Here is a 58358-nt window from a genome sequence, read left to right as displayed (position 1 = left end):
TTCACAACTAATATCCAGACAGAGATTGTTCAAAACTTGTGGCAAACCTAGAAACTAAGACTTACTGTATTATGTTATACAGCAAAACTATATGGACTAATATTTTGTGCCCACACTACTGAAAGAGTAGTGGAGTAAAAAGAATGTAAACGGTTTTGGTGTATTAGAAAATATCTTGCTCATCACACATAACTTTAAATTCCTGTGTCACGTGAACATAGCAATCAGAGAATAAGTTTTCAGAGAGTAGAAGGGCCAGAATGTTTTTTTTTTATCTTGATGTGGGGAAAAAAATCTGAAAAACACAAGGTCAGAGGTCAACAACTGATTAGATTCAAAGTTGCTAAAGCTTGTAGATCGTTCCCTACGAGAAGTTAAAATCTTTACATATAATTTACAACTTATCTTTCCATTAAATATCCACTACTTTATCCTTGACCTCCCAAGTGTATTCATTGATATTTGTTCACTAAAGTTAACTAAAAAACCTATGAGGCCTTCAAAGAAAAGCTGCATTTACACAGAGATTAAATCCCACCCAAACTGACTCTGTTTAACGTGACTTCTACAGGCTATTGGTTGCATTTTATTTGGTGCTATCAGAGAAACAAGAACCCTTTCTATTTGTAAGCAAAAATTTCAAAAACCATTATGATTTTTTTTTCCCACTTTACAGTTATGCTCAAGAAGTGTGATATGAAAGTATAAAATTCTGTGTATTTCATGTCATTTCATATAAAAAATTTGATGTTACAACATGTCATCACTTTAGGCTGGGATATGTACAAATCATGGTATTGAATAAACTTCCTTTGCACTGATTAATGTATACTTTATTAGACTACATCCTGAATTGTTACAGTGTTAGAAATACTTCTGCAGTTTCAAATTGGTCAGGGTATAAGTATTTACAACCATTCTGTTATATGCAGCAGCCTGTAATGCCTCTGGGTGACTTCAGACAGACCGGGGTGGGTCCATCTTGGACTGAGGATTCACTCCACCCTCTGTTATGTTTACATGGGCACATGTGCTGCTTCATTGACATCTCTCTCATAGTGATAAAAGCCCTCCCACCACAGGACAATGTTCCACTCCCAGTGCGGCTTCAGCCAGTGTGTGTGAGCACGATATGGGGGTTCATCTCCTCCTCAATGGGTGACTCCTCCCGCCACTTCACTGTTTAGCGACCCATCGGCCTCCGCTAGGGAGTGGCCAGCAGCCACGGAGGCAAGACTCAAACAGCCAGTCCGCCCTCCTTTTTCCCCACCTCCGTGTTCAAGGCTCCAGATGTGTCTCAGTAAAAAATATATTCTTTTGTATGACAAGATTGGCTTTCATCGAGAAAGGAACTTATCAATATTTACTTAGATTATTTGCTGGTGACGCTGTTTATGGGAAAAACAGATAACCAAACGTCAATCACGTTCAGGAGCGCAACCTACCGTGCTTGATCCCGCCCAGTTAACTTCACGTTCCTTCATCTCATTGGTTGATTCGCTGGCATAGGCGGTTCCACGCTCTTCAATTCGGTATGAAATGTGTCATTTAAAAGGAAGTTAGAACGAGGTGCGCTTCTTTTATAATTAGTGATAGCTCAAGTAACGTTCAATTAAAGGTAAAAAAAGAAAAAGATTTACGGGGTGTTTAGCACATATTTAATCGCTCTGATATGCAGTTCCATGAAGAAAAGACTGCCCACTGCAAAAATTTCTTATTTTTTTCTTTCATTTCAATGTTTCAGATCATAAAATACGTTTTAATATTAGACAAAAATATGGTTATTGTTAATGATTTCATTGATTAATTGAAAAATACAACAAAACTAACTTTGTTTAATGTGTAAAACAACAATTAATAATGGTTTTTTGTTGTTGTTTTGTTTTTTTACATTGTTGTGGGGAAAATATGTTCCACTCTTTTGGCACAATGATTTACATAAAGCTACAATGGAGGTGTTTTTCAGCATGAATGTCCAAAGTCAGAGTTGGAGTTGGTGGTGCTTTGGGTCATTGACCTCCTGAGAAATAATGGACTTTTGGGGTTAAGTTCAGAAAGTTATGACTGGATTCCTTCAGGATACAGTCACTAAACATTGACACATAATTTTTCTAACTTCAAATTCAACTGTAGGTATAATGTTGTTTTTCTGAAATATAGTGGTAGTTTTTTTTATGCCAGATATATCAAGATACAAACCTTCTAAAAACATGATGCTTCTGTCACCTTAGTCCTCAGAACGTTTTCCCATGAATATTGAAGATCATCAAGATCTTTTCATGACAAATGAGTTTAAGCCTTTGTGTTCTTTTTGGTCAGTAGTCTCTTTGGCTTTTGGTGCCATTTTTTGTCCAGTCTTTCTTGTTAATGAATTGTGAATATTAACTGAGTAGGTCCTTCAGTGCTTTAAATTTTAATGTAAATTTAATAGTGCTAAAAATTATACACAGATTTAAATTTATGTCACACTGAATAATCAAATAAGTTGGGAAAGCTTTTATTTTTGGATGGGATCTTTTGCACATTAGTGAGTTTATCAATCCATTTATTTATTTCTCTATTTATTGCCAATTTTGACACTATCAGTCCTCCATATATTGATACATAATAAATTATATTGTGAGGTCTTTTATACTACTTCATCTAATTACACAGATGTTATTTAAGTTATTACTTCATTTTGCAGCAGTGTCACGAAAATTTATTTGTTAAAATTCAACTCAGTTTCTCAAAAATATGTTATTTACAAACTTTACATATGTGTAATTCTTTGAAACAACTAGCGGTTTCATTCACCATTTCATCTCTTTAAGGTTAAATAACCAAAATGGAAACCAGACTAAACTTACATCTACAAATACCGGAAAAGGGTCAGTGAGTTTGTTCCAGTAACCTCGTGGTGAATAAATTGAACGCACCACAGTTCCTTCTTCAAAGAGAGGGGGGAGGCGTTAAGTTAGTGTGAAGTTGTGAAAAGTTGTCAAGCCGAAAAAGAGCAAAGAAACTCCTCCCGTCTTCAAATTATGAGCAGTAAGTGAACTTTTAAAAACTCGGTGACCTAATTAGGAGAGTACATTTATATCAACACTATGAAGTAACGGCAGAGCGCAGTGTTTTACTCAGATTTAATACGACATCGTTTTGTTATCGATCGGACGTTGGAAGCATTTTAAAAGTGAGAAACTGACGCTTATTTATAGCTACTTGTTGGATACACCACTAACATTTATTTAAAGAAACATATTCGTTTTCATACTGTATAATTATGGGTTCGTTTTACACTTTTATTTTAAGATAGACAACTTGTTGTGTTTTACCGAGCAGTTGGAGCTGTGTCGGTCACTTTAGCTAATGCCTAGCGAGTTTTCTACACATTACTTAGCTAATCGGCTAGCTGGCAGTGTAAGCAACCCGACGTAGGTTTCCTTGCTACAACCCCCACAAAACAATTCCAAACCTCACAAAAGTCGCTTTATTTGAGTGTATTTGATTGAGTTTATACTTTGTTGCCAAATGTTACTCGGTTTGTGCCTTTGCCGCTTAAGAAGTCGGTGATCTTCCAACTCTTCTTCCGCAGATCAGCAGCAGCAGGGTGAAATGGCCGCTGTGGAGAGCGGTGGAGGATTCAGTCAGAAGCGAAACACAAACTCACAAGTAGGTTAACCTGTCACACAAAGCTGCACTGTTGCAAAATTGCATTACTTTCTCTTTGATGGTGTTGTGTGTTGTTGGAGTGATTCTGTGACCCGTCTGTGTTTGAAACTGTGCGGGATGTTGATTTTTCTCCCCGGAGCACATGTCACTGGGGTGGGGAATGGGCAGGTAAATTTCGCCCACACGGGGTGTTCCCGTCTTAGCCGGGCACTTCGTGTGCGTTTCGCTCGGCCCATTTGGCTGGCCTCGGAGGGGGTGGCTAGAGGAGTGTGCTAGTTTATAGGGCAGAATAAAGTGTGGGAGGGCGATGGGTGGGTTTGGGGGGAGGGGAAGCCGAGCCCGCCGCCGCTCCTGAAAAATGTGGTCCCTCCCAAACTCAGCCCCCCATGTTTTCTCTCTAAAGACCAACTAAACCAGAAGTGCTACATTGTAATATAGGCAGCATGAAAGTGATTTTAATGCAGTTTCTGTGTGTGGTTTCGCACACACAAAGCAAGCCACACAGATCATCATTGTGGTAAATTTAAAAGTCAAATCCCTTCCTCCTAAAATGTTTAGGTTTGGGGTCTTAACTTTAAAAGCTGATCATCCTCCTTATGCTATCGAATCTACTTTAAACATTCAGTCTCGCATAAATACCTGATGTATTTATTTAAGTAATTCTGCTTAAGATATTAGTTTTGTTTGATACTTTAGTCTCTCGGAGAGGGGGGGGGGGGATTTTTTTCTTGTCTTATTTTGTCCACGATCTCCTGTGAATTTGTCTATTTAAATAAACATTTTAAACAGTTAAAGATCTACATTTTTGCAAAGATGGTAAGGTATCTTTTGGTTTAGTTTAATATGTGAACTATGTGAATTTTTGTGTGTGTACATGCTCAAAATGTCCAGAAACTGTCTCACCAGTCTTTATTTAGTGCTCAGAAAGGAAAGACTATTGATCAGAGAAATTACCTGAAAACATAATCTCTTGGCATGCTGTTTACTACGCCCTTTTAAAGTACGAACTCAGTTTTTTTCTTGCACACAAATACTAATGCAAAGACAAATACGAACTGAAGATGGTGTAGTTTAGGACAAAATGTCTCAGGTTCTCAACTGGCTGCTGGATTATATGGGACTTGTCAAACGCCAGGTTCAGCATCAACAGACTGACTCTGGATGCCGGGACTTCATGGCAGAATTAGCTAGAAAAAGCAGTTTCTCACAGTGGCCAATGTAAAAAGGACAAAAAGGCCTGAAATGGACATTGAAGAGTAGAAAACTGAAAAAGTGTTATTTACAGGTGACTCAAGGTACGAGGGCTTCAAATCAAGCTGCAGAACAAATTAAAAGATCTAGCCAAGTGTGGTGCAGGAAGCTTGAGGATGGTCTGGCGGTGGTAAAATAGGAGATTTCAATGAGCAGTCAGATTTTATGGAAGATGCGTCAGGATGTGTAGGATGAAATCTCATCTGATTAGCGTGAAAATTAACTATAAAAATGTCTTAGCTCTAATTGCTGTAAAATGTGCCGTTTTATTTTTCCTTAAAACCAAAATTCAAAGTTAACATCTGCAATTTCAGTTCATATCTTAATGTCCAACTCTGATAGTGACTTCATGTCTTATTCCGTTGCTATTTTTTTTTTCTTTCTTCTTATTGGGCGTTTTTTTTTTGTAAAGAAGAAAATCTTGAAGTAATTTTGGTAATTTCAGTCATAGTGTATGTTACAGAGCAACACAATGCGCTACAGATTCCCAAGCCTTTAAATGTTTGTGCTTTTTCTATTGGCAGGACTCACAGCAGCCGTCTCCTCTGGCCCTGTTGGCCGCTACGTGCAGTCGAATCGACACCCCTGGAGAGAACGACTCTTCAGCCGAGCAGCAACAAAATAATCAGCAGCACCTGGAAATAAATCAGGGCATCTTTACCTCCACTGCCAACGGTTGGCAGGTTGTCCCCCTCAATGTTCAGGCATCCTCAGGCTCCAACACCATCACCACTGACTCGTCAGGGGTGATGGCCGGAGGAGACAACTGCAAGAGCAGACAGGTGCTGTCAACATCAGCAGCAGCTGTGAGCACTCAGGGTCAGCAGCAACAGCAGTACGTAGTAGCCCAGGCTCCATCAATGCCAGGTCAGCAGTTGCTTACCACTATATCAGGTGTGATGCCCAACATCCAGTACCAAGTTATACCGCAGTTCCAGACAGTAGACGGTCAGCCACTACATTTTGCACATGCTCAGCAGGACACGGCCGTATCCGCTGCTGCAGCACAAGGGCAGCAGTTTCAGATCGTGTCCTCTCCCAGCGGCCAGCAGATCATAGCTGCGACCAACAGAGCCGGCGCCGCTGGGAACATTATAACCATGCCCAGCGTCCTTCAGGGGGCAATCCCCATACAAAATATAAGCTTAGGCAACGGTGTGTTGCAAAACCAGGCCCAGTTCCTGGCAAACATGCCACTGTCTCTGAATGGAAACATCACGTTGTTGCCTGTTGCCACGGGTGCAGCGGGGGGAGATGTTAACGGTAGCGGGGAGGCTGGAGGCAATCAGCTGGTTCAGCAGCAGCCAGCCACCTCTGTCGGTGCGACGGGGTACATGACCACCGCGTCCACTGCCACAACACAGACCTCATCCTCTTACGGCGCCACCCAAACACAGAAGAGTAACGGCTCGGCGACGGGCACATTCCAGCAGAACATCCCCATTCAGCCGGACAACAGAGATGGCCAGCAGCCGCAACAAATCCTCATCCAGCCTCAGCAGGTCATCCAGGGTGGAGCGCCACTTCAGGCCATCCAGGCCACGGCAGGCGGTCCGGTGTTTGCAACTCCAACACTCAGTCAAGAGGGGCTTCAAAATCTTCAAATTATGCCAAACACGGGGCCCATCCTCTTGCGCACGGTGGGCCCCAACGGCCAGGTTAGCTGGCAGACCATTCAGATCCAGAGTCCAACAGGAACGCAGTTAACTCTGGCCCCGGTGCAGTCCCTGCCCCAGCTGGGGCAGAATCAGGGGGCGGCTGGGGCTGCAGGGATCCCGGTCAACGCGGTGCAGATCCCAAGCCTTCAGACCATCAACCTGAACACACTGGGCAGCACTGGGCTGCAGATGCATCAGCTGCCAGGAGTTTCCATCCCCATCACCAGCACAACAGGTCCGTCATTTACCAGCGTATTAAACAGCTGGGATAGTTTCTAAAAGTCTTTAGTACTAATTTTGTAAAACTAATGTTTGTTTCTTCGATTTTTGTGATTTATTACAAATTTTTCAGGAGATTTTTTGATAATTTTGTTCCCAACTGTCATGTCGTCACCTTGCTGGCAAAAGTGATTTTTGCCAAAAAAAAAAAAAAAATTCACCACCTCTTTTTTGCCAAAAGATGATTTAGGCAAAAAAAAAAAATCACTTAATAAAAATACAGGCAAAATGGAAGACAGCTTCTGCATTTCCTGATCCGGTGCTCAAATCTGGTTGGACCAGTTTAGCCGTTCGTTTTCATGTGAAACTTTAACCACACTCTAAATGATGCTGTCAGGCTTCTTTTTTTTTTTTCTCACTCACATTTTAATATTTTACTGCAGTTGTGGTTTGGCTACACCAGCAGGTTTTTAGCAAGGCTGCAGCTTCACTACTAATGGTTTAGTTTGAACCACAGGCAGCCAGAGCTGAAAACAATCAAATGTTTGCATAATGGTGAAAGTGAACAGGGTGTGCAGCATTAACAATTCTTTTACAAATAATTAAGTTGCTGTAACATCATTGTTTTATATATTTTTGTTTCTCATTTAAAGGAAATGTTAAAAAATTAAATATAGTTCCAAACGTTTCTTTCTCATAATGATCGCTGCACAAAAAAAAAAAAAGAAAAAAAAAAGTAAAACCTTTTGAGAAGTTGAGAAATGATTTGCATTTAGGCTGGAAGGTTTCATAACCTTACACTTGGATTCTTTCTTCTCATTTATTACAGGGGACCAGGTATTGCAGACAGGCGGAGACGGTTTGGATGACGGCGCACCTCTGGAGGATGAGGATTTAAGCCCTCAACCTCAGGGACGACGAAATCGAAGAGAAGCTTGCACCTGTCCGATGTGCAAAGACGGAGAGCCACGGTACGTCACCGATCTGTATGGCTGGTGTCTTGGGTAAATGTGTTAACACAATAATGAAAGTGCTTTACTCCTTTGAGTAAGTTTTTATTTTATTACAATTTAGTGTTTTGTCTAGCTTTCAAAATTTAGTGCTATTAATAATGTCTTAACTTCAGAAATGGTTAAACTTTACATTCCTGAAGTATCAGTCTGAAGGATTTGGCGACATCTAGTGGTCATGTTACACATGGTAGAGACGTGATTAAAGAAAGGGGAAAATCCTGTTAATAATCCTAGGGGACGTAGAGGTAAATTTCCAGGAGGTTTTTGGACTTTTGTGAAATTTGAGATTATTCCTAAGCCTCAGATAAATCGATGACGGTTTTTATGCAAAATAAATTTTGCTGCATATTTAATTCAAATGTAATAGCCATGCAACAAATGAAAAAATGTATAATCCCGTCAGTTTATTTTAGCATACCCTAGATAGCTGTATGCGTTGATGCAGTCTTTACCCTGAAACTCAGATATTTTATTGTAGATTTTTCACTTTAGTGGATTAGGCAAACCTCCAAATATCAGACCAATTTAAAAATTAACTCTTAAACATTTTTGACTTTGTACAGTGACCCAAATAAGAAGAAGCAGCACATCTGTCACATTAGTGGCTGCGGGAAGATCTACGGCAAGACGTCCCACCTCAGAGCCCATCTTCGTTGGCACACAGGGGAACGCCCCTTCGTTTGCGGTTGGTCTTTTTGTGGCAAACGATTCACACGTTCAGATGAGCTTCAGCGCCATAAGAGGACACACACAGGTGAGGAGTTCAGTGTCCAGGCCAGGGACTACATTCAAATGACTGAGCACAAATTTTAAGATATTCTAATTGCACAGCCTTCAGTGCGCAGCCCTTTAACATATTTTCCTCCTCTTACTTTCAGGAGAGAAGAAATTTGCGTGTCACGAGTGTCCCAAACGCTTCATGCGCAGCGACCACCTCTCCAAGCACATCAAGACCCACCTGAACAAGAAAGGACCCGTCACAGGCAACAGCATCACCGTGTCAGCCGATGCTGCTTCTCCGTCGGCGGGAACAGAAAGCAGCGCAGGAGCCGGCTCAAACAATGACCAGCACACCATTGTCACCATGGAAACCTTATCTGCTGAAAGCCTTGCTCGGTTAGCCAGCAGTGGCATCAACATGATGCAAGTGGACCTTCACCAGCTCAATGGCAGCAGTTACTAGGGACGGTGTGAGAGAGATGCCGAACGATAAATTTGGACATTTGGGAGGGATTGGGGGGGTCAAAGGGCATGTTCCAGCAGAAACGGAGCCTCTTGGAGGTGTCGGTCTGAAAGGGGTTCTCCGATGCTAATAATTTGTAGAACTGAGACAGAAATTTGATTTTCATTCTTGTATGTAGAGGCTTGTGGTATTTAGGTTTCTGAGGTGGACAGCTGGGATTAAAATCTCAAATCTACAGAAATCACTGTGAAATCCTATTTCCTCTGAAGGGAAATGGTTTTACACTAACATCTGCAGCCTTAAATGGTGTAAGACTGCAACAGAAAACACAGGTCAGCACGCGCCATGATGTCGCTGGAATTCTGTTGAGGTTCTCCAATGAAGAGATGACACTAAGTCAGACTCTTGATCTTTTTCTCTTGCCGTTTTAAGCTTTGCCCCATTTTTTCTACGACACCTCAGAGGTTTCCTGACCGGCCGGCCCAGGCTAACTAACGTTTCATGTCCCTCAGGCTAACCGACACATCATCTCAAAATGAAACGTCTACAAATAATGGAGAACGTCTTGCAAATTTTCAGATGTCATTTTGTTGAAGCCAGAAGCACACATGTGCTGGAGCATATTAGTCATGAAATTCTGAGAATAACTCTTTAACTTCTTTTGTGAAAACATTCAAGCCATCATGCTTTATTGTCGGGATAGAAGCAAAGCATATTTTCTATGTATATATACTTTTTTTTTTTTTCTAGTCAACAGTACAGAAATTCTTAGCACAAACAGGAATATATAACATGGTTGCAGGTGATTGCCTTTCTGTTGTCTGTACATCTTATGCACAATCAATCTTAATCTTATTTTTATATATATATGTAGATTTAATTTGTAAACTTCAAAGCTTTTCATATAATGTTATAAGATCCAGATCTTCCAGTCTCTTTTCCATCTTATATCTTCCTCACAGCCATGTCAGTGGTTCGTTTTCCCCTCTTTGGTTAATAGTTTTCAGGCATGGTCAGAATTCTGCGCAATAATGTTAAATACTAAATATACAAGCTCCAGACCAAAGGTTTATGCTCCTTTTTATAAAAACTACTTGGGGAATCTTTCTTTGGTCCATAAGCTTTCTAAAAGTACTCACCTAGTGATGCAAATGCCAAAATTATAACTGGAAAACATCCAGCAAGGCCGACTGTGTGTACTCTTCCTTTACTTGTTCAAACGAGTAGCAAAAGGCATTGTCAGAATGTGTTTGCCTGAGTTGTTTTTTCCTTCATAATTATGCTCTGTATGAATTGTAACCTGTACAATGCATGTTTAAAACTTCAACTCATTGGACAGTAAGTGCTCTTACCTCCTTTCCCTGCCCCCCCGCGTTTTTAAATAAGGGATTTTTTTTTTAACATGTTTATATAACTACTGCAAATGCCAACACCTGGATTAAAAGGACATCTTTCTCATTTCTTTGCGAACATGTCTTTAGCTTTATTCACAACATACAAAGCACAAAGGACAGCAAAAACGTGGTTAAATTTATAAAAATGGTAAAAAACAGAAAAACTTCACAAGATGCAACAAACTGAACAAACGTCCGCCCAGAGTTAAAATCACATGTCCTCCTCCTCGTCTTTCAGTTTTTCACGGAGACTGCAAGGAGAAAAAAAAAAAAACATTAAATATTTAGTCATTCTAACTGGTTAACAGCATAATCAGGTTACAGGAGTCTGAATCTCACCTGCTGAGGTAGGAGTGGACGTCAGAGAAGCCGTGGTACTGAGCCAGAGGGAACAGGATGCCAGTAGGGCATCGGCCCTCGCGCTGGCGGCAGAAACTACAGTTGCAAATACTGCGGCACGGGGGGCACTTCCAGTCCTGAGGAGACGCCGCAAAGTTTAGAAGGATAAGTGATACAAACTAAAAATAAACATTGTGATTACACAATGCTGTTAACTTCAGCCTTGCCTGCATTTTGTAATATTCTCAGTGATTTTTTTAAAAGTAATAAAACACAAGCCATGCGGGGCGTTTACATTCCTGTAAAGGGGGGAGGTAAACATTCAAGCCATCATGCTTTATTATCGGGTTAGAAGCAAAGCATATTTTCTATGTATATATACTTTTTTCTAGTAAACAGTACAGAGGTAATCTGAATTTTGGCTACTGTTTCTACAGAAAATGCCCTTCAAGGTTTTCCTCTATTTTGCTTCCTTCATTGTACCTTCACAAACCTTAACCTTTTTGATACTATAATAAGGATTATAGTTGGACTACACTCCCCCTTTACTTTTTCCATAATAAAAAAATAAGCTAATGAGAACAGGAGGTCTTCTAGTAAAGGATGTCCTAAAAAAAAAAAAAAAAACATCAACAACAAGCAGAAAAATCTTACATTTCAACGTGAAGTTGCATAAATGCAAAGACTAGGAGAAGCACACAATACAAACATCACTGAAAACTCCTCCAAAGCTTGGAACCAAACATTTACGGGTAATTTGTGGTTTCAGGGTGTGGAAGCCAAGCGGTGTTTATGGGAACAACCCTTTTCTGGGCAGCAGTTCATGACCTGAATCTTAAGATAGGTTTTCTGCCAAAATAATGAACCAAAGGCATGCAAGACAGTCAACAACGGAAAAAAACCCTATCAATTAACATTTTAAAAATAGTAAAAGGAAAAACATTGTTTATCTTTTTACTGCCTCATCTTAACGAAAGAAATTCCTGCTAAGAATTCAATTGGTATTTTCATTAATTCCAAGTTCTTCACCGTTTCTCCATCATGAATGTAAACACCACTTCTTAAATAAAACCATAACAAAGTCAACATAAGAGTTTATTGCAGCTGCCAATTTTATTTATGGAATATAATCTATCATCAGAATGGAAACCCTGTGGCTGTACGTTAATTATTTACAATAAAGCAGTAGAGAGCACTGACTGGATTAAGCAGCGCCTTCCTGACGTCCTCTCCATATCGGTTCCTCAGGCACGGCCCGCAGAACTGACCCTGAATCCCTCGACAGTTCTCACTGCGGCAGCAGGTCTTTGTGTCGACAGTTTTCTGTCGGCACTGATGGCACGTGGAGCCCTGACAAAAAAAATAGAGAAATTATTAACTTTTTGCAGTGCCAATGAAAAATGTTAACCTATGTATTTAACCCGTTAATTGCTTTTACAAATCAATCACGATCAATAAAACGTGGCTTAGGATTAGGCCAAGAGGCATATTGGAAAAGGTTCCTTGGTGTTTTTGGCTATTGGACCAGACACTTCTGTTTGGCAGACACCAAATGCTGTGCATCACCACAAAATCATCATCACAAGCATGGTGGGGGCAGCATCATGCTGTGGGAATGCTTCTCAGCAGCAGGCCCTGGAAGGCTTGCAAAGGTACAAAGAATGAAGCAAAATGGAGGAAAATCCTGGAGGGCATTTTCTTTCCATTTCCAAGAGAACTATGATCCATTATTCTCCTGCAAGATAACGACCCAAGCCATTAAGCTAAAGCTACACAGAAATGGTTTGAAGAAAACCTGACTGAGCTTGAAGAGTTTCGCCAGGAAAATCTGGAGCAAAACTGCAGCATCCAGATGTGCAGTTGTGATTGAAATGTGCTTCCAGTAATAGCAGCCTTGAAGGGGGTAAATATTTACTGATTTTATGTTGCATATTTCTGAGCCATGTTAGACTTGGATTTTAAAGAGCTGGATAACTTGTTGCATCTTTACAAATGAAAAGATGAACACGTCCTTTACAGATCTGACTGGAGGAATAAACTTTGTGTGAGTCTGTAAGTGTTAAGTTCACCACTGAACTTACTGTGACACTGTTGTAAACCTTGTCAGTCATATTGTCAGCCACCAACTCCAGCTCGTCCTCTGTGATGTCATCTACTGGACGGATGATGTGAGGGTGGTTCTGATTGGGTCGTGGAGTGCCGCGGCGACGTGGAGCTCGGCGAACCTAAAACAGGTAATGAAGGTGTGCATTACTTCAGTAAACATCTAAATAACCATATTTAGCTCTCATTGATTACCAATGTTAATTAGACAAATATCAAAATTAATCTGTAGAGCAAAACAAACATGGTTTCACCAGCTACTTTATTGTTCAGTTTGTTGTTTAACTAACCTCCAGCAGCTCTTCCTCCAAGCTGAGCTCCACAACTGCTTCCAGAGGAGATGAAGGGTCCTCGATTCCCCCCATAGAGCGGGTCTGTCTGCGAGAAGCCCGTTCTGGGTTCTTCCTGGCCTCCCTGTCACTTTGACCAGAGCGAGGTGGGCGCTGGAAATTGGAAATGAATCCACATAATCAGTTAGTCCCAAAGGAATATTCAGGTTAAGAATCTCGAATTTATTAAATCTGTACTTGAATTTCAAATTCAGCACCAAATAACCAAACAAACACAACAGTCATTACTAACTATTTGAATATATACCAATTTGAAGGTCTACTTTTAGTTTGTTCTTTATGTTTAATAAAAACACATTTTTATACCTTGGCTTTCAACACACTGTGATATTGTCTTGTATGGCACCTTAAAATACACCTGCCATGTTGTATGTGTGTGTATATATATATATATATTTTTTTTTTTTTTTACATATTTCTGTTTTAATGTACAGTACTTTGGCTACCCCAGCAGTTTTTAAAATGTGCTATTGAAATAAAGGCACCTCAGACATTCAGTTTACTGCAAAACTGTGAAGACTAGCAGAAAGACGTCCATTTATGATTTTTCCATTATACTCACAGAGCTTTTTCCTTTTGTCGTCGGTCTGCCTGCTTTTTTTTTAAGAAAGCCAGCTCCTCCGGGCATTTTCTGTAGGTCTGCCATCAGCTGGGCCAACTGTTGGGAAATTGATATGAAGACAATAAATGGTAAATTAATACCGGTGCATAATTCACCAACCCTAAAACTGATTCGAGAAGTAATATATTATGACAACTATAGGGTAGTAGGCTCATTGATCATAATTGTAAGACTTAGTCTTATGGGAAGCATGAAGACTCATAAAATACACATATTGGTATCCCTATAACTTAGGCTTGTATTTGGTAATTTTCCACATGTTAAGTTGATAATCAAGGAGACATGTCTATTAACACAGTAACAGCGCAGACTGTAAGAATTATGGTTGGACAATCCATCAGTTGCAGTCTAATCTGCAGGGGACAATAATGTTCAGACAGCTTAGGTCTAGTGACAAATGGCTTCAGACCAGAAAAACGTATGCTGAAGAGGTCAGGTGTGACATGACTGCTTAAGCAGCTGATTCACATGCATTTATTCTATATTCATACAATGCATGTTTGAATGCATACATGCATGCATTGTATTAATGTTCATCACATGCATTCATTATATGAATATATATGAATGCATGTGAATACACCTGCCATGTTGTATGTGGCAGGTGCCTCTTACACAATGCATTGCATGTGTGTAAGAGGCAGATGCAATGCATTCATTGCATGTGAATCACCTGAAAAATCTTCATAGCCCACACTTTAGAGAGTAACGAGGAGGAAAAAAAATATGCTGTTTCAGATTATTCTTCTCTGGTGGTTTCATGCTCAGTGAAATCTGATTCCAGATTGTATTGAAATCACCAATATAAATAAAAATACACATACCGGTCAAATAAAAGAAATAATCAGTGTTAAATACTCAAACGTCTAGTATCAACACTTATTTTTTTGTGTCAGAAGTTCAACTTTAGTGCATTTAGAAAAATATTTGACAAAATTTTTGTGAATGTTTTCCTTAGATGTCTTATACCACTAATTACAACCTCTACATCCAAGAAAACTATTTTATTTAACATATAAAATTTACAAACGTCACCACAAGGCATGCGTTTCTGGTTTACCATTGCTTTGTTGGCCTTGATGTTCTGCTCTCTCTTGGCCAGGAAATTATCCGACTCATCTTTTGCAGAACCTGATCCATTGTCCTCAGCCTGATGCGGTTGACTCACAGCCTTCTCCTCATCCTCAAATTTCACATGCTTGCCCTTCTTTGACCTTTTGGGCTCTCTTGGCCTCTTCACTCCTCTCTTTGCTGCAATATTTTCTTCTTCATCCTCAAACTCTGAGAGCTGGAAAGAAGAGGAAGAGGAAGAGCAGGAGCGAAGTGCAATCCTCAGCCTGAAGGGCTGACAGGCAGCAGGTGGTTTAGATGTGATCTTTAGCTTCATGGGAGAAGAGTCAGGTTGTGATTCATGATGCAAATCCAAATTCTGCAGGCAAACAGCAAGGATTTGTCATAAGAGGCAGATTTCTAATATATTCTTCAGTCAAATTTATTAATAAAAAAGGAGGGAAAATAGATTTAGTCGTGGAATAATTAAAAGTTGTCAACATATTACAAGTAATAGTTTATATGCCATATCTAATGTTAAGTGTGTTGGCAATAAATACAAAAACATACCGTTTCTGTGAGCTCAGAGTCAGAAAAGCCATCAAATGTCTCATCACTTTCTGAATCCTCTGCAAACACATCCACTAGTTTCTTCACATCAGCTTCACACTTTGCCTGTAAATGAAGAGTAAAAACAGCTTCAAAAACGTGTATTAATGTTCATCTTAAATTCAGTAGGCATTCAGTGAGTAAAAAAAATATACATTTTGATTCATGACTTCAGTGCAAACCTCTCCGGTTTAGCTAGGTTCTCCAACAGACAAACCTGTCGTTCAAACCTGATTGGAAACTAGTGGCGCTTGTTATGAAGATTCGGACAGAACGAACACAACCGAGAGGGGCGGTGTTTTGTTTGCTGACGACCTATTTTAACTCCGCCCTCATAGAAAGTCGTGGACACTAAAACAGACTCCAAAACATATTTAAAATGTAATTTTCAAAATTGCAGTTTTGAAATGTACATTTTAAGTATCTGTAACCTCAGTTCAGAGGTTAAATAGAAGATATGTAATAATAAAGGTTTATACTTATAAATCGCAAGAGGGCTGTGGACAAAAGCTGTACTTACAATCTGATAGATTTGGAGACTTGTTTTGCAAATTAAACTGGACTAAAGATTATCAAGTCAAAATTTGGCATGCAGATTGATTTCTACCAAGAAAGCCTCAATGCTGTGTTTGAGTAATACCCCTGGATGTGATCACTCAGGCAAGGAGGTTATTTTTTTTTTCAGACTTTTCTCTTTTCTTCTTTGATTTTGAAGTAGCTCAAGTTCAACTGACCAGTTCAGTTCTATATATAAGATAATGTGTATTTGTATCCTGCTATGTCATTAAGTCCTCCATTTTCAACCAGAGGGAGGTGCAGTTTCAGAGGATACCATGGGAACTTGGCCTGTGGCCACACCTGCAGGCTCAAATTCACACCTTGCAATTGATTGGTGATGATGACTACTACAGAAGACTTATAACACAGGGGATTCCTTCTAAGTCTAATGGTTCCTCTTTCCTCCACATCTGTGACACTCTCCTCTATTACTACTTCTAATTTCTGTCTTCACTTCTGAGCACACTTACAAGCACAGACACGCAGACCAATTCCTATACATGGTGCAATCACATATGCACAGGCAGCGGCGTAAAAAAATCTACACTATCTACTTGAATACCTATAGTTGCAGCAAACACATTTAATTCATTGTTTCCTGTTCATTATTTCTTTTACTTGTATTTTTGTTTTATTTTTTTCTTTATCAGAGTATTTCTTTTATGTTCCTCACTGATTTGACTGTTTTATCTGATTTTAGCAACTGTCTCCTTCTAATTAAATAATGCTTTAAATAACAAATAAATTTAAATACATTTAAAAACCAATAAAATAATGGTTTAAATAATGCTTTAGTTTTTTTGTTTTTTTTTCAAACTATGGGAACGTGTTTTTGTTTTATTTCTAATAATTTTACCTTTTGATTCCATTTGATGTAAAGGGTTTCTGGTAAAATAAGAAGCAGTTGTGCTTGTGTAATTCATATCCGCTGAATCATCTCACTATATTTCAGTGTTATTTTACAAGCTGCATTTTTGCCATTGCGTACACGACGTACGTATCCTTTAAGGGAGGGCGTGGCTTCCTGCTGCAGATAGGCAGCCTCAATGCGGAAGATAAATAAAATCCTCCGTATTTCTAACTTTTCAAGAACAGAGACAAGGTCCTCAGGTAAACCTATCTGTAAAAATATATTTTACAGACATGATATTTGGCTATCAAATCAAGTACATATGAACTACAATAATTAGAAGGCTAAAATTACTTTAGGGTGTCTTGCTTGCAAAATAGACAAATGTCTCCTTGTATTCGAAAAATTATTTTGAACTTGTTGTTTAACGTTGTTTTAACAGTTTCGAGTGTTTTAACCCCCGCATTCAGCTTGAAGGGTAGTATGTTTTTGTAAACTGTTTCTTATTGTAATCCTTTTAACCACATTCAAGCAACTGTAATGGTGAAATCAGCCAGTGTGTTTTACTCGTTGCTATCTCTTAAGAACCATGCTTTACAGCAGGGGTGTCCAAAGTCGGTCCTCGAGGGCCGGCATCCTGCACGTTTTCATTCTCTCCCTGGTGGTAGTAACAATCTTTTCAGCTTGACAGTGTCCCTCTTAGGCCTTCTAACGAGCCGTCATTTGATCCAGGTGTGTTAAACCAGGGAGAGAACTAAAACATGCAGGATGCCGGCCCTCCAGGACCGACTTTGGGCACCCCTGCTTTACAGGAAACACCCATTGTGGACTTTAGTGCTTGGAAATCTGGTAGAGGTTAAATCACAATAATGATAAAAAAAAAATATTCAGATTTTCTTTAGTTTTTGTCATAATCATTCCTTTTATTTATTTTTAACTGGTCACTTCATAAATAAAGGTATAATACACTTACTGGCCCGTTTATTAGGTATGCCTTGCTAACACTGTGGACAGCCTTTTACTTTCTGAACCACCTTAATTCTTCATAGAGTGATTCAAGAATGTGCCAAACATTCGACTGAGATTTTGGTGACACTCAGATTTTGTCTTTTGGTGGTGTGTAGCTTGTGTGTATCAAAGTTTGATGTGTTGTGCATTTAGAGCTGGTGTACCTGAGCGTTAACGAGGCATTATGAGGACTGCTGCTAGCTTGTTTTCCCAAACCTGTTACCTGTGGCCTGCTCTTTGTCCTCTGACTTTACTGTGAGATTATTAACGGCACAACTTCCTCTTAGTGAATATGTTGCAATCTGATTGACTGATTCACTCTTTCTAGAGACAAACAATGAAGTAGGGATAATTGTTAAAAGTGGCCAGTGAATGTATGTTTAGGAAAATCATTCTAGAAAACTTTCATTTTGAATACATTTTCATGTTTACCATCAGTTTCTTCTCAACAACCATCTGTTTTTGATTAGGATAGTTTTATAGAGAACATAGAGTTGTGGTTAAAATAAGTTATTGTACAAAATGTTAATGTGGACAATTTCTAACCTTTTGTATCATTGCATTGTCAAAGACTCAACAATATAAATCTTTTGCAGGAGGTTTTTTGAGACCTAAACTCTTCATCTAAACAACTTAACACACAGACTATGTGGCCAAATCAAGGTGGGATTTCACACCACGCCATAACAACATTTTTGACAAGTTTGATGCCAGTTATATCTGATCACTTTTCTAAGGTCCATAATTGTGCTGCTTTTCCATATCAGGTCCTCCTCCTCAAATGGGTCCCCAAAACCCTGCCTTCCCTCCAGGCTACAACCCTGCATTTCCCACTGCTCCTGCATCAGGAATGTTCCCCCAGGGTCCGAACCCTGCATACCCTGCAGGCCAATTCCCAGCTCCCATGAACCCAGGCATGGTTCCTCCAGGGGCTCCTGGACCCCATGCATATCCCATGGCTCCTGGACCCCATGCATATCCCATGGCTCCTGGAGGTGTTCATCCAGGTCCATATCCCCACTCTCCCAAAGGGGGCCATCACAAGGATCCTCATCATGGTGGGTTACACCCTGGGCCTGGAATGGTTGTTGGAGGACATGGACACAAAAAGCATAAGAAGATGAAAAAGATGAAGAAGATGAAGAAAGAACACAAGCATGGACACCACAAACATGGCAAGGTGAGGTTTGGCTTGGTTCAAACTGGAAGTGATTGTGCATAAAACATTGTAAAAAAAAAAAAAAATGTTGAAGATCCTTTTTTTAATGACCATCTTGACATTGTTGTAGTCACCCAGGTCAGAGAATAGAACATTGTGCAAATCTTATTATAATCTGATTAAAACAAACTTTACAAATTACTTAATGGAACATTGAACAAAAATATGCTAATTTAAACCAGAAGCAGAAATTAGTCAACAAATAACATACTGAAATGAATGTTTTTTAAGAAATAATAATCTGATACAGAATGTAAAGACAAAAATTGTGAGTAGTACCATCCTAAACTTTTGACATTAAGGAATACACTGCCCTCACCCAGTATGGCTGATTATTTTATTGATTAATTTGTTATGCCCCAATTTAACTGCAATTGTGCTATTTTGTTGTTGTTGTTGTTATTCTGACTCCCATGACTCCAGTTGTTTATATTGTCAGTCTTGTACTAAATGTAATAGTTTATTGCATAAACTTTGATTGAAACATCTGTAAAGCATGGCAATATAAATTGTTTTGTTTCATTATGTATGTTTTTTGTCTTTACAGCATTCAAGCAGCAGCAGTAGCAGCAGCAGCAGCAGTGACTCAGACTAAATCCTCAAGATCAACACTCAGCCTTCATGCTTATTCCAAAATTGCAACTGATCTTATTAACTTAATCAAATCATCTCACTTTTACATGCACAAGTATGGTATTTCAAAAACACCCTTTAAAGTTAATTTATGACACTAAAGCAGCACGCACACTAGTGGTTGTTGCCTTCAGTTTCTGAGTTTCAGTTTATTTCCATTTCTCTTACAGGACACAGGACTTCATTTTGTAAAGTGAGGTCATTAGTTTTCTGTTATAGAAATTGTGTAAATGTAAATGCTCAAAAATAAGTGTACAACTATGACGTGTTTTGTTTTTTTAAGATGCGATATAGGAAATTTGTACAAATATTATGATAAACAGTTGTATGTCCTAAGTAGAATATTAGCTAAGTGAAGAGTTGGACCCATTATGTTGTCAACATCTGATTTTATGCTCATTACTACATCGCTTCAAAATAAATAAATCAGTCAACTACATAGTAGTGTGTTTTTTCTCCATTTGATTTCAATACTTCACATTACAAAATAATTTATATTACATTGTATTGAGATAAAATTGTTTTGTGAATTGCAGATGATTCTTCTTGTATCTGATAAAATACCCTTGTCTCATTTAACTGAATGTTTATTATGTGAGATGTGACTATTAGCTTGCAAATTGAACATCTTAGGGTTTTTATTTCATATAGAAGAATCACTTGAGAGACCAACACATCAAGAGGCCAAAGTAATATAACTATTCTTTATTCTGACAAAATTTCGTCTCTTTGGTAAATTGTGGGTATTTACAATACCCACAAGACAAGATTATTTACTCTTTTCCAGCTAAATGTTACAATTATTTTTTTATGGAGGAAAATGCTGCAATCGTTTTATTATTTAATGCTTAGCAGCTATTTCTTTCGATTTCTATATCTGCTGTGCTTGACAACATATTTTGCTCTGCCACTCGCACAATGACTTCTAGAGATCGGTTCCTGTAACCCTCGAAGGAAAAAAGATTTGTAAATGATAGAAAAAGGCCTACAATAAAATTTAAACACGTTGGTACCTTCAGGATCTCAAACCTCAGTTGTGGAACCCATAAACTCTGACTTTGAACTTGTCAGACCACAAAACAGGCTCTAAAATTTTAATTGTAACCACTAAGCAATGACCTGAACTGGAAAGTATTGACTTGTGTGTTTTGGGCTTGGTCAGTATCAGCAAAGAGGGAACTCCAAGCACATTGTTAGCACTGAATTCCTTTCTCACATGGTCACTGTGGTGAACAGATTAGTCACTCATTAACGCTGTCTTGAGATTTTCCTCTTTGTCCGGTAATATTAAATATAAAATTGTTCTGCATTAGAACATGCTTGCACGGCTGTGTAAGCTTTCTTCTTCTAGTCTGTTCTTTGATGCTGTTTTAAAGAATTACAACATAGCGAAACTAATTTTAATTATACATGTAGACAGTAAAAGTGTTTAATAGGCCTGCATTTGTTTTATATTCTTTATGTTTGATTTAAAAAAATCACATCTGTTTTGATTAACACTGATTTAGAATGCTTACTTTAAGGTTTTTCCATTTATAATCTCTGTTCTTATCGCATAGAAAAACACAAACACGTCACTGATAAAGGTAATGATTGAGGAAATATGTATTCAGTTTTAGTCCTATGATTAGACTTGCTGACTCATCGCCATTCTGGTATGTTTCAATCACATATTATAAGTTAAAAGATTTAAATAAAAGAAAAAAAAACACCCTTAAATTTTAAATCATTTACTTTGGTCCTGTTTAAAATAAGAGCATATTTCTGTGATACAGGACCTTTCTGAAAATTTAGGTTTATTTCTAAAATAATTGTTTGGTTATGTTGTATAAGTGTTGGAGGTCATCAAAATGTACGACCGCAACAATAATAAATAATTTATACTGTCATGATTGTCTGAATAGACTGAATATTTTCTCTTTTTAAATGTTTTCCTGATATTGATTTCATAAAGCATGTGATTCTGTCTCTAAGGCATTTCTGTGACACAGTTGATCCATGATGTAATGGTGTTCTGGTACAGGTACCATTCACAGGCGTGAATATCCTACAAAGAGGTCATGTGAGTGTTTCTATGGTAACTCCTGACTCCTCCCTGTGGAAACATCCTCCACTGACGAGTGTTATCGTAGTTTCTCTGTGTGACAAAGCAAAACAGAACAAGTTTTTCAACTTTTCATTCCCCGTCAGCTGCTGCATTTTGCCATCACGTACGTGTCCTTTAAGGGAAGGCGTGGCATCTTTTTGCATTTTAATACAGTTTCAATGCGGAAGACGAACAAGACCTTACAAGTTTCCGCCTTTCAAGAACAGAGGCAGCTTCCTCAGGTAAGCCTGCACACTTATGTTTACGGATACTAGAGCTTTGCTGTTATACGAAACAATGCTAAACTTCCATAATTACAGGATTCATGAACTTTGTGGTGTTGGTTTTGCTTGTAAAACTAGCGTAAATGAAGAAAGTGCTGGTTGTTAGAGTTTAAATACGGACTAATGATTGAGACATAATTAAACAATTTTGTTGCTAATTTCTTTATATGTGTGAATAAACACGTAATGTGAATAAACACGAATCTTACGCTTCATTAAAATTAGTTTTTAAAATTATTTGTTGTAAAACGGCTGTCTTTCTATTGTAAAGCTTATTTTAGTGGGTTCGTACATTCCTTTTAAAGGATAATGTGTTGCTGTCATTCATCATTCAACCTTTCGGAAAAGCATTTTTATCATTTAGTCCATATGTGTCGAACAGAACACGGAGATAAAAAAAAAGCATTCAAACATGTGGAAAAGTACAATCCTTTCTGATCAGAACATCTCAGTATCAGAATCTCATTGACAAGTTGATTTCTACCCATTAAGTCCATCACAGGGCACAAGTTATTTTACTTAAAAAAGTCCTCTACTGTATCATTAACTTCTCTATACTCTTTCTTAGAAAATCTGAATAATTTACATGAGGGCAGTGGAGTACAGTATATGATTACAGTATATGTTATTGTATCCTTTTGTTTGAATTACTACATCAATGTAGCATAACTTTGGGTCAGGAGTAGTTTAAGCACAAGAACTTGGTTGTTGCCCATGTTCTCACTACTTCTGTGTCTGGTGACTCCTGAAGCAGCAGTCTGTGCTTTGCAAAGTTCCCTCAAAGTTTTGTACAGGCTCCAGCTTCATAATCTTCTCAAAGCTGGATTTATTCCTGTCTTTTTGGTTAAAAAATGCTTGTTGAACAAATAATTTTTATAGAGCCTTTATTTTTAATTAGGGTACACTTTGTTAAGGTAGTTGAACCACTGAATATATACAACATAAAATGAGACAGAGTTTGAAATATACCTTTTACAATCTGTTTTTTACTGCTTGTTTGTAAATAATTTAACCCATAAATGTTCCTTATTTTTAGGACTATTTCTGAGACTTGTGCTTATCTGCTGATCAAGCTAAAACACAAGCCATGTGGCCAAATCAAGGTAAGCATACAAAGCTTTCTGTCACATTTTAACTTTTATGAAGTAGAAGGTATGTGATTGTGCTTCTTTTGTGCATCAGCTCCTCCCCCTCCAATGGGTCAACAAAATCCTGCATTCCCTCCTGGATACAGTGCTCCATATTTACCAGCGCCTGGACCTGGGGTCTACCCCCAGGCTCCACCTCCTCCTTACCCTGGATACCCTACAGCGCAGTATCCTCCAAGCCACTACTCCGCTCCTGTGAGCCCGGCCATGATCCACTATGGGCCTCCAGGACCGATGCCCCATGGACCTCCAGGGGTTATGCCCTATGGACCTCCTGGACCTCATGCATATCCCATGCATCCTGCAGGACATGCTTGCCATCCTAAAGGTGTTCATCTGGGTCACCTCCTGCACTATCCAAAAGGTTTCGGTCATGGCCCACACAAAGGCCATCATCATCATCATCATGATGGGTTTAACCCTGCGGCTGGAATATTAGCTGGAGGAATGGCAGTGGGAATGGGCTTACTTTCTCACAAAGCTAATAAGAAAATGAGGAAAAAGATGAAGAAGGGTCACAAATACCACATGCATGGTCACTACAAGCATGGCAAGGTGAGGCTTGGTTAAAAAGCATGAATATTAATTAAAATGATTATTCTGGCACCTGAAATAATAATACAAGGGTATAGGTTAGTCCTGAAGCAACTATCTTTATCTAAAAGCAATAGAAACTCAGTCAGCAACTTTTTTTAAAGTTTGTTGCACTTTAGACATTAAAAGGAATTCTGATTCATGAAACAACAAGCTTAGGTTGCTGAATAAATGTAAACGGTATCCTGACAGAATAAAACATGAGGCTAGTTTCACCTCCCTTTGGCCTTTTAGCTCTATTTATACCCCTATCTAAATAATAGAAGTTCAATGTCAACAGTTTCATTTCCACTGGAAGTTTTTCCTCTATCAAATAAAACATAAGTTGTTTTGTGTGTAATATATTTATTTATATGTTTTCTTCACAGTGGTCCAGCAGCAGCAGCAGCGATTCAGATTGAGGCTTTCAGAGAGCGAATCATCCAATAATCCAACTAAAATGACTGCATAAGTACATTATGTTATAATATCAGTTACAGTGCATTTCTGACATTTGAAGTCACACAAGCTATTTCTTCAGGGCCTAAATTTAAATTTCAGTCGGTGTGTACCGTTGAAGTAAAGGATTTTGGCGTATGGATTTGTTTGCTACTGCTTTTTTTGTTTTGTTTTTTTGTTTCATTAGTGTAAATGAAAAATTTACACCTTCATTAGTCATCAGATATGAAGTTGTCTTTTACTTGAATTTGTAAATGTATTTAATAGTTTTGTATTACAATTACTGTGCTAGATAAGTGGTAGGGTGCAGAGTACCACCCTACTCTGCACCCTACAAACTAGACCTTGTTAATGTTGAGTATTAACACGGTCTAGTTTTTTTTTTCTTTCTTGGATTTCTATCCTAATTTCTTTCAAAACTTATTAAAATATTTAAAAATGTTGCTCTATAATTGGATGTACAGTCATACCCATAACAGATTCACATTTTGTCTTGTTACAATCACAAACTGTTGAGTGTTTTGTTGTAATTTTGTGTAAATAAATCAATACAATAAAAACTAAAATCTACAAATTGTGGCATTCTTGTACTGTGTACACAGCTCCTGAAGTCAATGCCTTTTTAAACCATCTCCTGCTGCAATTACAACTGCAAGTATTTTTGGAGGTACATCTCTACCTGCTTTGTGTATCTAGAAGCGTTTTCTTTGCAAAATAGCTAAACCTCAGCCTGACTGAACGGAGGTGCATCTTTGAGCATCAGTTTTCAAGTCTTGCCACAGGTTGTGAGGTATTTGGGATGTTTTAACACATGAATATGCTTTGATCTATGCCAGTCCATTAGAGCTGTGGCAGTATGTTTAGGGTTGTTATTCTGCTGGAAGCTTGACATCTGTTCAAGTGTCAAAGTCTTTGGCCACCTATAACATTTCATAGAACCGATCTATATTTAACTGCATCCATCTTCATATTCACTCTGGCCAACTTCTCTTTGTTTGCAGAAGAAAAGGTTCCTTACCCCATCGTGCCACTACCTCCATATTGTTATGCATGATGTCATGCAGTGTTTGTTTTCCTCCCCACACACCACACCGTTTCGCATGTAGATCAAAAAGTGAATCACACAAATAATATTCTACCACCAAGGCTGAGGATCTCTACAACTCCTCCAAAGTCATCATGGCTGCTTCTCTGATTGATTCATCCTTCCCAAGTCTGTCGGGTTATGTGAACAATCATATCATTTTAGATTTGCGGTTGGGTCAGCTATGCTCTTCCCTACTCAGATAATTGATTGCAAGTTTTAAACACATCCAGGAGTTTATCTGTGCCCTCTCTGGTGTATTTCTTAGTCTTTAAAAAGCTGTTAATTCACTAATGTGCTCATATAAACCTCTGTTTTGTACTGGTCTATCACATAAAATTTATAAAATAAAGTTTAAAACAAATCCTTCTACTTTGTGGTTGAACCTTGACAAAATTTTAAAATGTTCTATGGGTATTTTTTGTTATGCATTTTTTAAAATGTATTTTTTTTTAAAGCAAAGCTGTTTTAAGCATCATTGGTCTTTAAATTTTAAATATCTTATTTTGAACACTATTTATCAAACCTTGCCTAAGATATTGCCATTTTTGTAATTTGTCATTTCTGACTATCAATTTGAATTCTATTTAGCTGGTTGTAACCTACTTTTAATCACAAAACGTTTATGTATCATTTTAAAAAACAACAAAAAATAGAATTAGTTTTGAATGTAATTATTATTTACCGTACGGTAGCATCAAATGTGGACGAAGTGATATTTTTCTGGAGCATCTTAAGTTCAAACTCCTGGCTGGCGGTGGTATGGGTTTGTGATGGGTGAAGGGTGGTAGTTCAAAGGTTACAGTTTTGTTGTCTTTGTGTAAAGGAGTGGAGCTCGATCTCGCATCACTCTTCCCTCTTCCCCGAGTCCTTTCTAAACTCTCCCCCGGGTTTTTACCCTCCCGAACCTCTCCCCTTCTACCCTTACAACCCCAACCCTCCCCCCGATCAGTCGGCAGCGCTCTTAGCAGGTGAGTTTTTTGTGATGTTTCTTATTTTATGACATATTTGTTATGGTCAGAAGTAGCGGAAACAAATCGCGCCTGTGCAGCGTGCTAATAGGCCGCGTGAGGACGATGAGCACGCAATCTGCGCTCGGAGTGATGTGGCTAGCTTAGCCTAGCCTAGCCTAGCTTATTTTAAAGAACTACAACAGAGAGTCCCTTTGTGGCACTTTTAGTTGCTAATTTTCATAGTTTACCAAGCACGTTTGTTTAAGAGATGACAACAATGCAATTCAATTCACCTTGATTTGAGTTAGAATCTGTTCGTAATGCTGACGAAGTAAGCTAAGTAGCTAAATATGCTAACAAGCACATGCATGCTCCATTCATTTTCCTAGCACGGCTACAGAGGGCTAAGAGACTTTCATCTTTAACATTTCTCCTTAAATCTTCAAAATAAGCGTTTAGCGCTTATTTTAAATCCAATTAATTTATGTGTGTTGCAAATAAAACACAGTCGTCCAGATGAGCCTTTAGAAGAAACACGGCAACCAGTTTGTTACTAAACTTGTTTCAAGGCTAGCGAACATAGTTAGCATGTTACCATATGTTATTTTTTGACCTGGAGGTAATAGATTTACTATTGAAGACCTTCCACCTAGCTGGTGATGTGGATGGATCAGCATTCATCCACATTTTGAAAGCCTGCAATAAAACTGCAGAAAAACCTTAAAGCTTAGGATTTTCTTTCGTGGTATCCATCAGTGTGCTTGATAATTAACATTTTAATTAGCGACATGTAAACCAATTATTTAATTGTGTGGTATATCTATAGATTTGAAAATTAAAGATGAATCACGTAAGTTTGTCATTTAGTCTGAAATAGGAATTTTAAGGCACTGTGGATATTTTCCGACTTATTTTTCCTAACCAAAATGTTTACTGAATTTATTAAATACTCTCCCATGCCTTGAAATACCAATACCAATAGAATTATGAACTTTTAATAAAATTTGAAGCATGATGCAAAACTGCTGTAACACTGCTCTGTTTATAGCATACATTTCCTTTTTCATTGTTATGCATAATGATGTTTTTCTATATTTATGCTATTTAGATCCATCTCTGTGACCAAAGACTCTCAGTTTCTGTACGGACCACTATAGTTGCAGTTATGGACTCCGGAGTAATTGAAGGCGGACTCAATGTCACCCTTACTATAAGGCTGCTCATGCACGGCAAGGTGAGCAGCTCATGTGGACACTCTGATACAGCATGATGCTTTATTGATGAAATTGATGTTCAACAGGATATGTAGGCGAAGGGGAGTAGTGAAAGTAAATGGTAATGGAATCCTTGCTCTCAAGAGAAAATGGAGAGACCGAGTTTGATCTCCTATGTAAGGCAGTATTTGTGGTTTTCTTTTTTTCAAGTTGCGCGACAACTTTTACAGTCGGGCCGAGTCTCGGTGTAATCGTGTGTCGTGCATCGTGTAGTATACAGGGGGCAACGAGAAGCGATTAACACCCCACAACAAGATCCCAAAAACCAATCATAGAAATTGCGTACGCCCCTCGTGTTGCACGGACGTACGCAGTGTTGAAGCAGCGCCATGTCCCAGTTTTACCTGAGGCTCACACTCTCAAGTCACTCAATGGAATGCTACTCAAAGTATATAGACAACTGGCTTACTGCCATTAAGTAAACAAGCAACATAATATATATTACTATTGTGATTAAATGTTGCATATTTGAAAGTGGACATGACCGCATAAAAGAAGCCAAAATTGAAATATTGGAGTTTATGAACTTCACACATCTTAAAGCAACATAAAGATAGATACTATTTTTCCCCTAAGCATTTCTCCTTCCATATTTCATTTATCGTCCATACATCTCTCTCACTTTAACATTCATCAGTTTATTATTTAACAATAAAAAGCTTAAGTTTCTCCACACGGAATGGCGAGGCTTGCTAAGGAAATATGTTTGTTTTTGTTGAGCATTTTCTTATTTTTGGGCGAATGTCTCCTCACTTTTTTTTTTTTTTTTTTTTTTCATTTTCTTTGTTGTTTAAGGTTCAAGGCTATGATGTGTAGTATATTGTGAGCTGTCAGCTTTCATCTGAACATTGAAATACTGTATTTATTAAAAACAATTTTGAGATGCATCAATCAGTTGCTCAGAGCCTGAATGTTTCTTTTTATCAACTTTATCTGCTCATTAACATATAGAAAATGTTTGTATTTTTCATTAAATGTACAAACTTATAACTCCCTCCATTTTACTCTATAGAGATAGACTAAAATGGTCTATACTTATAGACTTTGATGTATTATTTTTAATAGATTATTAAAAATCTAATAGAGTTTAGGGGCATTTAAAACTACTTGTCCCATCTATAAGCATCTTTTCTTTTTATTTTTGTGCTAAATTGGAAAAAAAACATTGAAAGCCTTAATGGTGCATCTCTAATCAAAATCTACCTGGTATTTTAGTTAATGGATTCTGATTGGATGTACAGAAGTTGGACTTAGTAATACACATTTTATCCATGGATTTTTTTTCTTTTCGCTTTTCTGTTTTTTTTTTAATTTTATTTATTTTAGCACCATCCCTTAGTGCTTAAAAATTTGCAGCCTGAGGCATTGCCTGGCATTTGTCCCCAGGCCATCTGGCCCTTTTGACAGCATAGCCGCACACGCTCCATGGTGTGAGTTCTGCTGTAGCCTCGTATGGCGGTTTTAAAGGCAGCTGCACATTCTTGGTATTTTTAACTGCAGATTCACCAAACTGGTGAGATATAAAAAAATAAAAATTACCACGGTCAAACTGTACTAAATTATGTTACATAAATAGAAACATGTTTTTCATCTGTATTTTTGTCAAATCCTACCCCCTTGTAGACATCATTTCCTGAGGTCTAGAAAAAACATTTACTACTAAGAGAAATTCTCACCAATATGTTTATATTGAGCTGGTAAATAATGGTAAATAATTCTGCCAGTTTATGTTGAGCTGGTTTTAGATATTAAATCACTCTGCAAGAGATACTAATAGGTTGGCTAATGCTGGTTTATTCAGTATTAACACATTTATTGCAACATCCCGTGTTGTGTACTGACTCAATGTACCCTGGATTGCTACATTTACATTTAGAGTTTAACATCAAGCTCCAATTCTTCAATAGGCTAATTTATAGAAACATGATTTTTCATTTTGATGAATTAAGAAAAATATGTCTTACAATATATATATATATTTTTTTTTTCCCCCCAATTTCAGGAGGTTGGAAGTATAATAGGAAAGGTAAGACTTTTCCAGTTATGTTCTTTTAATGTTGTTTTCTTTTATAAACATTAAACATCTTTGATTCTCTGCAAACAGAAGGGTGAATCTGTGAAGAAGATGAGAGAAGAGGTTAGTCCTTTCAAGCTCACTGTGTTTCTTTAATTACTACAATGAGTCATATTATTGTCAGATCTTTTCACAGTTACTGAATACTTTTGTACATTTTTTTTTTTTTTTGCTTCTCTTCTGTTTAGAGTGGAGCTCGTATTAACATCTCTGAAGGCAATTGTCCTGAACGGATCATCACTTTGGCAGGTCCGACGACGGCCATCTTTAAAGCGTTCTCTATGATCATAGAGAAGTTGGAAGAGGTTTGCTTTGAGTTTTTTGTTTTTCTTCTATAGATCAACAGAGAGCACCGCATTTTCCAGCTGTATTAATTTATCTTTTCTTTATTTCATACCAGGATATCAGCAGCTCTATGACGAACAGCACAGCCACCAGCAAGCCTCCAGTGACTCTACGCATCGTAGTGCCTGCCAGCCAGTGTGGCTCGCTCATTGGGAAAGGTGGCTGCAAGATCAAAGAAATTCGAGAGGTATGCCCTAAAATCTGTTCACCTTTACACGTTACACTTTTAATAACTCAACATTAATGAGGTTTCGTTTAATTTTCCCCCTCTTGTGCGTTCAAGTCAACCGGTGCTCAGGTACAAGTGGCGGGAGACATGCTTCCCAACTCCACAGAGCGTGCCATCACCATTGCTGGAACTCCGCAGTCAATAATTGAGTGTGTTAAGCAGATCTGCGTGGTCATGCTTGAGGTGAGCGGACAGGTGCAGATGTTGCTATGTCGACTGGAGCCAGTAGGAGATTCTCAATGCGAGATAAAGTTCAGAAAAAATACCCCAGTTTCACAGTATTTGAGCAAAAATTTAAAACGATAATGCAAAACATAATTTATTTGCTTTTTTTTTTTTAAAAGAGAAAGGTGAAAATTATTTGCACTCCTGTCAAAATAATCTGTCAATTCTGCTCTTTATAGAGTAATACAGAGATAAAAATAGGCTGGTTGTTTTAGTGTGTGCATAATAATGCAAGGTCACCCAATAAACTTTGATTTTGTAAAGAACACTTAACAACTAGAACTGGAAAATATTTTAAATTGCCAAAATAAAACACAACAACCTGAAACAATAAATCTCTCTCTGTCAGTCGCCGTAAACAAAATAAACCTTCCAAAAACATTAATTATCACAATGGCAATTATTGAGCACGTCTTAATTCAGCATGCAGTTACTTGCATACCGCAACAGGCTTATATGCACCTTGTATTTTCCTAAGTAAGATTTAAAAACAGCTGCTAATTTAATAAATGATCGGTAGCATTAACTTTAATTTCCACCTTGTGACTGTCTGTAGTTTTGTTGGAGTTGCAGTGATGCATTAAAGCCGGGGAACTGCAATCACTTTCTTTGCCTTCTGACTTAAAAGACTGAATATTAAGAAAAAGTTTTACTTTTCAAAGTTAATGGTTTTAACATGATGTAGTAGATATCGTAATAAAACCCACCTTCTTTCCCCTGTGCAGTCTCCCCCCAAGGGGGTCACCATCCCCTACCGACCCAAGCCTTCAGGATCACCTGTCATCTTTGCAGGCGGACAGGTATAAACAGCTTCTCTGACGGACACAAGGTTCATCTATGGAGGGTTTGATTTCCTCTTATATCAACCACTGAAAAGACTTGAGGAGGTTTAGAGTTCCTAGCTAACCATTTTAAAAATGTATAATTCTTATGTTTGATGATTTAACAAGCTTAACTTTGATTTGTGAATTTACAAGCGCTAACATCATGTTCATCTTAAATAGATGCTTCACTTTGTATTTACCTTGAGAAAACAGCTGCATCAAGAGTCACTAAAACCTTGGAGAACAAGTAAAGCTCTAAAATCTTGGTTTCCTTTAATGTTTTCCTTTTGTCAAAGACTTTTAGTTTGTCATTTCTCTTTCATCCTGACTTGAACTTAAACGCTTTCTGGTGCTTGTTCTCTTAACACTACAAAGTCTTTAAACTTAACCAAGTACTGTGTCGTACTCTTTGTAATAATTTTCCGTTTGGATTTTTCCTCTAATTCTAATGAAATGTCACAAAAATACTTCATTGCTCTCAGAAATGTGGAGACTTTGGACAAGAGGTGCATGTTAATATTTGTTGAGCATCATCAGGTTAACTTTTGATATGCAGGAGTCATCTGGTTGTCATCTAATGGTGACGTACCTGGAGAAGTAAGTGACCCAATAAAACCAGATGTGAGGCCTATGAAAGCTTTGTTTCCATATGTTTCAGGCCTATGCTGTACAAGGACAGCACGCGATCCCACAGCCAGATGTAAGTGCAGTAGGACTGTTTTTTTTTTTTTTTTTTTTTTTTCCCCCCTTGATCTTCCCCACCACCACTTCCACTCCCACTCATAATTACAGCCCCGACCCAAAATGAATAATCACCCACCCAGCCATGCAGTGTTTTCCACATATAACTATAGTTAGTTACCTTGTTTACCCTTCATTTAATCTGCAGTCATCAGTCCTTTTTATATCAACCATTTAGAAGAGAGTCGTAACTTTTCTCACTATCTGTTCAGTTTTTTGCAGTCAGAAGCTAATTTAATTGACATTTGTTGTTTGTTTGTCCAGACTCTCCACTGTTCCATGAATAATAATCTGTCCCTGCTGCTCACTCCTCCCTGTTCTTCCTCTTTGTGCAGTATTGTCGCATTTATTGGTCTGTCCTGAATAAACACACTGTTTTAGTCTTTTCCTTTGTCACTTTGTCCTCTGGTCGCTTTTTGCTTCATCCAATCAATGCTTCTTTTTTTGTTTTTTTCTTTAAGTGAAAAAGATACGTTGGGTCAGGATCTTTTAACATGTAGATGATTGTCGTAAATGCTTCTTAGGCCAAAAAGTTGTTTGCTTAAATGTTTTCTATCACTATCTAATGGTTATTGATTATTAGACCTGATGTGTTTTTAGATGTAGCATAAAAGTTTCTTCTCAGCTCTCCTGAAGCTAAGTTGAAGCAGTCTGTTGTTCTGCTTAGGAAATCCCCTCTGTATAGGGAGTGTGTATTGCAGCTTTGTTTTGACCCCGAAGATGGCAGGAAAAGTTTACCAAGAGGTGGAGCCTGACTAGAGAGGAAACCAGATTTGATTTCCCATATAGACTTAAGTTAGTCAAATAGAGAGAGCTTTATGAGAGAACAAGATTTAAAGATCATAGAACGAAGTCTCGTGTGTTAAGTTTTCCTTTGTTGGCGCTTCTTTGTGTAGCCGTCTGTACTGATTGTGATTTTTATGTGCTCTGTTTTTTTTTTTTCCTCTCTTCCTGTGTTTTCCCATTTCCTCTGTTTCTTCTCTCCCCGCCTCCTCCTCTCACTCTCACAGTCTTCCTCTGCTGCTATTTCTCCACAGCTCACCAAGCTTCACCAGCTGGCTATGCAGCAGAGCCCTTTCCCTATTGCACCAGGCAACCAGGGATTCACTGGTATGCAGCACAGCAAGGCCCGTGGGCTTTCACGCCGCCATTCCAGCTGATTCGACTCGAATGTTTCGCATTGCCACACCACGTTGACAGTCACTATCACATTCCCTGAAGTAGGGAGGGCTTTGCTGTACAATATAAAACAATGCAGCATTTTAAAAAAAACATTTGGTGTGCTCTAGTACCCATATATTTTATATAAAAATGACACTTTCTTGCTGCAGTTTAGAATAAAAAGATTACTCAGACCTCATAAAATTAACCAATGTCTATAATAAGAAATAAACAAGGCTCTGATAAAGTATGCTATGCGGTTCAAGTATTGCTCAAGTTTAGGCAGGTATGGAAAACTCTGTTCTTCCAGACTTTGTTGCATCTTATTGTCTGAAATATATAAATCGCAAACAAAGATGCCAGAATATTACTTTCTTTATGCATCTAGGTTCATACCAATGAAGATCCACAGCTGCACAGAGTTTTTTTTTTTTTTTTTTTGAGGGTTTATTGCCAGTTTTTGTCAAATATTAATTCTGGGAAAAAAAAAAAAAGACTTTGTCAGAATTTCAACTCAAACTGTATTTGAAGTTTATTCATGTCACTGTGTGGCCTTAAAAAGTGAGGATGTTGTTGCTTGTTTGAGTCACTGACGTATTTTTCTTGTCAGGGATAGATGCTTCTGCTCAGACTAGTTCACATGAGATGACCATTCCAAATGATGTAAGTGAGACATTCAATTACTTTTACCACACTCTTGTCAGTTTAGTAATAAGCGAGATTTCTACTAAAGATTTTTGGGAGCATTATTCTTATGAAGGGATTACATTAAATTATCAAAGTAAAAAAAAAAAAAAAAATATATATATATATATATATATATATATATATATGTTTGCAGTGTCTGATAATATGGTATATTTTGAGTTAAATTTTGTTCTAATTGAAGTATATGTAATAAAATTTGAGTAGTTTGATCTGATTTCTGTTCAACAATTGTACATTCGTATGTGCATGGAGATTGATTGAAATATACGCACCATATAATCTAATCTAAATGATTACCTTTACTTCCAAAACAAATATCTTAAGGTTTGTGATTTTTTTTTTCATAAACCTTTCAATATTTTTATTCAAATACATTTTTTATTTTAAAATATGAATTTTAACCTAAGTCGTAAAATAAAGCCGTCCTTGTTTGTGCACATTGAAAATAAAATAAAAATTGGAATGAGACTGAACTTGAACTGAATAAAAATAGGCTCTTTAACATTTATGATGTTAAAGTGCGATATTTAAATTTAGACATTCACTTTATCTACACAATTAAATGTGAATGAAAAGGACTGAAGTAAAATAATTTTTTTAGGTTTTACTCAAAGTCAACACACAGATATGAAACAAATCGGTTTTTGTAAGCCTTTAAAAGTTTTTATAACGTTGCTCATTGGAGAGTATTTAGATTCTACATGCACCCTGTTTTGGAAAAAAAAAAAATAAAAATAAAAAATGGTGCCATAAACGAGGAGCTGAAATCTCTGCAGCTCTCCTGACTGGATGTGCATAAAAACGGTCCAACTGTGGGACTGGGACAGCTTTCAAAGCATATTTTCTCACCGTAGCGCGATGAGTTCTTTGTTTACTAGCAGACATTTTGTAGAACTAGAAAACCTCTAATGCTTCAATCACTGATGGAAAGATTTTTCAACAATTTTCTGTCATTACGAGGCCATGCTTGAGAAGTGTTCTTGTAAACTGCTGTCCATTTGTGTCTTTATTCTTTTTCCCCCCCCCCTCATTCGCTCCTCTCTTCACCAGCTGATCGGATGCATCATTGGCCGCCAGGGAGCCAAAATCAATGAGATCAGGCAAATGTCTGGAGCCCAGATCAAGATCGCAAATCCAGTGGATGGATCGACTGACCGGCAGGTTACCATCACAGGCTCGCCCGCCAGCATCAGTCTGGCGGAGTACCTCATCAATGCAAGGTGAGATAATCCGAACATAATTACGACGTCCCCATAGTGGTTAAACAGTCACTCATTGCAGATACTTAATTTAACATGTGAATAGAAGGCACAGGTTTAAATGTGGTCATGCTGTTGTGTTGGATCAAAAAAAAAAACAATTCAAGAATCTTCTGACCTACTAAACTTCAGTAGCTTTGTTCAGTTTTCTATAATTTAGCTGATGGTGTTTTCTTTTTCTTGGTATTTGTTAATAATCCCCCCCTCCCTCCGTCCTTGACTCCCACATTGATCCACCACTACAGTTATGATGAGTGGTTCCACTCCTAGTTTAACTCATTAATGACTAATAACACGTCTGCTGTTTTGGTCGCATCCCTGAGTGACTTTTATCCCCACACCCGACCCCATCCCCCCTCCTCCTCCCCCTCACCCATTGCTCACCAGCCTGCCCTGTGACCCATCCCGACTGTGTTGTCCCTCTCTCCTTGTCTCTCTTTCTACAGTGTAGAGTCCTCTAAACCTCCTCCCTCCTCCTCTTCCTCCTCCTCCTTGAACCCTGAACAGACCAGCTTGTGCCCTCCTTCCACCTCTACTACTACTACCACTACTACTACTACTACCACCACCACCTCCTCTGCCGCTACCTCCTCCTTCTCCTCTTCCTCCTCCTCTTCTTCCTCTTCCTCCTGTGTGGCGCCCCCTACAGCCCCCATCCCTCTGTCCTTGTTGGCTCCAGGGCCACCTCCTTCCTCCTCCTCCTCCTCCTCTTGCTCCTCCACCGACTCCCTGCTCCCCAGCTCACCCGCCTGTGTGTCGAGTCTCCTCAGTCTCAAGCCCCTGCCTCTCCTGGCCCTCCATGTTGTCAGTGGGGCCAGTAACCCCCCACACCCAATTCCCACTGAGCCCAAAGTGGCCCCTGAGCTGGGCTCCAAGTCCAAAAGGCGAAGGCTCTCCCCTTACTAATGAAGGAAACATAAGTCATCTCCTCCTGAAGTGCTGACAGTGCTCTTTGTTGTCTGTACTTGCACTTGCTTTTGTATCTGGCTGCGCCATGCCTCGCTTACAGCACAAAGCAGCCCCCTGTTACCAAGCCAGAGAGGTGGTTAACGCCATATTTATAAAATATCTGTAGCTTGACTCTACCTGTCTCTTTAAAATGTGACATGTCGAGTGCATTATATTTTTCAAGGACTTTGAATTTAGCATGGACAGGGAGTAGTTTAACCGAATATCTCTCTCTCTTTCTCTCTCTCTCTCTCTCTCTCTCTCTCTGTCTCTTTCTCTTTCTCTCTCTGTCTCTGTCTCTCTCTTTCTCTCTCTCTCTCTCTCTGTCTCTCTCTCTCTCTCTCTCTCTGTCTCTCTCTCTCTGTCTCTCTCTCGTTGTGTAAGCTCTGCTCAGGTAGCGGCTCCTTTAAGATGTCACGTTGTACCTGTGGAATTAGTTTTCTCTCCAGTTATTTTTACGTGACTGTTGTTAGTTTACAAAAAGGGTTGTCTCGCCGTGATTCGTTTGCTGATTTAAGAAAAAAAACAAACAAAACAAAACCGAATAATTTTAAATCAAAGTAAATCTTCCCTCAGGTATCAAAGCCACTTATTTGTGCTTTGGGTTTTGTTGGCTATTAAAAAATCTAAAACGACCCATCTGCTTTAGCTTACCAATAAGAGATGATTAATAATAAGGCACCAGATTTGTGGAGGTAATTTCGACTGATCTCAAGAAGATGAAAATAAATTTCTGGGAGCTTCAGGATTTAGCTCATAGGTTTAGCTAGTAAACTTGAAAACAGGTGCAAATCAAGAGCAGAATCATGTCAAAGGTCCCACTTGAGCATTTTTGATTGATCCTCATGATATTTACATCATCTGTGAAAAGTTGTCTGGAAACATAGCAGTGTGGGTGAAATGAACTCTGAATGAAAAGAGTCAAATTTAATCAGATCAGCATTAAATAGGCCCATATTTGGGCACATAAAAGTTGGTCACTAATTATAGAAAAGGTTAGGTTACCATAACTGATTAGAGAATTGAGGCTTTTCAGTTGATTATTGAGGAAGATGTTTATTATTTTCATCATGTCATTTAAAAAAAACAACAACCCTTGAGCAAGATTTTATTTTTGAGATGTTGGTATCATTTCATCTAGCCAGAAAATCTTTCTGATTAAATTAAAACAACACAAAATCTAAATCAGAATAATTATGAGTCGACCTGTAATTTTTTATAATTCTGTAAACTAATTAAACAACAAAAAAAAGGGCCAAAAATCAAAAATAGTTGTCATGTAGCTTTGAGAAGAGCTAGGCTGTTTGCTCCTGTTTTGCAGTTTCCTCTAAGCCTGTGCAGCTTCATTTTTATCTGTAACCATGAGTAGCGCGAGTCCCCTTTACTAAGATTTTGATTAATTAATCCCTTTGCTAGTTCATTCAGATTTTGCCAGATTTTGATCAGCTGCTGACTTAAGATGTATCTTTATTTGTAACACAACCTCCCTCCCCAGGCTAGACATGTAATGGGTTTCTGTAAGAGCACATTTCCTGGTGTATAAAGCCAGATGACCTCCTTCCAGAGGTTTTTATGGTAATGATGTAATAATGTAGAGTAAATATTGATGTTTTCTCTGTTCTGTCTGATTGCATGCCTTCCTCTCTCCTCCCCTGCTCTGTGGGTGTGTATCTGTTTTCTCCAGGCTTTCCTCTGAGGCCACGGGACTGGCAGCCAACTGATAAGACACAGCATCTGCACTAAATCACACTTTTATATCATTGGCTACCGTAAAAATTCAGGCAATGCAACTATACAACTTCAGAGTTTATATAATGTACATCCTCTTTTTTTCATTTGAAATCATGTCAACTGATTTGATCTGCTGAGTTCCTTATTTATTTTCTTTGTTTGGGTTTGGTTTTAGTAAAAGGAAAAAAAAAGAAGAAAAGAAGCAGAAAATTAGGTTTTTAATTCCGTTTTTGAGTCGAGTTACAGATTTTAATGTTATTAGGCTTGTTTTCTCACTTCCTCTTAAGTTTTTTTTTTTTTTTTTTTGCCATGACAGAAAGTAGAGTTGGAAAACTCTCATTTAGGGCATATAGAATTAGTTCTGTACACTCATTTATTTTTTTCTTTGAACAGGAAGAGGAAAAATAAAATGTATCAAAAGTAAGAATAGAGTGACTGTTTTATTCTGTCTATATCCATGATTCTTTTTCTTCTTTTTATTCCTACCTGTTGGGTTTTTCATGTACTTGCTTTAAGAATACACAGCATCCTCACCCTGTGTCACCTTCTTCAACTGAAGTGCATCCGAAGTGCTTGTAACACTTAATATCACCTGACGAGAAAACATAGCTGTAGCTGCACTATCAGAATATATTTGGTTATGAAGACAAATGTTCTAACACTCAGATTAATTTATTCAGATGTGTATTACAAAGCATGTCATGTTTCCTCTCCTCCATGTCATTCCGTTGTATTTTCACCCTCCCCCCGCCCTCTCCTGGTCCTCAGATCATTTGTTGATTATTTTTGCTGGTTTTGGAGGATTTTGTTGGGGGGTTGTTGGGGGATGTGTTTCGGGCTTGGCTCAAGGGATCAGGATCAGAGGGTTATCCTCAATTTTTTCTTTTGTATAAATTGATATATACTGAAAAAGAAAAAAAGTTGGAATATTTGTTTTAAATGGAAGAATTATTTTTTTTAACTACCAAAGTGGAAATAACTTCTGGACACTGAATTTTTGTCTAATAAATGTAAACGAGGCTGAGGAGTGAACCAGTATGAAGTAGACAAAGAAAAGGGTTGTGAGTTAACACTAAATTCCTGCTCTTTGCTTTGCTCAACTCAGAACTTATTTTATTTTTTATTTGCAGGACAGAAAAAAATAAATTGTGCACGTTCTTTGAGACTGTAGACCTGGGTGCCACATTGTTTAAAAAAATGCAGAAATAAAGATGTGAAATGCTCAAAACCACCAGCCTCTTGTTTTCCTCTTGTAAAGCATTTAAGAACAAAGGTTGAGATTTTGCAAATTTGATTTTATTTTTAAATTGCTTCTTAAATATATTTATTGTACAGTTACATTGATGCAGTAGAAAATGTTTCAGTTCAGCCCAGTGTTATATTACTTCAGGCCGCTAGAGGGCAGTAGTTTGGCTCATTGACAACATTTTATCTTGAGGATTTCAAATTTTGACTGGGATGAATTGATTATAAAAGGTCTGCTAATGTAAACGGGAAACAAAACATTTGACAAAAAGCTGCATATTTTATCTCATCTGATCAGGTATTGAAATGTGGAACGGATCCGAGTTGAAGTGCAAGGTAAAAAGACATCAGCACCAGTTTTATGATCACTTGATTCTTGGCTGAAAAAAACAAATAGACCAACAAAAAGGCTCAATGCTCGAGCATCGAGTGTGTCGTCTGTGCAAGCGTTGAAACAATGGTTAGTAAAGCTTTGTGTTCTTGGTTTCTCTTAACAGTCCAGGCCAATCTTATGACATGGGGAGCTGGGAAGAAAGATGTACTTCGTAATTTCTCCACAAGTATCCCCTTTACATTAATAAGTTTGTAGTAAATAACTGAGCCTCTATCTGTTCATATTTCCTTCTGTTGAACAATATTGCATTCAGTAAACGTGAACTATTGTCTGTAATAGGCCTCAACTATCTTGTCTAAGTTGCCAACTGACTAACGCTCAATTTATTTGCCAAAAGGGCGCATCTCAATAAATTAGTATATCAACAAAAGGTTTCTTAATGTAAAAAAATGTAATCCTGTGTATTTATCACATAGTGATATAAGCATTACTTTGTTAGTTTTGATGATTATGGCCAAAATTCAGTTTGTTAGAATACTATACGAAACCAATTCTATATGTGGAATAATAAAAATTACTTTTAATTGACATGTTATAGCTAATGCTATCATGTACAAGATAGCTGACTCATCTTTCTTCCTGCAGATAGTCACTGACCCCTCCATAACGAGACTGAAAAAGTTAATTGGTAAAGATGACCGCAATTATTTAAACTTTCTGAGAAGCTGGGGTTTAATGTTTTCATTCACTGTAAGCTATAGTCATCAAAATAAAAATAAATTGCTGAAAAATATAGGTCTCCGTGTGATAAATCTATATAGTATAAGTTTCACCTCTTGAGTTGAATTACTGAGATAAATTAATTTTCAGATGATGGTTTTTAAATTTACTGAGGTGCACCGGTACATGCTTTATCAGCATTTGTTCATCTAAGGGTTGGTTTAATTTTCACTAAAACGATATCTTCTGGACTGAAATATCAAAACATCTTAAATATGCATACTTTTTTTCTTACAAACATGCTTTTTAAATATTACAAACCCTTCAAACTCTCCAAAAACACATTTGCCCCTGCAAAATACTTAAATACTGCAATACGTTTTATGTTTTAGATGAGACATGAACAGCAGGTAAAGTTACATTCTACCAGCAAAAGCTTTATGAGGTTCTTATATAATAGCGCCACCTGCTGAGGAATGTCAGCACCTTCAGTTATACAATCTCAAGTATAAAAACATTTGTTCATTTTACAACATCTTATATTAACAGTGGCGATGAATGGAAGTCAAAAACTATGTTAATAAATAATTGCAAACAACCTTAAATGTAAACTGTTTTTCTTTTATCAGCTGTTTCACATTAAAATAAGTGCATAATATTTAAAGGAAAAAGATTATGACACAGTAGATTTTAAGAAATAAGTCCAGGTCAAACTTGTTATAAAAACCCTGAAATGATCTCCTAATCATATTTCCACTGGATAGTATAAAATAAATAAATATAAAAATCAACATGGCAGATGACAGAAGACTTGAACGGACAGTCTTGTTACTGGCCTCTCTGAGATGTGTTGTTCTGGAGCTGAAAACGGATTGCTTTGCTGTCTGTCAGAGTGCCTCTAGTTTTACATCCACAGGTTTTCTGATAAGGTTTTCATTTCCTTTCTGCATTCAATCCCTCCTGTGGTTGCCTCTGTGGGTTTCCTAATGTCTGACAGAGTAAAAGAAGGATGCAGAGATGCAGATGTACAGATCTTGTGGGTTCAGATGTTTGGGTTTCACCAGTTGGTTGGAGGCTGATTGAGTTCTGCGCAGCATGAATGGTCCAGTTCTGCACTGTCGCAGTCCGAGTCGTCGTACAGGCCCTAACAGATCAAACAAGCACAGATTCTCTGAATTAGCACATTTGAGTCTCACTGGGTAATGTAGTCAAAGATTACCTGTTTTTACACAATCAAGTCTAATAGTTACATTTTCTGACATGGGGTTCTGTTGAGGCAGTCGGTATCTTACCTGAAGTAGACAGAAGACAAAGTTGCCTCTGTCTAGAGTCGCGTGTCAAGCGCATTTTCATTTTAGGCTATATCATGATCACAAATGTCCTCAAAGGGCCAGCTGTGGGAAATATATTTAGAAACCTAACTAATAACAAACTTAAAATATTAATAACTAACTGTCTCTGGATCTGATGAGTACTTCTCAAAGTTAAATAATATTGAAGACCTTTTCACATTAATGTAATTTGGCAGCAAACAGACCCATTGAATAAAGTAGAACATTATTGAAAAGCCCACTTATTTTAGAAACTTAATCACTAAGTGAAACACATTATATAGATTAACTAAGCAGATGAATGTTATAAAGCCTTAATTTCAATTGTGACTATTTTCCACTTAGTTAAAGAAAACATGACATTTAAAATTAGAATGTTGCATCAGACCAATAAAAAAGTATTTTTAAAAACAGAAATGTGGCCTAAATGAAAAGTTCATTATTTTCAAAAGGTACATTCAGTCTGATAAATGAGACTGATCAAGACACATATTGCAATTCATTGACTATCACTTCTGATTAAAAACTGCTTTGATTGATAGACTAATACTAAAGAACACAACTATTGCCTTGAAGGTTTTATTTACGTCTCCCTCTAGACTCTAGAGTACCACATAAATACTTATGGCGGGCTGGTTTTGGGCCCCGGACCTTAAGTTTGACACATGTGGTCTAGAGAAATATAGAGAAGTTCTCACAGGGGGGAGTTATGCAAACAGCTTGTAGGACGGCACCATGTTTCCTGATTGGGTATGATCAACATATTGGGTATGGGAAACGACTGTTATCTAAACTTAATATAACCAAACACATACCCAGAGTTAACATGGGCTCCGGTCTTACTAGCTCTTTGATTAATTCCTTGGAGAGACCTAACCTCTGATTCTCCTAACACTAAAATACTCAAATTAACTCCATGTTGCTCTTGTTTAGATAAAGCAGAAATAATCCCTGCAGTCTGTAATTATGGCCTACCTCACAGTTATGTTCACTCAAAGCGAGCTGCGTCTTGACTTGTCGTACTTCAGCTTCCCTCTCAGACAGTCCATCAGAGCCCAGCTGGCTCGGGTCACAGGGGTCAGCTGGGATTTCTGAGCCCTGAGACAGCAAGTCGTCGCTTTTGTCATCCAGCCGCTCGTCCGTGTTGGTGCTGACCACGTCGGGTGTGCCGCTGTGGGAGTGGTCGGTGGTGTTTCCCTCCTCGCCGTCTGACACTGAGAGGTTTTCTAGGCTGAAGTTTGACAGCGACTGACATTTGGAGATGCTCACTGGCCGCCTGTGCAGAAATAGAAGAGACATATCCGGCATTAGAAACATTAACTTATAGTTAGGGGACAGACAAGTTAATGTGAGTTCCCGAAATAAATAAACATCACTATGAAATACAGTATGTGTGGCAAAAAAAAAAAAAACATTATCAAAATTTCAATCATTTTAAACAAAATGTTGGCCAACTGAAAAGTATGTCCATGTTGTACAGTTTATGCACTTAATACTTGGTCAGGCATCCTTATATGTTCTAAGACTAAAGCACTAATGTCCCAGCTAGAGAAACATATCCATATCTTTAACCGCACTGATTACTGCAACAGTTTCCTCACATGTCTGCCTAAAAACGTCAATCCTCCAGCTGCAGCTGATCCAGAACACTGCTGCTCGCATTCTCACTAAAACCAGGAAGATAGAGCACATAATCCCAGTTCTAAAAATCCTTACACCGGCTCCCTGTAGCTCAGAGAGTATACTTTAAAATATTTTTGTCAGTTTATAAATTACTGAATGGCTAGGACCAAAATACATTAGCGATCTGTTGTTTGTCATATTAACCTTCCAGATCATACAGATCTTCTAGTTCTAGTCTCCACTGCATCCCCAAGATCACAACCAAACATGAAGAAGCAGGATTCAGTTTTATGCTCCAATAACCTGGAACAAACTTCCAGAAAACTACAAAATTGTTGGAACACTGAGCTCTTTCAAGTCAAGGCTATAAAAATGCTTTTGCTTAGAGCTGCTTTTGATTAATAAGTGGAACATTGATTGATTATGTCTGTATTAAACCTTTTTATCACTTCTCTTAATTTTGCAACTATTCTGTAATGTTTTTATTTCTTTGTTTATTGCGTTGTGTTTTCTTTTTTTCATATAAAGCACTCTCAAGTGTATGGCTTATTTGCTTTCATGTAGTAAAAATGCACATCTTGGCTGTCATATTTTACTGATAAGACAGATAAAAATATTGCCATATTTGTTTTTGACAATGTGCTGGTTTAGCTGGTTTTCAAAAGTTATTTGGTGTTATTATTTTTAAATAACATATATAATTAGCACAAAAGTATCTTGATTCATGTTACGGTCAGCTCTAATGAGATGATACAGTCAACTGAGCAAAATGACAATTAAGAAAATTAAATTTCTAAATAATTGTTCGAGTCTTTGTAACTCTCACCGTCTCCTGGGCAGCTCCACCTCACTGTCCACTTCTCCCTCCTCTTCCTCTGAAGAAAGTCCACGTCTCTGTGGAGAAAAGCACCAACAAGGAGATATAGCTTAACACTATTCTGAATAATTTCATTGAAGATTTTTGAGATTTCTCATGAGAAAATACATTTTTGAAAAGAGAAACAGAAAAAAAAAGAAATATGGAAGTACAGCTTCTGTAAAAAAAATTCACTACCAGTAATCCACAGAGATCAAACATTCAAATCTTTTAAGCCTGTTGCTTAAATCAACTTGTGGTTCTACATTCTGTGCACTAAAAACATTAAGATATTGACTTCTGCCAGTCATTGTAGTAAAACCACTTTACAGTGACAGCTGCATGCTCGCATGCACTTTTAAATAAAATGCAAGAATCAGATTTGTAATCTGTTACTTTATTATTCTGAAGCATCTCCCTGTAGATTAGTTTCTGCTTTCTTTGTAAAAGTGATTCCAATGGGAGCAGCTAAAGCAGCGTTACCTGACTGCGTGTGACTGCCGCCCTGTACAGCAAGGCTGCAGGCGTGAGGCGGCGCTGACTTCTGGGTGAGCGTGTGATCACTGTCCCCTCCTCCTTGTCCTCCACTTCATGGGAGACCCGAGCATTCCCCAGGACAGACGCTCTCCCTGCAGCGGCCTCTCTTCCACACGGTGAATCTGGGCTGCTGGAGAATGGGATGGATGCTGCGTCTTCGCTGGGTGTGTCGCTCCGTGGGGGCGTCTCCACCAGGTCATCGCCCCCCACGCCCACATCTTGCCTGTCCCTCGGCCCCTCCGTTTCTCCGCTGTCTTCCAGCCCAGCGGAGGCGCTCTGACTGCCTGCTCTGTCCAGTCCAGGCCTTAGTTGCCCCCTCCTGCGGACCTCTGCCTCCAGGGTGGTTGAAATGAGATCGGGGCTGGAGGAGGACATCTTCTTTAGCAGCAGGTCATGCTGGAGGCCCCTGATTGCCGCGGTGGGGTCCAGACGGTGCTTGCTGCTGGGAACGGATGAGGTGGCGTTGATCATTGCTAGGGAGGAGGACAGAGTGGCTTTCAGCTGAGCCAGGTCGCTGCTGCTGCCCTTGCCGGCCTTCCTGTAGCGGGGCTTTCCTCGGCGAGAGCGGCCAGGGGAGGTGGAGCCTTTGTTGGGGATGGTGACCTGGGTCATAGATGAGTCCAGTTTGGGCAGGATGACTTCTGACTTCAGTAAATCTGGTCTGCAAACAGAAGAAACACGCTATGTTTATAAAAAGTTTGTCTTTTTATACTATAATTGCTTAAAGTTTTCCTTATCAGCGAAAGTTTTTGGTTATGCATTAACTCCTACTTTGGGTCTAAGGCTGTAGAAATAGCAGAACTTCTAATTTACTTCTTTTTAATAAATAAGCAAAAAAAAAAAAGAAAATATTATTTAATAGTTTTGAATTGATCTTGCAAAGAAAAATGCCTAAAAACCTTGCTTTGATGTGTAAAAAAAGAACCCTGTCATCTCAAATTCTGCAAACCCAGTATGCTTACTGACTGATTTGCTATTACCACAAACATAATGAGTTTGAACAAACTTTCATATATCATGTCCAGGTATGGAAAACAGTGTGCTTTGCTGTTTCACCTCTTGCTGTGTGAAGGTAGTTTCTGCGGTACGTTGCGTTTCTTCATGAGCTTCTCCATGGAGTTGGAGGAGGCCGACTGTCTGGAGCTGTGGTGCTTGAAGCAGCTGGGGTATTTTTTATCCAGTGACTGCTCCCTCCTGGCATTAGACATAAAGAACATCACTAGTTAGACACAAAATACGGTCTGGACTTCATGACAGACAATGTCCCTTTAGTAACAAATTTGCAGCACAAAACATCTACAATTAGTCCATTAATTTCTCAGTTTTAGGACAGGTTTATTTTTAAACAGAATGACCCCAATCACATACTGTATTTCATTAATGTAAATGTTTTAAAAGCCTGTCAAGAATAAAAATGAAGCAGCAAAGTTTCATACTTGAGAAGTTCCTTCTCTTTGATCTCCAGCTGCAGCATGATGGCGTTAAGCTCCATGTAGAGATTATTGGCTCGCTCCAGTTTCCTCTCGTAGTGCTCCCGGATGTCCAGTGCATGTCTGCATGTAGAGGAAAGCTCAATAACGTCCAGACACATGCACTGTGCACAACAACTACTGAGATGATGGGAGCTATATTTAAATCTGAGGATACAGAGTATGAATTTTTTAGATAACTTGAGATTGTTGTTTCTACTTTACATTCCAAATCTGTTAACTATAAAAATCATTCACAGAACTATTAATAATATAGGAAACAGATAGATATGTGTGTTAATTTTTCAATGCATATGCTAAAACAGGCAATATTAAGCAATAAAATCCAGGAAACGTACGACAAGATGCACATATTTTACAGTACTGATGAGGAGAATGTATGCTAAACTTAAATGTTAAATATAAGATATTTGTTTACGAGTCAGGTCCTAAACAACACATAATGTTTAAGATAAAACAATTCTGCAGCCATGCAATGCTTTTTACATTTATTTCGACAGACATGCCTTACTGGGATAGTTTGTGGAGCAACACAGTCATCAGAGTAAATTACTACATCCTTGTATCTTAATAATGATCTGAAGCTAATAGCATGGCAATTTCAAGGCTTTGAAAAATAATATCAGTGCAGCTGAATAGAAATACACGCTACAGTTGACAGCACAATTTTCTTTGCAATTCTAACCTGAGTTCTTCTCTGCGTCGTTTGATGAGTTCCTCATCCAGTCTGTGAAGACATGTCCCCTCTGACTTAATCTTCTCAAAGTTATGTCTCACCTCGTCTCTCCACTCCGCCTGGAGAAACACAGAACGAAATACCGTCAGGAGAAAGTGTTAATGACCCGGAGCGACTGCACACTTTGAAGTGTCAAACATCAAATTTGTCTATGTGATGACGAGTCTTTGTTAGCAGGTTTTCACTACAAAGAGAGAAATAAGCCAACGAAAAGTTCAACGACATGAGCATGTATCAGTATATGCAGCACAAGTATACGGTACGTGGTGAAGGATGTAAAATCATACCAAATTAACAAATAAAACTATATAATCGTAATGGTGATGTGCATGTGGACACAGCAGGAAACCATTTATCCCTTTCATACATGTTTTTAAACTCCTTCACCTTTCCAAACATGGAGTATTTTGTCAGTTCTCTCGTTTGCACTGCGATAATTAACTGCGACTCAAGTTCACGGTGCTAATATTAACATAAAATGACACCAACACCACAAGACATCTTCTTTGCACCTTGATTTAGATGGAGAAATGCTTTCAATTTACAGAGCAATTAGCATTTTTTTTTTTTGTCACTGAAACCAAACCCATTAAGCCGTCAGATAAAAATCAATACCCAAAGAGCGAAACCAAACGTACACTGACGTGACGTGGATCTTTTAAAAGAAAAGAAAAGAAATGCGGCATGGGCATGTTCTTGTGTGCGGCAGAGCATGACAACTGTTATCTGATACCTGTCATAGCAGAGAACTAAGTAAGTCAGATTTATGAGCGCATGGAGGCACATGCATGTGTATTAGACTCGCGCACGAAAGATGCTCTTCTTATTAACCTAATGGACTCTGTGCGCACTCTTCTATGTCTCCAGTCCCCTCTTTTTTCCACTCTCTTTTCTCTGCTCTCTACCATTAAGGCAATCAATACACTCTGGCAGCAAATACTTCTTTCTAATGTCACAAGAAAAATCCATTATGGGGCAGAGAAGAGGAAAAAACTGGGCAGGGATTCAACCGGGAGAAGGGGGCAGGGAGAAATAAAGGATCAAGGATAAGTGGACAGAGTGATGGAGGTTTACGTTTCGCATGAAGAGATTCAACCAGATAAGATGAGTTATAAATAGATATGCACAAAGACATATTTTCCACACAATTATACCTCCATACTCCATCTCTTTGGTCTAGCACATTTGTACTATGCCTCCATCCCCCACCCAGACACAGGTAGACACATAGCGTCCTTCCCCATCACACTCAATATGAAGAAAAGGTTCTTTCCTTGACCCGTGAACTGAAGCTTGAATAAAAGACCACAAATCAGCAGAAGCATGTGACACGGAAAGAAAAAGGGAGGAAAAAAAGAAGCAAGCAACAATAATGCAGTGTGATTGAAAGGACAGGTATTATTAGTGGGCTCCCTGGAGACCTGGGGCTCGGGTGCAGCTGTGTACTTGCCACTGCATATGGTTACTGCAGTGGACTGGAAAAAAAATGGTGGCAGCTTGTCAGCAAAATGAGAATTAGTGATGTTGGCAGGGGAGACATACAGACCTCATGTGCACTTCACTAAACGGTCATTTATTTCTCAATCTAACTTAATGAATAGATTTCCTGTAAATAAATTTATGAAATGTATTTTATAAAAGTTGGCTTAATCCTCCGTCTTCATCTGATTTTCCATCAACATAAATTATCACACCAGTTTTTGCAGGGAATAAGTATTTATTTCCTTAAGGATTTGTTTTACGTTTTTTTCTTTGTCTATTGCAACTAAACGTTTCAGATCAAATGAAATTTAATATTAGATAACCTGAATAAATACAGAAATACCTGATTGGGCGAGAGGCACCATTAGTTTCTAACAATTACTTTGTAAAAGAAAAAAAAAAAAGCTTTCCATGACGGTGTGAAAATAAAAATGCCAACTAGTAAAATCATTTATTATCTGTGATTAACAAGATTTTTGACTTAATTTCAGCAGCCAAACCTATATAGTCAAGAATCACATAACTAGAACCTGTGTGACAACATCACCATCCCCATATACATGGGGATGATAATGATAAAATAGTATAAAAAATATCTATCTATCTATCTATCTATCTATCTATCTATCTATCTATCTATCTATCTATCTATCTATCTATCTATCTATCTATCTATCTATCTATCTATCTATATATATATATATATATATATATATATATATATATATATATATATATATATATATATATATATATATAAATAAAAAAACCTGGACCGGGTAGGTTTTGATAACTTTTTTTTAGGAGAAATCATCTCTAAAACTCCGTTCTGCATATATTTAGATTGTCGCTGTTTGTCATCGCATGTTTTTGTGAAGCACTTTAATAATCTTGAACATTTAAGAGTGACAAGAAAGCAAAAACTGAAAAAAAAAAAATGAAATGAAGTTACATTTGAATGTATGACTCTTCTGTTTTCTCATGCTACACTTATCTTACCTGAGACTGAAAATAGGTTTCTTGTGGAGTAGACAGTATGTCTGCAGAGGCAATATCAAGATGTAGGAGGATTTGTCGAAATGAAGGTCTGTTTCTTGGCTTGCAGTTCCTGTAAAAAAAAAGGGTAAATTAAAATTTTACTACCCGCCTGCTTAAATGACTTCTTTGATGTTTTTTTTGTTTTTTTTTATCTCTTCATCTTCCTCACCAGCATTGCTTCAGGAGTAGCTTGAAGCTGTCTGGACAGCTATCGGGCACAGGCAGCTGCAGGCTGTTGTTTCCCACTCCCCAGATGATAGCGGAGGAGTCCACGTCCTTGTAGGGCACCTCCCCCGTCAGCATCTCCCAGAGCACAACGCCAAATGACCTTCAAAAAAAAAAAAATGGGACACAGCTTCTTTCAGACACACGGAAGTTACTGATGTAGGCTGAAGAGACGAAAGTAAACCAGAAAGGAGACTGTGTCAGATTTTTAGCAAAGTCAAATTGTATGCTTTCTATTAATTTTAGAACAATAATATATAACAGAATAATACAAACAACATGTTCAACTTTTTTAAGATTATGAAGATAGTAGACTCAAGTAGGCAAAAAAATAGGGATGTCTTCACTTAGACTTATGTTTTAATGTAAGAACACAACAACAGGCCTATAGGGATGGTAACTACAGAAATTGCTCTAAGTGACTCCTCCTGGTTTTCATGTGCCGTATCCAAGGTGCCAGTTGCATCACATGTAATAATGCATGTGTATTTTTAGCATCCCTTCAGCCCCACACTTATTATTCTTCTTGGTGTCACGCATGAAAAGAAGACCGTTAAGAACAGATGATTTGGATCAAAACTCAACATTTGTTCTGAGAGTTTTAATAAAAGTGTATAAATGCACTCATATCATTGTCAAAACACAAAAAAAAAATATTTAAAAAGCAGCATGATTTGTTTGCCCTATTTCACATCAAACAGAGGAAATGTGAAATAACACTAAAGTATATTATCATTACCATTTTACTGTTACACTGAGTTCTGAAATTCTACAATCAGATTCCCTATAGAACCATGTTTTCATGCAAACACTGACTGCTTTTTTTGTTATAAAAACAAAGTAAAATACAAAAGGAATCACAAGACTGAGATATAATACCAACTGTTTTATAGCCTTTGGCTACATCTTGAGGAAGCACCAGCTGTGGTTACTGCAAGCGCCATTTTATCTGAAACAGGCCACAGCCATGATTTATGATTTGGAATAGATTTATCACTGTTCTAATTTAACTCTTAAAGAAAAAAATACTGTGATTAAAATAGTAAGTAATTATGAATCAGTGTGAATCCCATGCACAATACATTTCTAAGGGTTAGGGCATCAACATTACTTCTATGGAGCAGGGAGACAGCAAAAGGAAACAGCTTTTCAGCTGTAAAACACTGAGATTTCCAGGAGCACACTTGAAGACAAAGGAATTGGAGGATGCCTGACAAATGTTGTGTTATACAAATATATAATTTAAAAACACAGATGTTAATATTTTCCACATAAACAAATGCTTAATTCCAGAACATCCATGGCAAGGTTTGGTTGTCCAAATATACCATATTTTATCTGGTACTTTTGAGGAAAATATCAAAATTAGATCCTTACATCAAACATTATAATGTGTCGTTTGATGCATGCTAAATATTTTTTTTCTCCCAATCTATTGCATTTGTGTTACTTTCTTAGTGGCAATAAAATGCTTGAAGTTGTTCAACAGTTTATTTGGGGTTTACTATTTCATTTTTAATTAACTAGTTCAATTTGAATATATATATTTTTTCTTTTAATTAAATTTATTACATTTCCCCCACTGCTCCTCTGTATTAATGCAACAAAAACAAAATGTGTTCAACATCTGACAAAGCTTAACCTTTCTTACTCTTTTTGTGCTATGGATGCATTTCAAGTGATTTAAATAGGTTTAAGCAAAAATGTACACGACACACACAGGCTTTGCTTTCTTTTTGCATCAAAAGCTTTTTAATCCTATTTTCACGTCCCAGCTAATGCACTGCTGGCCGAGGGCCAACCCATCCAAAGGCTTGGAAGGTTATTCCAGCCTCTCCTGAGCACTGCAGCATCTGGCAGATCAATTATTAAATTAGCTGGCGTTCCTTTCAGGATGGAGAGGAAGACTGATGGAGGGATTGTAGTAAAGGAGAAAAAGGGAGGTAGAAAATGTAGCAAGCTGGGGGGGATTGAAGCTTAGCATAGGGAAACCCATCAGATACGGCAGAGACCCTATAGAGTTTCATGTAATGAGATATTATACATCATATTGAATAGATTTTCTAGAAATAGGATCCTTTGCGCTGCACTGTGGTAGACTACAGCTAATGAGATTCTATGCTGATTTGGTGGCTGAAAAGACAAATCATCTGGGAAATTTTTTAAGGGCTCACAAAGAGGAAAAGCACAGTTCAAGAGGGTCATGACACCTACCAAATATCCACCTTCTCTGAAACGGGTTCATTGCGGATGACCTCGGGAGCCATCCAGGCCACAGTCCCAGCAAAAGACATCTTCGTGCTCTTGTCATTAAGCTCCTTGGACGTTCCAAAATCTGAGATCTTCACTGCATCATCATAGGTGATGAGCATGCTGGAACACAATACTTATGTTTTATTAAAACCGACTACATCACACATTCAAACATTGAATTAACATGATCATTTCTGAGAGTTTGAATATTTTTTTCAAATAGATTTCTGCCTTTGCTGCATGTTGACAACTAAATATCGAGCTTTTATGTGTGTTCATGGTACTTTTTCACATTAAATTTACAGTGTTCCAGTCAAACAACTTTTTATTTTTTTAAAAGCAAACTCACTTAGGTGACTTGAGGTCTCTGTGGATGATCTTGTGGAGATGAAGGTAGTTCATTCCCCCGGCGATGCCCATGGCCCAGTCCATGAGCAGGGACGGGGTGATCTTCCTGCCCGCTCTCAGGACTTCGTACAGCTGTCCTTGAGCACAGTACTCCATAATGATACAGTAACAAGGGGCCTGAGTACAAATACCTCTGAAAAAGTAGAACGAAAGTGGTTGTTAAAGACAATGTCTGCACTAAAATTGAATTAGTTATGCTCCCATCTTGTAGACACCTAAAGCAAGTAAATAAGAAAACAAACACTTATGTAAGTGATATGCTACAGTAAATATATATTCTAAATAAATATACTGCATGGTATATAAATCATCTAATAATTTCAGTCAGAAGTCTGCCTTTTCTGGTTCTAAAAAACCCACAAAATCATGTCAACCTACTTGAAAGTGATTATGTTGGGATGCTTGAGTTTCCTCAGGTGCTTGATATCAGTCTCTTTGATGTTTCGTACTTTTTTCACAGCCACTTCCTGTCCGTGGAGTTTCCCCAGAAAAACAGCACCCTGGGCTCCGCTGCCCACCCACTGTAGGTCCGAAATCTCCTCAAACGGGACTTCCCACTCCTCTGAAGCAACAGAAAGATAAAGCAAAAGCTCTCGGTGAGTTTACCTGGTGAGGTAGCAGCATGTAAGCTAAAATTACGACATGCTGAATGTACTGACCTCCACTGACTGCATATCAGTGTTACTGGAATGATGAAACACTGAAGCAACACCGTGTCTGTGAATCCTCGTTCTATTCTTAGTGAGTCTTAATGCAGTTTAATAAGGCCAAGAAGAAGATCTTACACTGTTGGTAAGAGTTTAGCAATACTCAGTCTTTCTGGAAAGCAACATTGCTTTGACATTTAAAAATCTAAGCGTCTATGTCAGTGCCATATCAGTGGCAAGAAAAAGCAAATGCAAATCAAATGCAGCAGCCTTTTGTTCACTAAATATATTTACAATATGACAAGAAATTTGCTCCAGATATTGTCAGCGACATAAGTAACCCACATGTGCAAAGAAATAAATGAGCAAGTCCATAAATTATGTGCCATAAATAGAGCAAGTGCTGAACACACGTTGTTTAATCTAAATGACAGCCTGCAAAAAGCTTTCTCATTGTTAAAGTATCACGCAGGGAAAGTCAGTTTTATCTGTTTTGTAACATTCACACATAAGGGAGTTTAAAGTGCTTCAGATATAAACAAAGAAACACTGACAAGACAAGAAAATACACCAATTGCATAAGCATGAAATACACAAGCGTGAGATTCAGAAAGGTCTGGTGAGAATCAGCCAAATATAAACTCTCTGGAAATGGCACTGCATATCATATCAAATAAATCAACAGCGTCTTGGAGATGGGAACATCATGGGGTGGGAGTGATTTTTAGTATGGCTCTGGCAGGCTTCATACAAATGAACAAAGGAAAAATTGATAAATTAGTGAGAGTTGATGCGAATCTGATGTAAAATAGGAGTGGGTTTACAGAAAGACATTGAACCTCACACACACACACACAGCCCAGGCAACTCTCAGATTGTGTGAGAGTGAAAAAAAAGACTGTATTCTATATAAAAACCTATTTTTATGTGGAATAAAAATGTATTCTATATAAAGATCTGAAAATCAGAGTGCATAGAAGAACCTTCAACATTTGAAGACAGTTTGAAGGTTGGCACTAAAATCACACCTGTAATGGTTCAGCACTTATTCCCCTGTCATTCCACTTTATTATTAAACTTAATTTGTGACATAACTTGATTTTGATTTATTTGTTTGTGTGACTTGGTGTGACTTTCATTTCAGTCCTCTCATTACAATAGTATGTAATGTCTGATCATTATTAGCATCATAGCTATTAACACAAACGTGCGATTCTTTATTGAACAGTAAAAGAGGTCAGTTCCTTAATAAATACAGAGGCTGAAAATTGAGGAAAGTTTTGATTGAAAAAAATACCTTGATGGAGTGAAACTTGTAAAAATGACAGGAAGCCTAAACAACACATGACCTCAGCTGATATCTTCATGCACCTCCTAACCTGCGATTCGGGTGTGCGAGAAGGCCGACAGACAGAAGCTCTAATCTCTTGTGGGTAATTCTCCCTCAGCCTCCTAAATCCTGCTTAGTGCCATTGTGGGGCTGACGCGAAACAGGGGTCCGACAACTCAGAAGGGGTTTGGAGGAAGGAGAGGATTTGAGAGGCTAATGGCTGGTTGTAGGGTGAATAGAGAGGTGGAGAAGTCTTACTGGTGTTGGTAAGTAAGGAGACAGTTAGCAGGAAAAGGGGGAATTCCCCACGGTACTGCAGGGGTCTGGGCTAATATACGGAAGACATACAACCCGTTCGCTCCGCTGCTGTTCTTAACCCGGGGAGAACAGCAGCATAGTGAGCTGTACTGAGACACATTTATCATATTAATGAGGATGATATGAATGATTAATGCCCAGCAGTGATCGATAGAGGGCTCCGCCTCTAATGAGGGTCTCAGATTTTTTTGTAGTAAAGACATCAATCCAGATCTGAAACGTTTCCAAATCAGCTCGGCTTTGATTTGGTACTCCTCCATCTCTATGATCGGTAAAAAGAATATAGGATTGGGCTTAAAAGTTTTATCACAATATTTTGTGGTACTGTGGTGGTGATGATAAAAGTGGCGATAAAATCTATTTATTGCTCCTTTTTAAGGTAACTGTATGGCTGTGACTAAATAGCACAACAATCACAGCCCCACAAACAAAAATACTGCCCTTGAAAAACATTCCCATTTGTAATATACCGGTTTATGACTCCAGTCTCATAAAAAGTGTGATTCAACTTCTGCTCAGAGTCATTGCATTTCATTATATATTTTAAATTTATTGATATTTATTGATGCTCTCGTTGAGCAGACAGTGGAAAAAATAGCAAAATTAACAGTCCCAACAATACGGACAGTTTTGGGATCATTAATTGAAATTCAATGAAACAACAATGAATCAAAATTCATATCATGATAAGAAATGTATCACAATAAATGATAAGTGATAAACGATATGATAAATGCCCACCCCTAAGAGGATTCTCATTTTTTTCTCATTTTCATGGCAAAATGCAATTAATTACATACAAAGGCTGAAAATAAGGACTTGTTACAAGTTGGGAAGCGGCTCAGTTGTATAAGCTACTCTTTATTGTAGAGAAGAGGAGAGCATCGAAGTGCAGATGGGCTGGGAGCAATAACAGAGGGATGAAAAGGAGAGACAATGAGAGACAGAAGGAGGGGAGATGAGGGGAGATGAGGGGAGACACTGGAGTCAATGGGTGATAAAACATTAGAAGGCAATACAGTGAAGGTGCCAGCTCCATCTCTGATGTGAGCTGCAGTATTTTTCTATCACATTCTGCATGTTATCTAACTTAAAATGCTAATATCAGTGTTTCTGCTTGCAAACGAGCTTCTCTGTGTGCGTGCATCTGTCCCCGTGCGTGCGTGTCAGGTTTGCGTTAATAGAGATGAGAGGTGCGGGGTCAGAGCGTGGCCATGCATAATTCATGAGGCAGATTTGGCAGAGGAGTCTCTGGGGAGTCCTGTGCTTTTGTAGTGGCTGCAGACATAAACAACACAGCGTCACGGGGAGCGGGTTTCACTGAGGGGGTGGGTGGTGCTAGAGGGAGGTGGGCACGAGCAGGCAAATGGATGGGGTGGGATGGTGGGGGGCTTGGGGGGTATCAGGGGAGAATGAGCACGCTGCAGCTTTGATAGAGTCTCCTGATCTAGATGCATCTCACTCCTGTCAGGGAGAGTGTTTATTTACAACATGGCCTTTGTGGGAGTCATTTTTCTACCCACTGCTTAATGTAATTAAACTGGGAGATAAGATCATTTAATTAGCATATCAAGGCTAAACTGGAAAATTTAATTGGGGAAAGTGGCTGCTTTCATAGTCAGAATTGAAGCCACCATTGACCCTGAAGTTTATAGAAGATAGTTCACTTTACACACAGAAACAGACTTACCGTCCAGAACGTGTTTGTGCTCTGTAGAGTAAGCTTTGCCAATCATAGTCCAGACAGGCCGCAGGCACCCAAACAGTCCCTCCAGAAACCCTCCTCCCCCTCCCGTGGACTGGCACTGCAACCTGGCGTCGTCCGCCTGGCTCCTGACCACAGGGCGGTCCGGATCCTGTCCCTCTCCCTCTGTCCTTCCACTGCTCCCCTCATGCTCGTGGAGTTTCAGCACACTGTTGGCAAAGTGCTCCTGTTGTTCTTCGCCAGGTGTCTGATTGTGCCCGGGGGTCTTCCCCTCTCCTCTTTCTCCTCCTCCCCCAGGCTCCACAGCAGCCCCGGTGTCTATGGAGAGGACGTTCCGGAGGACGCACTGGGTCGGGGTCAGGTCCATTTCTGGAGTGCAGGGAGTCTCGGCATCGAGCCGGCGAAAGGATGGCGGGTCAGAGATGGGTGTGTTGAAGCCAGACAGGGAGGGGGAGGAGGCACGGGGTTCATGAATGAGCGCCATCAAAAAGACCGGAGCAATGGAAGCTTTAAAGAGACCAAAAAGATAGAAATAAACATTACAAAATTAGATAAAATGATTTGCACTTAGTGGCCCTGATATGATTACTAAACTATCATAAACTGCAAAGAATTAATTTCAAAGTTTCTCTTCCTGCCAAGATCAGGAACTTCATACATCACAAACTGTGTGAAACACACACAGATTAAATATGACAACACAAAACGTCTCACATTTCTCACACTGAACAGGTGAGAATCTGTCAAACACAGGAAGAAAGAGAGAATTATCTCTCTCCTACGTCAATCAAACTGAGTTATAACATTCAGACATGGAGAGACTGCTAAACACATTAGGTATGTTAAATGCTCCAAAATTAATTCAGTTTCTAGTACAGTAAATTTCACACTGAAATTTTGAGAAAAAGCCAACCTGTAATTCATTTATTCATGAGGGGAAGTTCTAATTAGTTATTAAATACTTTCTGTTTGCCATTAGGTTGAACAAGGACTCATGATTTTTATGTGTGTATCTGTGCCTCTAGATACTCGTTCTTTATTATTCTGTACACTGGGAATTTCCCCACTAGGTAAGGATTATTCTATTCTATTCTATTCGATTCGATTCTATTCGATTCTTTTCTATTCTATTCTATTCTATTCTATTCTACTGAGGATGTAAAGAAATCTAAAAACGTTAGAAAACTCCAGGGACATCTTGAGGCACACTGTGTAGTAACATTAAAATGGATCATTGTTGGGCATTCAGCTGGATAATGATAGCTCTCAGAAAGAAAAAAAAAAACTTTCTCAGTCTGAAGAGCTAAATCCTATAGCACATTTGTGGAGTAAATTGAAAATATAAGACACAAGAAAGCAGTAAGACTCTGAGTTATCAAAACATTAACAGTTGGAGTATTGGTGATTTTATTCAAAATAATTAATTAAATCAGAGGCTATATCAAAGGCTAAACAACTTTTGAGGGGTTTTTTTAGCATTAAAAATGTGAAATGTAAATTTTTACCAGGAGTGGCAACAAATTTAACAGCCTGTGTTGGTCATAGTTTACCGAATAAAAGATGTGACAACAGGTTCAGGTAATAAAGAACAAAATGGCATCTTTCTGCCCCATAATCTAACGGCGCCTCTGCAATCAAGAGCACAATAAATAACAAAAATATCTCTTTTTTAATTGAACCGACAACTGTTTACCCCCCAACATCATAGTAAACACAACAGTTGGTTGTTTACATAAAGCAGAATCACTTGTGTATTGAAATGATAAGCAAAGTTCATTGAATTCAGCCTGCTTCTTCAAAGCTCTAGGTATCTCCAAGGACAACGGCACCTACTCGCTAAGCAAGGAAAGGAAATGTATTATTTCTTGTGAGAGGCTTTTGAAGCATTTCCAAGCTGGAAGTGCTTTCACTGATGAAGAGGACAAAGAAGAAACAGATTTTTACCAGTTTGTCTAATTAATTACACCAACTAAAATCCATGACAGTTTGCTGTGTATTAAAACAAAGGGTCGGTATTGTTTTAGGGAACACCAAGCTTGGAGAAGATCAGTTTCTATATCAGAGACATTTGAAAGAAAGTGCACACAGTTATTTTTCAACCAAAGATTCAGAATTCTTTTTTTTTTTACAATATAGTAGTAGATTAAGTCTGTTAGTCATGTGTGATAACATCATAATGTACCTTTTATCTGATGCATAAGCTGTCAGCAGGCTGTCTGCATCCCATAGCTGCAATTATCATTCTTAATTCCTATATTAGT

At 38.3% G+C, this 58358-nt stretch overlaps 6 protein-coding genes across 15 annotated transcripts; 4 read left to right on the top strand and 2 right to left on the bottom strand.

Moving 5' to 3' along the window:
- The first annotated feature begins 2922 nt into the window (after positions 1-2922).
- Positions 2923-10436, top strand: sp1 (sp1 transcription factor). Of its 2 annotated transcripts, none has more exons than XM_015004763.2 (6): positions 2923-3030; positions 3578-3654; positions 5430-6798; positions 7612-7753; positions 8359-8549; positions 8674-10436. In XM_015004763.2, exons 1-6 carry the CDS (start codon positions 3024-3026, stop codon positions 8976-8978), a joined length of 2091 nt encoding a protein of 696 aa, XP_014860249.2. In that variant the 5' UTR covers positions 2923-3023; the 3' UTR covers positions 8979-10436. The 2 variants fall into 2 exon arrangements, with proteins under 2 accessions (XP_014860249.2, XP_014860258.2); XM_015004772.2 differs by lacking the exon at positions 2923-3030 and adding an exon at positions 3061-3175.
- A 99-nt stretch (positions 10437-10535) lies between these two features.
- On the bottom strand, positions 10536-15740 carry LOC106928505 (cell division cycle-associated protein 7-like). Of its 2 annotated transcripts, none has more exons than XM_015004813.2 (9): positions 15628-15740; positions 15407-15511; positions 14847-15215; positions 13727-13822; positions 13105-13257; positions 12793-12936; positions 11912-12061; positions 10712-10848; positions 10536-10623 (listed from the first exon to the last, which is right to left on the bottom strand). In XM_015004813.2, the coding sequence occupies exons 3-9, from the start codon at positions 15171-15173 to the stop codon at positions 10584-10586; spliced, it is 1047 nt and encodes a 348-aa protein (XP_014860299.2). In that variant the 5' UTR covers positions 15174-15215; positions 15407-15511; positions 15628-15740; the 3' UTR covers positions 10536-10583. The 2 variants fall into 2 exon arrangements, with proteins under 2 accessions (XP_014860299.2, XP_014860293.2); XM_015004807.2 differs by having other exon boundaries at positions 15601-15739.
- A 1250-nt stretch (positions 15741-16990) lies between these two features.
- On the top strand, positions 16991-20152 carry LOC106928526 (uncharacterized). Its single transcript, XM_015004827.2, has 4 exons — positions 16991-17113; positions 18458-18524; positions 18629-19041; positions 19628-20152. The coding sequence occupies exons 2-4, from the start codon at positions 18509-18511 to the stop codon at positions 19673-19675; spliced, it is 477 nt and encodes a 158-aa protein (XP_014860313.1). The 5' UTR covers positions 16991-17113; positions 18458-18508; the 3' UTR covers positions 19676-20152.
- Positions 20153-21883: 1731 nt separating this feature from the next.
- LOC106928531 (uncharacterized) lies at positions 21884-24837 on the top strand. Its single transcript, XM_015004838.2, has 4 exons — positions 21884-22041; positions 23120-23186; positions 23266-23786; positions 24194-24837. The coding sequence occupies exons 2-4, from the start codon at positions 23171-23173 to the stop codon at positions 24224-24226; spliced, it is 570 nt and encodes a 189-aa protein (XP_014860324.2). The 5' UTR covers positions 21884-22041; positions 23120-23170; the 3' UTR covers positions 24227-24837.
- Positions 24838-26123: 1286 nt separating this feature from the next.
- On the top strand, positions 26124-39047 carry LOC106928544 (poly(rC)-binding protein 2). 8 transcript variants are annotated; one of them, XM_015004871.2, is made up of 13 exons: positions 26124-26318; positions 27409-27534; positions 29577-29600; positions 29679-29711; positions 29837-29953; positions 30049-30180; positions 30277-30405; positions 31173-31247; positions 31930-31971; positions 33023-33122; positions 33784-33836; positions 34932-35101; positions 35587-37267. In XM_015004871.2, the coding sequence occupies exons 2-13, from the start codon at positions 27466-27468 to the stop codon at positions 36044-36046; spliced, it is 1404 nt and encodes a 467-aa protein (XP_014860357.2). In that variant the 5' UTR covers positions 26124-26318; positions 27409-27465; the 3' UTR covers positions 36047-37267. The 8 variants fall into 8 exon arrangements, with proteins under 8 accessions (XP_014860357.2, XP_087861849.1, XP_087861854.1 ...); XM_088005723.1 differs by lacking the exon at positions 35587-37267 and adding an exon at positions 37773-39047 and having other exon boundaries at positions 26139-26318; positions 33790-33836; XM_088005726.1 differs by lacking the exon at positions 35587-37267 and adding an exon at positions 37773-39047 and having other exon boundaries at positions 26140-26318; positions 33050-33122; positions 33790-33836.
- Positions 39048-40620: 1573 nt separating this feature from the next.
- Positions 40621-56656, bottom strand: LOC106928535 (mitogen-activated protein kinase kinase kinase 12). Its single transcript, XM_015004851.2, has 13 exons — positions 56083-56656; positions 52476-52659; positions 52039-52230; positions 51651-51809; positions 49381-49539; positions 49173-49281; positions 46641-46750; positions 45902-46018; positions 45522-45659; positions 44412-45126; positions 43899-43966; positions 42425-42725; positions 40621-41262 (listed from the first exon to the last, which is right to left on the bottom strand). Exons 1-13 carry the CDS (start codon positions 56579-56581, stop codon positions 41176-41178), a joined length of 2838 nt encoding a protein of 945 aa, XP_014860337.2. The 5' UTR covers positions 56582-56656; the 3' UTR covers positions 40621-41175.
- Positions 56657-58358: the final 1702 nt, after the last annotated feature.

Source organism: Poecilia mexicana, unplaced genomic scaffold (genome assembly GCF_051168715.1).
Source record: "Poecilia mexicana isolate PSO_F unplaced genomic scaffold, ASM5116871v1 scaffold_5, whole genome shotgun sequence".
Lineage (NCBI taxonomy): Eukaryota > Metazoa > Chordata > Actinopteri > Cyprinodontiformes > Poeciliidae > Poecilia > Poecilia mexicana.
Note: the sequence above shows the minus strand (reverse complement) of the source record. Positions and strands in the feature narration are given on the sequence as shown.

Coding starts and splice junctions, on each gene's coding strand:
- sp1 (XM_015004763.2), top strand. Junction 3,655..5,429: donor AGCGAAACACAAACTCACAA/GTAGGTTAACCT, acceptor TTCTATTGGCAG/GACTCACAGCAGCCGTCTCC. Junction 6,799..7,611: donor CCCCATCACCAGCACAACAG/GTCCGTCATTTA, acceptor CATTTATTACAG/GGGACCAGGTATTGCAGACA.
- LOC106928531 (XM_015004838.2), top strand. Junction 23,787..24,193: donor GTCACTACAAGCATGGCAAG/GTGAGGCTTGGT, acceptor TTTTCTTCACAG/TGGTCCAGCAGCAGCAGCAG.
- LOC106928544 (XM_015004871.2), top strand. CDS start 27,466: ATGGACTCCGGAGTAATTGAAGGCGGACTCAATGTCACCCTTACTATA. Junction 29,601..29,678: donor TTGGAAGTATAATAGGAAAG/GTAAGACTTTTC, acceptor CTCTGCAAACAG/AAGGGTGAATCTGTGAAGAA. Junction 30,406..31,172: donor TCTGCGTGGTCATGCTTGAG/GTGAGCGGACAG, acceptor TCCCCTGTGCAG/TCTCCCCCCAAGGGGGTCAC.
- LOC106928526 (XM_015004827.2), top strand. Junction 19,042..19,627: donor GACACCACAAACATGGCAAG/GTGAGGTTTGGC, acceptor TTGTCTTTACAG/CATTCAAGCAGCAGCAGTAG.
- LOC106928505 (XM_015004807.2), bottom strand. Junction 15,216..15,406: donor ACTCTGAGCTCACAGAAACG/GTATGTTTTTGT, acceptor GTTTGCCTGCAG/AATTTGGATTTGCATCATGA. Junction 12,937..13,104: donor TGGAGGAAGAGCTGCTGGAG/GTTAGTTAAACA, acceptor TACCTGTTTTAG/GTTCGCCGAGCTCCACGTCG.
- LOC106928535 (XM_015004851.2), bottom strand. CDS start 56,581: ATGGCGCTCATTCATGAACCCCGTGCCTCCTCCCCCTCCCTGTCTGGC. Junction 46,019..46,640: donor CGACGCAGAGAAGAACTCAG/GTTAGAATTGCA, acceptor CTCTACATGCAG/ACATGCACTGGACATCCGGG. Junction 45,127..45,521: donor CTACCTTCACACAGCAAGAG/GTGAAACAGCAA, acceptor TTCTGTTTGCAG/ACCAGATTTACTGAAGTCAG.